Raw genomic sequence first — 70,655 nt, 5'->3', positions numbered from 1 at the left:
GGCCTATGGTATTAAAGGGGATGTTAGTTTATTTCCCGCCTGTGTTTATGTTGATGTACTCTGGAGATATTGTTGTGAACACTTTAGTAATGTAGTATTTTCTTTCTGTTCCTTTCAGAGACCACACACACACACACACACACACACACACACACACACACACACACACACACACACACACACACACACACACACACATGCCCACGCACCAAAACCTGTATGCAATATCTGCTCCTCTGACAATCCCTGTTACCTTCAACTGTGTGAAGTCAATACAAGAGTCTGCACTATCCTCGGTGTCTTCATTGTCTCCCTTCTGAACATTCATCCGGGCCTTGAGCAGTGTTCTGGCTGACACTCCAGGGAGTGGTAGCTGCAAACCTGAACTAGCACCTTACAGTCCTTCCAGTACAAGCTATCTCCCCAACACTGATATTGCACTTCTTTTTCAGAACCAATTAAATCTGCATAAAATTGCATTTTAAATTACTTTTGAATATTACTTTAAATACTTGGATTTAAAGTTCTGCTAAAAGTTTCAATAAAAACATCAGTATTGCTGAACTGTGACATATTTTGGGTGCTGTATATTTTTTGCATACAAGTGTAACAGAATAGTTTTGGTGTTTTGTCTTTTTTAATTTGAGTACGAACTTTTACAAAAAGCAGCAAGATGTTAAAAAACAGCTTTATTGATTATAAAAATAGATTCTATCAGATTTATATCGGTATTGGCAGATATCCAAATTTATGCTGTTGGACATAAAAAGGTGGTATCGTGCCATCTCCAGTTTTATCCCAAAGCTTTGACATTAAGGGTTTAGAACTCCAATATGTCTATACTGTCTAGAAAATACTAATGGGAAAAATAGAGTTTTCTTCAGGATATAAATGGCATCCTTAAAGGCAGAATTTAGAATATGAATGAAAATGTTACATTGACTATAACTGACTACATTTTAAATGATGCTATGCATAAGAAAATGTAGTATTTCTGCTATGAGTTTATTAGCAGGCCACACAGGTGCTCGCAGTGATTTCTCTCTTCCTTTGTTCTGCTCTTTCCCCCTCTCTGGTCTTTGTCCTGGTTATGGTGTGACGGCCTGTCAGGAGATGCTGCTGAGGGGACAGAGAGTCGACAAAATCAGCACAGATCAGACCTGATCCCCTCACATGCACACACGGCCAGGCACAGCAGTGTGCTGACCAGTGAGCGGTGAAGAGGCCCAGTATTGGTGTCCCACCTTATCTTCATCAGACCTCCCAGGTCTGACCCAGAATCCTCCAGACCTGCCACTCCAGCTCCCTTTGCCTGTGTGTGTGTGTGTGTGTGTGTGTGTGTGTGTGTGTGTGTGTGTGTGTGTGTGTGTGTGTGTGTGTGCATGCGTGCTTCCTCTGACCACGTCAATGATCACTGCAGCTGTGGCCTCGGTTGCTCAGGTGGACGGAGGGGGTGTGACATGATGGTTTTTGGCACTGTGGGCTCTTCTGCCCAAGTATCTGAAGAGGAGAAGAGAAGGATGGGACAGGGAGGAAAACAGAAGTAAGGACAAGAAAGTAAAAGGAGGTAAATGAACTCAGTATTCATACATTTAATCCAGAGTTTATCAAACAACTGGTGAAAAAACAAAACAAACAAAATTGACCATTTTATCCTGAAGGTTAAGAAACAGAAGCTGAAAAGCAGACGAGCTGAAGAGCCTGGAGACGGCACGCGTCCAATGAGAGGACAGAACAGGAGAGGGCAGTGGAGGACAGCAAACCAAGCCGAGCTCCAACAGAGAGACCGGCAAGGACATAAAGAAACATCATATTCACCAGGCATCTTTTTTCAGCAAAGCTTTAACAGATGCACCGTTACAATAGAGCTCTGTGGGCAATATTGTCTATTTAGTCAGAGTTTAATCCTAATAAAACATCTGCAACAATTACAGAAAAAACAAACCGATTTAGCCGAGTGGCACACAAGCTGGGCCACAGAAAGACTCGAAGTAAGTGTATCTATCATTATATAATTATTTCAATGCTTAATACTATATATCTATATGTGTGTATGTATAGACCCTTTACACAGGAGTCTATTTCTATGTAACAAAGCATTTTTATATCAAAATACACATAAATTAAATAAAAATGTACTTATGTAGAATCACAGCTGATGTGATTGTACGATAATTATTGATTCATCATTGTATAAATTGCTTTAATGCTGCAGATTGTGTTGATGATAATTAATTTTAAAAAAGGTACAATATTTATGAACTAAAAGTAAAAGTATTTGCTCATCTGTCTTCACGTGCATTTGAACTTGACTGACTTCTCTTTGTTAATCCAAAGGGTTTAATATACTGTCACCCTCCCTTTGGAGGTGGATTCAACTGTTCCGGGAAAATTTCTACAAAGATTTGTAGTGTTTATGGGAATTTCTGACCATTCCAGGAGAGCGTTTGTGTGCTCAGACACTGATGAGAAGGTTGGGCTTGTAATCTCTGTAAGGTGCTCTGTGGGCTAGAGGTCAGCACTGTGCAGGCCAGTCAGATTCTTCCACATCAAATTCGCTCATCCATGTCATTATGGACCTTGATGTGGCCGAGTCCAACTCCTGAAAACCAACCCCACACCATAATTCCCCCTTCGTCAAATGTTACACTTGACTGCACAGCGCAGTCAGACAAGCACCGCTGTCCGGGCAACTTCCAAGCCCAGACTCGTACGACAGATTTCCAGACAGAGAAGCGTGAGAGAGCCGGTCTCCACGGCTCTAGAGTCCGTGTGGTGTACTTTACACCACTGCATCCAACGCTTGGCTGCTGACCATGGAAACCCATTCTATTATCTCTGCACACTGTTGTTGAGCTCATCTGAAGGCCACATGAAGTTTGGAGGTCTGTAGTAACTGTCGACCTCTGCACACTGTGCACCTCGGCCTCTTTTTACCACACTCTGATTTTATGAGGTTCATGCAAAACCAAAGAAAAAAATGCAAACAGGTAATAAAGAGAAAAATACACTGAAAAACCAGCCGAATGACCTGAGAGAGGCTCAGCAGCAGGATACAGTACACAGAGACGCTAAGAGATTAGTAGGGTTGGTCCATATGAAGGCAAAGAATGATCACTTTGATATTAGGAAGCACATTTTCTCAATTTTGGTCACATTTTCTGTTTGTAGCATTTTCATATCAGACAAGTTAAGAATCTCTTCAAGCTCACATTAATTCGTGCGAGCCTCACGGCAAACGTTTTTACGTCTTATCCGACAAAGATACTTCGTTTGTAGTTTTTTACTTAATTTTCAATACTGCACCGTAACATTGTCTTTTTCAGTCTTATATTTGTACATGCTTTAACACTACACAAACACTTTGAGTCTTACTTCTTATTCGAGGTAGAACATGTAAGGATGTTATTACAGTGCACTATTGAAGTGAATCTTAAAAATCAGACATCTAATCATTTTATGTCATTTCCAACAGCTGCAGGAACGTGTAGTCGGACTACAGGTTCAAACCCAGGACGGCGACGTCTGTGTGTTAATGTGTTACAATAGCAGCCAGGCACAATCACATTGTTGCATTTCATAAGCTGGCTTGCCGAACACAGAAGCAAAAAGATATTGTTGTTGCTACGTTGCAACAGCCGTGCAGCCTGTAACCATGTAACAGTTAGATGTGTGACACTGATGCTTCCCAAAAGCTGTTAAAAACAAAAGTACAAAGACTCTGTTTGATTCTGCCATGTAGCTACAGCCAAGATGAGCCTTGCATCTGAGGTGTGCACCAGAAGTGTAACTTATGACAATTTTCCAAAATGATGTTAAAGGTGATATTTTTCCTTCTTCCAGCTCAAGCCATGCAGTGTTGGCTCCACGAACTCTGGTCCTTGTTGCCGCTTCTAATCTGGAAAGCACAAAAATCGGACTTCATTCCATAAATGTTTCCGTTTTGATCATTTTACACAGAGCAGTTCAGCATTCTGACAGGTTTGAATGTCCCCAGTTCAGCTTTCAAACTCAGCAGCCGCATGTGTCTCTGTATTATCAACGTACACCTGAGAAATGAACAGCCCAATAATGCATCGTGTTGATGCTCTTTTGCAAAATCACTCATGACCATTTTCCCATCTACATACTGTAACTCACATTTTTACTCATGCACCACTCAGTGCTCGGCACCCTGCCTTTGAGTGCTTCAGAAAATAGCAACCAGGCTTCCGACCTGAACTACGGCCAACCACAGGTTTGTAGTGAGTTTGTGGGTCATTCAAATAAATCTTCTGAAACTCTTCTTTATGGTGGTAAACTTTTATTTAACACAGTTGTTTTTTTCTGGGTATGCGCTCACCATTTGACTGTTGATCACACGAGTGTTTGTGTACAGGCATGCATGTGAGGAGCTTGTATATGTATGTACATGTGCTGCATGCTGGAATATGCTTTAATTTGTGGATTGTATTCAAATTATAATTCACTTTGTAAGGCCACGTTTTAAAAAAGCTAACACATCCTGTTATTATTAAACTTTTCAGCCACATTTAGAAATAATGATCCACATTTCTAGATGGCTTTTCAACGTTTTTCAAAGTGGAAATCTTTAATCTGGCAAACTCTTCCTCACAGTGTCTTTTGTTGGAGATGGTCAGCATGACCTTCATCTTGTCCTGAGCTTATTGTTTGTGTGCAAGCTTGTGGTTTTGTTTTAAAGCCAGTACTTCAGCACTCGGTTACTTCTAAACGAAGATGTCTTTGTCTTTCTCTAACGCATCGTCGTGATGCACCGGCTCCGCTCGGGCTGACACAGGAGTCAGCCACAGTTCAACCTGATAAGAGCTGAACTTTGGCTTCATGTACGTGGACTCACACAGTTACACAGTTACCATTGTGTATTTGTGTGTGTGAGTTGTCTAACATTTGGACAACTGCTTCTCTTCAGTATTGATCCTTCACTCGTCAGTATCTCACACCCTGACTTGATGCTGAAGAAGACTGACTGCTGTGTATATCTGCACGTTTTCACCCTGACAAACTTGAGTCATTACATCTTATTATGTTTTCTAACTGAACTCCAAAGTCCTGCAGTGTTTGGGCTGCAAGCGCTAAACCTGTGCTGCTTTCCTTGTTTCAGTCTGTCACAGATTCTGCATCTTTATATGCTGAGCTAGCCTCACACTATGACGGCCTGTTTTCACTGTCTTTTTAAAAATGGAAGAAGACCTGCGTGGTTTGGCTTTCAATGTTCAACGCATTGTTCTTTTTTGTCCACATCAGGGCAGAGTGTGGGTCACACAGGCAAAAGTCATGTCAGCACTGGAGAAGGAAAAGGACACGAGAGGTTCTCCAACACAAAAGCAGGGACTTGGCTCAGCAGTGCTGGGTATAGGAGAAACGTCTGAGAATGGAGCTAATTGTGGTGAATACAAAGCTTTGGCAATGCAGGGAGCCTCTATCAGATGCCAAGGTTTGTGTGTGTGTGTGTCTGTGTGTGCATTCCCTCACTCATTTGTTTGCTTTGTCTCCCATCTTTCTCTAGAGACTCTTGTGGAAGTAGGCCTGTCAACTGGCTGCCAAACAAACCTGATTTAGCCATTTTTCTGCAGACAAACAATCACGTTTGGTCCAACAGCTGGTGAATGGTGGCTGGTGAAAAGCGGCTGAATGGCTTTGGTTTCAGAGGTCCTGAAGTGGTCTAGGTGGACAGCCTGCTTTAGATCTCAATTAGCCTCAATATACAACACAGTGTTCTCCGCCGGAGGGCTCGGCCACGATTTACATGCACATTTGAGCTTCACAAATGACAGACTTGTGTTACTGTTAGCTGTTGCTTCACTGCTGCTAACATCAAAAGCCAAGAGCAAGATGGTGCTTTGACTTTATAGTGTGTGTATGACTTCCTTCCACTTTATACCCATTACATCCACCTATAAGAGACCAGAGAGCATGTCATTTTAAGGCTTCGGGCCCATAAAGACTGGGCTGCGGTGCACATAGTTATCGTAAGGTTAAGTAATTGTTCATGTAGAGATAGAAACAGACTTTTATTGAACCCCTACTTCTGAGAATTTACCGTTTGACATTCTGTTGCCCCAAAAAGTTATTAAAACCACCAAAGTCCCTGAAAATGCACACTTTCCTTCTGCTTGAAGAGATTTGGCTGAACTGCTGTTTTAGAAGCTGTTTGAGGCTGATGCAGAGAGCAAAGTATTTGGATGACTGGAGAAACAAAGACACAGATTAAACACATTTCTGTCAGTTATATGTGCACATTATGAAACTCGGAGCTCATATTTAAAATAACAGTTATGACAGTCGTTTCTTTTTCTGAGATGTTTCTGTGATGAAATTCGCCAGTTCAGCCTCATCCATCAGCACACCACCCGGCCATCTATGGTTAGGCGTAGGACTTGGATTTGGTTAATTCATTGTTTCACCCCCAAAATAATCTGTTTAGTGTAACATTGTGTGTGTATAGCTCCAGGTTTGACTCAGTGTATACAGCCTAAGTGGGCTGGTCCACTCAAATAGATTCTAATTGAAGGCAAACCTATTAGGACAGAACATGTCGGGCTGAGAGCACATCCTTTTTCTTGTTTCCTCTCTTGCCGCCTCATTATATGAGAATGAATAATGACAAACATATACATTAACCACTGCCATAATTGTGCTGGAATTAATGATTCTGAAAATAAACCTCTCTGAAAAGAGAGGAGGGAAGAATAAAAGAGAGAAAATAGGTCTTGAAGTGTGAGTGCGCACGTTTGTGTGAAAACGTGCGCACTCGTAATGAGAGTTCAGCGGCGCTAACTTGCTCTAAATAAATCCATCATTAGCATTTTCTCTTTAAACGGAATAATTTCAACTTTGATATTGGTAATTGTGCTTAAGGCCTTTAGCGCTCCTCCGCGAGCCCTCAAACACTCGCTCCTCAGCCCATGCAGAGACGATCAGAGTCGAGCTTTATTCACTTAGCACTCCATTCTGAAGCAATAATAACGAGGCTCGCTCAGCACCGTTAGAATAAACCAAGGCAACACCCAAAGAGGGCGTGAATCCAAGTAGGTATAGTGCAATATATATGAAGGCAGAGCCACAGAACACATGTTCAATAACACTTTCAAACAGGCTCAGACAGCAAGAACAAAAGAGTCTGCTGTCTGCACACGCACACAGGAACACATTCCCAGTGCCACAGAGGGGCTTGTGGTTTGCATGTGGCAGTGGATAACCAATAGAGGGTGGTGTTGCATTGCTGGTCTGAGCTCAAAGGGTCATCGTGCTGAGCTGTGAGGGAGCGAGAGCGGAGCTCATCACCAGCACTTCTAATCTGCTTTTCATCACCAACGAATGGATTTTAAAAAATGGAAAAAGCTGCTGTTAACACTGGATAGGTCAGCTGCTCTTTGATACACTGGATGTTATAAATATGAAGTGCAGTTAATGTGTGTCTTTAGCATTGATCTGTCTCAAATCAACAATAAATAAATGTAGAATTTAACCTCTTGTAACATGTAGAAGTAGTTCAGGCTCAGGGTTAGGCTGCACAAGCACAACGTCAAAAGCTAGAAGATGTTAGAGACATGAACATTTCACTTTACAGTTCTCCACGTGGAGATTCAAAAGGTTTCTAAATTTAAAAAAGGAATATAAAGAGACCAAACTAACGATCACCTAAACAGGTCACCGAGAAGTGAAATCTTTGTGTGATTGTTCTTTTTAAAGGCTTCATTGGAGCTTTTTACCAAATCTCATAGAAGTGTGTGCTTATTGTGCTTATAACTCCATGATAAAAAAACAGCATTTACTGGGCGTATCTAGCTTTAGTATAGAAGCTTCTGATTGGCTTCTCTCAGTGAGCTCTCCATGTTCGATCTCACATTGTTTCTCTCTGCTTTATCTGCCAGCCAGCATCTGAACAGATCAACATCAATATTAGCAGCGAACAGTTGTTGGCAAAGTGATCTTAAAACTCTAAAGGACATCTCCATGTCCCTCTAATTAAAATTTAACCACCCAACCGAGGTGATGGGCGATAGGAGGAGCGGTTGAGAGGATGGGGGTGGGGTGGGGGCTTATTTAGCATTAACATAAAAACAAACAGCCTCATATATATATGCAAATGAAGGAAGGGCAAAAGCAGGATGCCAGGAGCCATTCGCCATAACTCACACTGATGGCCTTTAAGTGAGAAATCGCTTTCCAAAAATGTCCAATAAGAAAGTGGAACGATGCACCTGTCGCCCATCTGACTAATGAGCCAATCAGGTTGCAAGGACAAGGAGGCACATCTAGATCGTGATGTTGGCCTGGAGTGTCACTTCATGCTGAAGGTGCTCATGATTCCAAAACAGTGAGTATTTCACTGCTTTTGATGATGACAAAAAATGGCCTAAAAAGTCAACACGGCTTCTTAAACCTGCAATTAGAGCAGATTTATTACTCGCAGGCTTTTCCGAGCAGAAACCTGAGAACCAAAGGCATCTCTGAAGTTTGTGTGCACGTGTGGACTGAATTTGAGCGACAATGCAGACGGCGTCTTCTTCTTTTCTGCTCCTACATGTACGAGGTGCTTAAAGCAGCTTTAAGCACACATCTTCATTTAAAAAAAAAAAAAAGGCGCTGGCACCGAGTGGTGCCTTAAAACTGACAATGATTTACATTTCAACATAATGCTCTCTGTCGCCTGTTATTGTGACAAAGTGCTGCACGTATCCCTCCCAAATGAAAGTGGGTGTTCTGTTGTGTGTGCGACAAAGACATTTGGACAAACCTGCCATCTTCTTCTTTTTCTCGTAAATGAGCATGGGAAATCTGTTTATGTCCTCCTACAGTATACTGGTGAAATAAGCAGAGGCTGGTTGGGAGACAGCCCGAGCCGCAGTCGAGATGAGCCCCGTGAAGATATATTTGAGAAAGAGAAGAAGAGGGACAGACGAGGGAAAAAGTCCAAATAGATGGGGAGAGGCATTCTCGCTGAAATATGTGGTACTGACAACACCTGGCCCGGGAACGAGCTACAGGCTACAGGCGAGGAGGGAGGAATAAAAGGAACCCCGAGGCCTTCGCCACGACCATTCCTACTGTGAGGCTTAGGAGAGACTGAGACCCAAGTTGGGGGGATGTGTTTGCAGGATGAAGGATTCTCAGCTGAATGGCCTCAGCTTTAAAACTACAACAATAATAATAACACTGATAGTTTTTGTCAGGTGGTGTTTCCTCAGGAAGACTGACACCGTTTACACACATTCACCTCCAGGTTTCTCCAAATTTTACTTGTTCCTCTTTTCGTATCCTCGTATCCTCTCCCACCGACGACGTGTGGAAATCACAGCCTACCTCTCTGTTTAACAGTGGGTGCTGCAGCAAACCGTTTATCTGTCATCAGCCTGGAAACTAAAACACACACACACACACACTTTTCATCTAACTGTATTTTTTTAAATAACAACAACAAGATAATAATCAGTTTCTATAAATTCTTCTCTAAATTATCAAATGACATCAAACTATTGTTCACTTGAAATCCTCTTAAATCCTCACCATCATTGTTTCTTTCCTCCAGTTTGGCACTGAAGTCACCGTGAGGTCACAAACCTGCCCAATTTTTAAAAGTCTCGTTCTGAGCGCCTGAATTAAATCCCCACGTTCATATCGCTTACATAACTGATTAATGCTGTAATGCCATCAAACAGTTCCGACAGAATGAGGCGTGTATTTACAAACTAGAAGCTACCCACGCGGGTTATTATTAACTAATTTGGATGTGAATGAAAAACGCGTCAAACATGTGCGTGTGATCGATACGTTTGTGGGTAAATTTAGGCCACAGCGACGCACTGATCTGACTCCAAGTCGGAGTGAAATAAATGTGAAATGACATTTCAGGCGGTCTGCTGAGGAAGGGTGCGCATCAGAAAATATTTAAGGAGTACTTTTGTTTTTGCACACGTGCACGTTGAAAGGAGAGAAGAGCTGTACAGTTAGCAGGAAGGCCTCTGATGCGGTAAAAGTCACCTTATGCACTTGTCACCAAATTTGGTCAAATAAAAATGTGAATTTAGGACAAGTGGATCCGACAAAGTGAAGTAGCGTAACGTTGAGACATTATGGAAGTGCGTGGATTTTAAATGTGAGCGCAAAGAGTCCAGCATCATGTGGACAGCCGGCACTGAAGCCCCTCGGGTCACTCTTTAACAGAAATAAATGCGGCAGTGAGGCTTTATTGGCGGAGATTACCTGAGCGACTCTGACCACTGCTGCCGTGCGCACCACAGACCCGTGTGTGTGTGTGTGTGTGTGTGTGTGTGTGTGTGTGTGTGTGTGTGTGTGTGTGTGTGTGTGTGTGTGAAAGCTACCACTAGTCGCCCCCAGTGCTCTTCAGTCTCCACTTTCCCTTCTCACCGCAGACTGAACGTCACGTCCGCACTTGAACTTGAGTTTTCTCCCATCGTAGAAGCCAGAGAGCCACACAGAGCCGCTCAGAGCCGCACGCACAGTCCAGGGGATGCGGGACTCACAGAGAGCAAACACAGTGGCTTCGCTTTGACTCGAACAGTTAAAGTCTCACCCGCCCGGCCGCTGCTGTCAGTGCAGTAGAAGTGCCAGCCACTTGGCCACATTTCGAGAAGTGCCGGGAAGAAAACTGGATTCCTTTTTTACGCACTCCACCGCGCAGGAGCGGGCAGTGTCCGGCGTGGCCGGATAGTGGACACAGGTAGACACTGACCATCAGGAGGTGACCTCTCGCCCCCTTCCGTCTCTCCATCCTTCACTCTCCGCTCCTCTCTCGGCTCGCCGCTGACAGATGGTGTAAAAGCGACGGAGAGAACAGCGACCCCCTCCCTCACCTCAGATCGAAGAAAGGAGGCGCACAGACACATTGGCACCAAACTCCGCACGAGCGCCCGGCGCTGCGCCACGGCCGGCCACCGCGGAACGCAGGAGCCACTGCCCGCTGAAGAGATCACCTCCAGGGCGAGATTCGGCCCAGCGTCTAGTGGTCAGCTCGGGGGGCCGACAAGCAGGCTGTTTGTGGGCGGATTGGTCGGTTATAGGAGCCGGAGCGGGAAGAGGAGGAGGAGAAGGAGAGCCGACCCTTCCAGCGCCGCTCTCCGGGCGATGCCAGTGTAAATGCCAGGGCGATGTCCCGACGCAAGCAGGGGAATCCGCAGCACCTGTCCCAGAGAGAAATAACGCGTAAGTGTTGACACGTTCAGTTTTTCACGCGTGACTGTGCAGAGGAGCTGATTTATTGAAGTACTTTTTCCAGGTGATAAAATGAATATTTTCAGAGCTGGAACAGAAAGTTTGCTTCCCCGAGGCCATCCTCTCCTCTCTCCCAGTTTACGGACAAAATCAGATAAACGCTTTATTTTGCGTTTATTTGATTTTTACTCTCTATAAATAATTACAGTGAATTTAGAGTAAAAAAACGTCCACAGCCGCGTCGGACTTTTACTGTAAAAATCGCTCGTGGAGAAATTGTACTTTTTTCAAACTTTATTCTTCCACCTCTTGTTTGAAACGAGGGGCGAGCAGCGTGATCACTGCGCGGATAATTACACTTTATTTGTAATGTTTTTCAGCTTCACGCGCTCCCCGGAACACATTAAACAAAGGTTAAAAAAACAAACAACGCACCTCATGTTAGAAAAAATGCGTTCGAGCTAATTCTGCTAATTTCTTTTTCATGAAGACAGCGTGGATCCTTCACGCTGAAGCGTCGGAGAACTTTACACGTTTTCAACAAACAGGGTTGTCAAAAAAAAATAAATCGTAATTTTATTTCCTCGCGCACATTTTAAAGCGGCTCCGTTTCACGTCTCTTTTCTTTTATCGCCGTCTTCTGAATTTTGCACGTTATAGTTTCCAGTCCGTCCTGTTCGTCTGTTTAATTGGCCCATCGCTCTCATGCTGTTTTCTGCCGCACGCATGCAAAGCTCATTCCTCCCGTGGCTGTAATATTAATGCCAGGTTTGGATTATTTAATCGGTCTGCAAAAAAGAAAGAAAGAAAAAGGGTTTCAGGGTTTCCCTCACGGCGCGTTAAAGCGGAACACAGTGAGTGACGGCGTCTCGGAGATAATTCCACAGAAGGTTAATTTCCAACACCTCTTAGCTTATTATTGATTTATTTTTAAACAAACTTATGCGACACATTTAACGTCTTAATTACTCAAATTAATTTCCAATGACAGCATCACTTTGCCACTAAACTTCTCAGCGTCAAATAATATTTTCTGGCCTCAGATCAGTTTTGTTGATGGACTTAAACGAAGACCAACAGTAAATCTTCACAGTGGTTTTATTTCTTTTTATTTTTTACGATCTGTATGTTTGGTACTTTACTCACCTCTGTGCTCCGGCTGCAGGTTATTTGGGGAGACTTCTCTTGTGTGAAGGCTGCCAGATCAGATCAACTTACACTACAGTGTATCAGTGTTCACCTCAGTGTGTGTAACATTTAGCTCTCAGCCTGAGTGCATGCAGGGGTTTGAGGCCACACAGGCATCTGTTTGCTGCGAGGCCATCGTGGTGTCGGCCCAAACAGAGACCAACACCTGAAGTCACTGAGTTAGATTAAAAATGTGCCCTCACATTAGCAGCAGACAGAGGTAGCACTGGTGCAGGCCCAGTTTCTAATGGGGCTCATTGTGATATCAGCCTTTGCTGCTCAGAGCAGACGGATAGACAAGAAATATGAAGGTGGAGGTTAATAAATGAGCAACGAAACATGCTTCTGCACATCCTGTAATTTATGATTTACACACACACATGCATTTATTTATGTGAGCGTAGACGTCAACAGACACACACACATATGCATATGAACACACGTGAGTGAATCCTCCACTCGTGCCAAAATTTTCAAAGAATTCTTCCGGAGCTGTCAGGTGATAAAATCCCTCTGACCTGGCTCTCCGTGCCGTGGATTTATAATTTGGATTTTGCAACACGACACACACCACAACACAATAGCTGTGCACTTTAGAAGAAGAGTTGCTTCTTAGTATATATGCAGGAAGAGCCAGGAACACCGAGGTAGATTTTGTGCACTTTGGCGTCACAAAGTGCATTCCGACGCTCCCAGTTTCCTGCAAATCTTCCTGATTCTGATCGCAGATCATTCACACAGTTTTAAAAATTCTTTCCTTTTTCCAGTTGATTAAATCAACAAGCGATCACAGTTTGGAGCTGATCAGCTGATCATTGCCCTCACTGAACACGGAAGAACCACTTGCATGTTTATCGTCTACATCTACACTAAATATGCACCAAACCCAGCGCTTCCCTATAACAGTAAGATCAAACAAGAAGCCACCCAGAGCGGAATTTGGTGCAACTATTCCCTCAGGGGCAGGAGCTTCATCAGTAGGACTTTATATTGTTGTGTTTGTCTCACAGATTTGGGGGCATTTTTTTTTCTTGTAGCAGCAGCAGACAGTTTACACCTGAAGGTGCCTCCTGCTTCTCATTCACTCCAAATAAGCCTGGCTTTGCTCTGAGAGGCTGATTTAAGCATGAAAAGACACAAACAGGACGAGAGCTGCCATTGTAGTCTCTCTCTCACACACACACACACACACACACACACACACACACACACACACACACACACACACACACACACACACACACACACACACACACACACACGCACAGAGGGCTGTGTGTAAATTGCACTTGCCCACTTGAGATGCATGTTTCCTTTCGGCTTGTCAAATAGCCACGCACCCTGCTGGGGCTATGTCTTTGTTAGAGAGAGGGGAAGAAAGAAGTCAACATCTCCTTCTTTTAAGCGTTCTCTGGGTGAGGTGTGGTTCAAATAGCACAAATGAAAATGCACTGCTTCACTGTGGCTCATTCAGGGTCACGTTTGTGAACGATACGTAATGAAAATCCAAATAGTTTAATGCTCATTATTTTCAGAAACGTCTCCCGACTTAAAGGGTAAACAACAACAACAAACAAAAAAAAACATTTCATCATGTTATTTCCACGGCGACTGTAAACTGACATAAATAATGTCCGTGGTGATGTGGTGTGTTTTTTCTAAAGAGACGTAATTTACGCAGCTGCCGGGTTTTAAACCATCAACCACATTTTTTAGTGGTTAAAAATAAAATGTGTGTTTCCTTAAATTTCCCACAATTTTCCTTCCCTGTAAATTATGATTTAAGAGCTTTTTATTGTTGCTGGAAATTAGAAAACATTTAAACATTTATGTGAACAAATATAAATGTAACCTTAAAGGTGGAGTGTGTGAGCGGATGAATGCAGCAAGTTTGCCCCAAAGCATGCCTGAACTCATTTAACGTGCACGCAGTTTCACACCACTACATAACACACACACACACACACACACACACACACACACACACACACACACACACACACACACACACACACACACTCCAACATATCCTGCATACCTTTGTAAGCTGTCTGTCTTCTCTCTGTTTCTGCGCCTCTTCCTGCTAGGGGGAGCTCTCAGGCTGTCAGAGCCACAGTGCTCTGCCAATGAGAGAAGTGGAAATGTGCTCTGAGTGTGTGTGTGTGTGTGTGTGTGCGTGTTAATCAGATGACATCAGCGCTGAAAGACCACATTCACCTCTCTTAACTGTCAACAGCTGCACACTCGACTGTCTGCCTCTCTGTGGCACTTCTTATTTAGAGCATACATGTCGATTCACAGCAATGAGTGACTGACACATTTCATGTGTGTGTGTGTGTGTGTGTGTGTGTGTGTGTGTGTGTGTCATTGCGTATGACTGGAGCCACATTTTAAAGTTGTAGTAAATTCCTGTGTGTAAATATTTCTGCATGTATTTTTGTCCTGTGTGTTCTTGCTCTGCAGACAAACGTGCACTTTGTTTTAAAACACATTTCATAATATTTCGTTTTTCATTAGAAATCTGCAAATATAAGTTTATTTGATTGTTTTTATTTCTGTGTATTTTGGTCTATTTGGAACATTTAAATTTAAATGAGTAAAAGAATAATTGTAGTATTAAAATGACTGCATGTGCTGATTCTGAAAATGAGCCTTTTTTGCATGTTGCAAAAAAAAAGAATTAAACAAACAAACAAAAAGCATTAGTCACTGTCTTCACCTGACAGAGGTGAAAGCTGGATGTTGAAGTCCACCTCACACTCAGTTATGCTCTTCGGCAGATGAGCCAGTGACACAGCTGCTCTGCGTGTTTGTGAGTAGCACTTGTTTTCTGCTGCAGCACCTCCTGGGCAGGTGGCTCTGCTCGCATCTCTCTGTAACTCGCTGTCGCTGCTGTGGCGGTGGACTCAAATACACCATTACAATCCTTTGTGCGTTTGGCAGCAGCGCGCTCCTGATTGGCTCGACGTGGTCACCCAAACCTCACCCAGCACACAGGAGTTACTTTGAATTACCTTAAATTGATGTTTATTTCAAACTCGACTGACTTTGAAAACAGGTTGTGAGTAAAACTGCGTCCTCGCATATTTTAATCGCCTAAACACTGAAAATGATTCTTTGAAGTTTCAGCTAAAAGGAAACTAAAGCCAAACATTTCTGAGGCATTTTCAGTCTCATAGGTAGAAGAAGAGAGGTGACAGGAAGTGAGTGAAGATTGAAACCGGGGGGGACGTGATACCAGTTGCTTCCTTTAACACCTGCAAACAAAGCGACATGTTTACAGCAGAAGTATCGAGTTTAAAATGTTGCAATAAATGTTGAAAATGTATTTTTTATAAAAAGAACAAGAAGCTGGATTATCTACAAATAAATGAAACAACTTTTAGTCGCCACGTACAATAAATATACGTCCCAAACGCGACTGTGAAGTTTTAAAAACTGTATCTCAACACTGACTTTGTACGGAAAGCCACTTCCTGTTTAGACGAAAGTGTTCTGAGGGCACATCTTAATGTTGACAGTCTCTGCGGTGGCAGATTATTTTCATCACTTTGAGTCTTCACTCGTCTGCTATCACCGACATCTACGGTCCGTCACGTACGACCGTGTGTGCGAGTCACGTCCAGGACCAGCCTCGGCTCTTCGCAAAGAAAAGTCGTTCTTGCAAAACAATAAAAAGCTCATAATTTTAGATAAATAAAGTGTGCGTGCAGCAGCGTGTACACGTGTGTAACAGTACACAGTGACGGTGCGGGTAAATAAACAGTTTATCAGTCGACGTGTAAGCGAGCCGCCGTCAGCTTTGAGTGCGTGCCGTGAGGGAGTGTGTTACTCTGTGTGAGTGTGATGTGCAGTCTCAGCCACAAACATTATATCTTGATTTAAGAGAGAGAGTGTGTGTGTGTGTACGCGGTAATGGTAAAAAACACAGAAGCCAAGTCGAGTTTTGATCATTTAAGTCGAGACCCGCGCGCACACCATTATCACTGGTCTCAACTGGCAGAATCTTTCTGGTTCTGGGAGCAATTTTGGTGCTTTTCCCATCAGCCTAAGTGTGGCGGCAGATAAAAGTAAAATCATGAAAACAGCTCTCGAGGAGAGGCGGAAACAAATATTTGATGGGCATGTGGCCAGCAATGTGCTCCCGTTTGTGTGAAGGATACGTGTGAGAGATTTCCATGGATTTACAGCACACGTGTGGTGAAAGGTGGTGAGACGGAGGGAACCAACCCCAGAGATGATCACCTGCTGAGGGAAAACATTTGCTCTGAATTCAAAACTAAGAGAACCTACAAACACCGAATTCCCAAATCCTTCTCCAGATCCGTCGGGTCGCTGGTGATTTGTGTAGGTTAGGGTCTTGTTAACGCACAGCTGACATTTAGCAGAAGAACAATGAAATAAATTCATCTATTCAGCGCACAGCTAACACAAAACTCTCTGGTCAAACCTTCTGCTATGTTATAGTATTGATATGCTGCCTGTCATATCTACGTATCGCTCTTACCCGACTCACCCAAGCCTCGTTAAACTGATGCAGACTTTAGACCAGCTCTTTAAAAAACCCTATCAGTCATAATTCTAATGTGAGGTGAGATTTGCATTGGTGGGGGGGGGGGGGGGGTCACCGTACATGTAGATTGGATTTGTTCCAGGTCAGCTCACTGGTTTTATTCTCTCTAATGTTTAGTACTGGGAAACATGCTACCACTGTACAGGACAGATGGCTGGAGCCTGCAGGCCACACGCACACACACACACGCACACACACACACACACACACACACACACACACAGACACACACACACGCACACACACACACACACACACACACACACACACACACACAGACACACACACACGCACACGCACACGCACACACACACACACACACACACACACACACACGCACACGCACACACACACACACACACGCACACACACACACACACACACACACACACACACACACGCACACACACACACACACACACACACACACACACGCACACACACACACACACACACACGCACACACACACACACACACGCACACACACGCACACACACACACACAGACTGATATCCTCTAACATATAATGAGTGCAGCACATACACTGCAGTGCAGATGAATGTTTGTACTGTGTTGTATGCGATACAAGTACAATATGGTCTTTGAATGTTTAACAGCAGACCTAAAACAGGTATACGGTGGCGTAGAGGGGTGGGGTGTTCCATCTGGAGCCTTCATCCACGTTTGACATCCCAAATCTGTTCGCATTTCTAATGTGGAGGCTGAGACAAACGGCCAGCCTGCTGCTAATCCATCATCTTGTATTAGAGACAGAGAGAGGTGATGGTGATGCGTTTGCTCTTCGTCATCGTCAGCATTCCCGTTTTACCTCAGAGGGTCAGTTGTTCCTCCAGCCTCGTTCAGACCTTCTCGCTCCTTTTGGAGACAGCCCTCACTTACAAAGCTCGCTCGCTGGTGAAGCTGTTGGCCTCTGCAAACACCACACATGTGCTGTCCTACTGCTGTTTCACAGCAACGTTCAGAACCCTGCCCAAAGCCCATCTGCTCACTCACAAACACTGAAAAAACCCTGCTTACGACTAATACGTGTGTCTTAATTGAGACCATGTAATAACTCCTAACGTGTACGGCGACCCACTTTGGGTCATAACCACATACTAAACAAGCACATTCTCAGAAATGACGAGTTTCAACTGAACTCTCATACATGCAAAGACGTGGACACAACCCGGGGTTCGATCTAGTTAGTGTAGAGCTTCTCACTTACAATTTTGCTGAATTCCCATTTTCCTTCCTTCCTCACAGGTGCGAGGCTAAATAAAAGTGTGTGTGCACTGCAGCAGTATGCGGTGTATATTGTGTACTTTGTGTTTGAGATTGAACAATTCTAAAATATATAGTTTGTGGTGTGTTTGAGATGGTGGCTGAAAATTCACCTTCTTGGACTTTTAGATGTCTTGAAAAAGCTTCGAAGCGTGATGGAGGCGTGACTGCACACGTATGAAGCTGCACTGTTGTGTCGGAGCCACCACACATTAAGCCTTATGTTAAGTGAGTGCCGCCTGGTCTAACAGGTCGTTGGTCACGACTCTGATCGTTCTGTGTTGTCGTCACCGCAGCGCTGTACGAGCAGCTCTTTAAGTGTGTCGCTCAGACACGTGGTAACCTAATTACACGTTTGCGTCATGTATAGATTTCAGCAGGCGATGAGCGAACATACACCCAGGTTAACTCTGACGTGTCTCCTCTGTTTTGTTTCTCGTGCAGCGGAGGTGGAGCATCCAGATGGCGCTTTGCTCTCCGAATCCCTACCCTCCAACCCACTCACCCTGCCCTCCAATCCACTTGGCCTACGTCCCCATCCTTTGGACCCCAGCTTGGCTCACACGCTGCCGCCTGGCCTCCACTCTGACCACGACCTGCTCACTTGCGGCCAGTGCCAGATGACTTTCCCGTTGGGCGACATACTCCTCTTCATTGAGCACAAGAAGAAGCAGTGCCAAACACCGCTGCTGGCCAACGGCTGTTATGACAAGATGAACGACCGAGGAGGAGGAGGACAAGGAGACAGTCCAACTCTGCAGAGCCTTCATCACTACGCGCAGAGGGTGGAGCTAAGAAAGGTGTTGGAGCCAGTAGAGGTCGGCATCCAGGTGACACCAGAGGAGGAAGAGGTGGGAGGAAGAGGGGAACGAGGTGAGAGAGGAGAGAAGACACCAACCAAAGGAATTTGCCCGAAGCAGGAAAACATGCTATCAGGTAGACGTGACGTACGCAGGGAAACACACTAAAGCCTCTTCTTTCTGAGCACAAATACACAAATGTCACTTTTATGTCTAATTAAATTCATGAAGTCAGTTCAGCTTCAGCTGCGTTTGTTGCTTTTTCACATAAGGGCAGGCCAGGTAGGTGTAAATAGATCATTTTCATGAATAATTGAAAGCACAGTTTAAAAACTCAGGTTTTCTTTGGCTAACATGAACATTTTTGGATGATTTAAACAGAATTTAAGTGAAACTAATGTGCAAAAAGAGAAACCATCAGGAATGGAGCATTTTTGAGAGCACCGTATGTTCACTTTCTGCTGAACAACGTTGCTGTGCAGACTCGTCAGCATGTTGCCAGATTCAGGTTGAGGTTTGGTTTCTTTAAGAAAGGGGAAAAGCTCAAATCCTCCCACAAAAACCAACCACAACTTTTGCTTCTTCTTTGTCGCATATGTAGCATCTGTGACCTTTGGAGGTGTGAGCAGGTTCGTCCCAGGCTGGTCCCTCCGACTCAGAAAGTTCAAGCTCATTTCATCTGAATCAGCTCGTGTTCACAATGCACACACATGGACACGAGGCCCCTCTGACAACAGCTTTTCATTTATCAGCTGATGTGGTCTGGCACTGAAATCAGCTGCTGGGATAAGCTTGAGTTTGTGGCCTGCCAGAACCTGGAATAAACTGTCATTGTTATCCAGATGTGTTATAGGTAATGATTAGTTTTCCCGAAATGCTGAACTATTTAATTCCAAAGAAAAACCTTTAGGTAGTAACAAACCAGCAGTTTTTTCATCAGTCTAAATATATCCCTGTTTTAGTTTTAGTTTGTGTGATGGCGTCCTCTCGTTCAGCAGAGGAAGAGAGGCGTTCATTTTATTAGAGGACATGGACAGCAGAGGGACAGACGAGGAAGAGGGGTGAGACAGGCAAATTAGGGAGGCAAATCTCTAAACCCCCTCAAGGACTCGGTTGAAACAAATTGAGCAAAACATGACAGAGAGACTCACCCCGACTTTCATGGAGAAATCCAGTCTAAGCCATCTGCTTAAAAAGGTGAAAAGCTCATTAAAATTCAAATAAGCACAGGCAGAAAAAAACAGCACGAGAGGAGAAGAAAAAGTGGGAAAAGACAGGAAGAGGGATTAAAACGAGGCTAGTTTCATCCCCATTCAGCGAAGTAAAGAGGCAGTTTAGCATCTGTGTGTGTGTGTGCGTGTGTGGGACCAGCAGTTATCGCTCAAACCAGTCAAGACACTCGTAAAGAAGCCTGTGACAATAACCCTGTGGTGCTCTTCTAGAGGTCAGTTTGAGGATCGCAGGCTCGGCCTGCAGACCAACAGTCTGTTAGCACAGGCAGCATGGTTAGCATCGCTACTGTCTTCATGCATTATTCAGAATGAATAAATAATGAAAGACTGATTTCCTGTGAACCTACACATTCCTCAATAATCTCACCACCTATATGTAGACCTACATATGAAGCGAGCTGATTAGTGGAATCAGCTTAAACGCTTCATGAACGGAGCTAAAACAGAAGACAAATACAAATGCAACGTTTAGGGAGGTTTTAGTGCCGGCTCACCTGACTGAAACAGCTCTGAAAGCTTGGAAATGATTTTATTTTATTTTTATTTTGAAATGAACTTGATTAAGAAATGTCGTCACAAGTGGTAGATTAGACATCAGCACATGAACGATGTCAGAGGACGTGTCACTATCACACAGGGTTGGGCTGTTTGCTATAACGCCACTGACATCACGTCATGTATGTGTAACACGGTTATGACATTTGGAAGCCAGGTGAGGAGGCTCACAGGTGAGCCTCTCAGTGAGCGGGACGGCGGTTTCGCCTGCATTGTAAACACTGTGTCTGGGCCTGAACTTCATCAATATTTTACCAGGCTGTTACAGCTCTGCCGGGCAGCTGTGCATTGCTGCTGTGGACAGCACAGCTGCCTGCACTCGTGAAGCTCGTGGAGCGACGCTCCAGCTTTGCATTTAATGCAACTGTCTGAATTGTGGGGTGCAAAAAGCTGGAGCGCAGTCCCCGAGCGTGTGCAGAGCTGTGCTCAGGCATGTCTGCTAATTGAGTGGCACTGGCCATGGCTCGGCATTATTACATTTATGTGCATAAATATATATCCACCCTGTGTTTAAATGTGTGCAATGTATCGAACTGCCATCCTCCCATGAAATCAACCCCACGTGCGCTGCGTTGGAAGACTGGAAAATATAATTGCACAATATTTTTTATAGCAGAAACTGCAATAATTTTCACATTAAAAGCAAAAACGTATTAGCGACTCAATTGGACGTGCACTGCAGCAACTGTAAACTATATTGCTCCAATAACATTTTATGTTTGAAAATTACCCACGGTGTTTCCACATGAAATATGTCCAACGAGCACCTTATTAACACGAGCAGGAGACAGAACAATTTATTAATCAAGCTGGAGTTTAATTTGGAGAGCGCGCTCTCAGCCCCTCTCGTCATTACTGGGGGATTGAAATGCGGCAGGTGGAATTTTCTCTTTGTAACTCAGGGCGGCTTTTTCTTCAGCGTATGTTTTTAGCACCTTTCATTACCTGGTGAAAGAGGGAGGGACAGAAGCACAGGGAGGGAGGCGAGAGAGATGGGGAAAGCGATCGGGGACATGACGGACGACACTTCTTTGTAATTGGCTCCCAGCAGGTCAAACTACTCGTTTATTGTTAAGCTTTTACACTTTCATTTGTCCTCCATGTGAAATGGAACACGCACACGTGTGCACACGTGTATGAGCATCATGCCAAGTTTCTTTTAACCCCTAAATTAGAAGAAGTGTTTGTGCTGTGCGAGAGCTGCTGGGTTTTTCCTTTTCCTCTCTCCGTCTGTCAGGTAGCAGCGTGCAGAGAAATAACAGAGCACCTAGCTTTTCCATTCAGGCTGTGAAACACGTCGCTGCTATTGTGCTGAAGGATTACGAACAGCGGCTTTAGTTTGTATACACAGTGTTGTTCTGTTTCAGCTATTGTTTTTTCCCCACAAGAAGCCCTGTTTAAAAACCTCCTGATTCAGTTTGGAAAGGCTGATCAAAAGGAAAACGTGCAGTTGGTTTTTACCACGATGTGAATGAATAAGAGTTTTCCGGTCACACCCATCTCTCCTCTGTCTGTAGCTGAAACTCACTCAGACTTAGAAAAAAGCCGTTCCTCCGATTTAAAGAATAAAAAAAATCGTTTTTGTTTTTGCTTAAATGACACAAATCTTCTCTCATTTTTGAGTTCATGTAGATTTCTACGTTACTTCAGCCTGAAGCTTCATCCTGTCTGATTTTATAACCATGAGGAGAATCACCATCATGCCTTGCAGTTAAAGACTGGATGTGCTGTGATGGTGACGTAAAACCATCATGCAGAGAAATTTGAAAGCGTACTTTTTGCTCTCTCTGCTCTCGTCACACACGGCTTCCTTCCAGACAGACAAACAGACACAGCTCGGAGGAAGCATCATCTAAACCTTCCTCACAAGGAGTGAATATTCAAAAACATCAAGCACAAACACCCCAAACCACAATAAGCCCAGCGTTCTAACAAAGGCATTAGATAACTAACCGGGCCGAGTTTTCGTACGTCAGCAGAGATGCATTCGAACAGCTGAACCAACCTTTTGTCAGCGCTGTGTAAGCAGGTGCACGCTGACAGGATACCTCGGCTTGCAGGAGGCTTTAGGATTTTAACTTGCAACCCTGACGTCCAAAGCCCTCCAGGCTTTCCCAGGTGACCAGGCGTGAGGTCTCTTGGCGGCTTCACAGAGGTGCTGCACTGACAGAAGTCATTTTTACTATGAGGCGCTCAGCCGCCATGCTGCGTACACTTATCACTGACGAGTGTTTAGCACCCGACAGCGCCGGGCCAGAAGCCTCGTTAGCTCGAGCTTAATTCAGACATTTAACCAAGTCCAGTTGGAGTGGACACACACACACACACACACACACACACACACACACACACACACACACACACACACACACACACACACACACACACACACACACACACACACACAGATTAAGAAAACAGAATAATTAATGCACTTTGTTTCCAATGGGGATGTGCAATTTTTCACATATTGAAAAAACACATTTTAGGAGTGTTTGTCTGTGTTTGAATCTCATATAAATATTCTTCACATGGACACACACACACACACACACACACACACACACACACACACACACACACACACACACACACACACACCTTCAATAAATAATGACTGAGCACAGTGGCATGTCCCTAAAATATTTACCATATGCTTATTTATCTTCCAAATGAAACTGTACAAAGACTTAACAAAGAGCCACGGTGTGTGTGTGTGTGTGTGTGTGTGTGTGTGTGTGTGTGTGTGTGTGTGTGTGTGTTTGATATAGCAGCCTGTACTTTAGAGGCATTGCGGTCCCTGCTGCTCTTGTTTTTTCACATTGTTTCAATAAAGCTGGGAGGCCTCTCGGATGGAGCGACGGCCTTTTTGAAGTGGTAATCACTCTGGTTTGTGCTGCTCGCTCTCTCCCTCACTCTCGTTCTGCCTCTCCTGCCCACTGTGTGTGTGTGTGTGCTTTGGCTAGTTCGGGTTTGTGTACGTAAATGCGGCTGTTTTCACATCGCACAGGCCTGACGCATCTCTAATAGGCTCAGAGAGGTGTGGAATCACACAACTGAAGAAGTAAAGAAAGTGCGTTTAATGAGTCACACAGTGCCGGCCATCACTGATTATGACTCATTTCCATGATAGAAGATTGTGAGTGTGAGTGGGTGAGGAGGTCCGCTGTGGACGGGTCACACAACAGTCAGTTTCACTTAAAGCTTCCACCCTGAAACATCCACACAAGACGGGTGGAAGTTTCATGATAAACTTCTTCATATTTTTTTTGTCCCTGCATAAATTTGGAAATAGCATCAACACTGGCACACACACGTCAAACAACACACTCTGTTTAACATTAATAGACAAACCAATGCGACTGTCAAGCAGCTAGCCGTACTCATAGCTCACTGACCTTTGGATGCTGCATGCTAACAGGGAACTCATACGGTGCTAAAACCCTCCAAACACCCACAATTCATGCTATCCAACAAGCTCTGAGTGACATCATTATGGGTCTCAGTGGGATTCAAAGCTGTGCAGTGAACATGCTGTAGTGTGGGGATGCTCGTCATATTCAAACGTTAGTATCATCGTGAATGATGTTAAAATCCTTTTTAAACATAAAATTTTCCTTATTTTGACTGACAGCTGGTTGGGTGTAAACAGTGCTGCTACCTCAAAGTGGCCGTAATGGACACGAAAGCAGCGTGAAAACACTAAAAGAGCCAACGATGACCGAGTCGTGCCGGCGCTCTGAGTCTCACTGAATTTGTCCCGTTTTGGACAACAGACCAATAAGAATCCAGATGAAGCAGCGTGCAGCCGGACTCACCGGCCCTGCTGAACCTTAAGCTTGCTCGTGTTTCTCTTTGAAGCATCAAATCCACTTCTTGTAAAGAAACTCTGGTGGACACTGTGTGAGACGGACAGACCTGCAGACGGAGGAAGAAAGAGCATATTTATCGTTAACGGAGCACCTCGTACGTCTCTGCCTGCTCAAAATCCCTTTTTGCGAGTTTTGCCATGTCGCCTCGCTCTGCTGTTAATCACTTTGCATGCACTCATTTAAATATTAAAATTTTCTTTAATCATCAAAGCCAGTATGCATCATGCATATTCATACCCCCACCCACCCCCCATTCCCTGGATCTCAGGTTCATTACTCTGCTGCTAGCCATTAGCCACTTCCCTAATCACACAGTTTATACACACACACACACACACACACACACACACACACACACACACACACACACACACACACACACACACACACACACACACACACACACACAGGTAGCCACCAGCACTAACCAGTGGTAATCCGCTAACTAGACTTAAACACACAGGCATCCCTGCAGTCTAAACCGAGCGAGCAGACTTGTCATCCATCCCGGCTGAGATGGCTGGAGTATTTGTCAAGAGGCTCGGCAAAACCTTCATTTGCATAATGACTTTGTAGTTCTGCATTAATAAAATTTGCATATGAAGCCATGTTAATTACTCCTGATCAGCCTTTTTTGCATTCATGCATGGTAATTTTGGGCGACTTGCAAAAATTGATGTCCTGGCGCCTGTGATGAGATTGGTGGAGGAGGCGCTCTGTATCTGTGTGTAAGTGAGGCTGAAGGGATGTGGAGATGATGAAGGTGGAGCGTTCGGCTGTGTTTGGGGCTTTATCAAAGCAGAATAGACGGCAGATTGGTGCGGTTTGCTTTTCGGGCACCATTTCTCTTTCCGCTTATAACTTTTTTCTTTTTTTTAATCTTAGTGAAAAGAGCTTTCCAGTAAAATCCTCTCCTACTACTGTACAACACACACACACACACACACACACACACACACACACACACACACACACACACACACACACACACACACACACACACACGCACACACACACGCACACAGAGCCTGGCAGGCAGCCATTTGTGAGTCTATTGTTTACTCTGGGTTCTACATTTCAAACAGCAGACTCCTCAGACTGTGCTGGGTTTGATCAGGACTTGATGCTTTTTTATATGTGATGTAATTTGATTTGCAGTTTCTCATTTTATCTGTAAATATAATTGTGATAAAACTCTACCTGTAATAAAGCCACAGCACGGCCTCAGCTTTCCTGGGTGACCGGGTCTGTCTAACGACGACACAGATGTGATGTCAGCTCTTTTCTTTGGCTTGTTTCATAGCTGCAGAAATGCAGCTGTGTAAAGCAGCATCTTCATAAGTGAACGAAGGCTGATTTTAGAAGCTTTCTTGGCTTATTTGAATTCCCCACAGACCTGCTCAGGTTCAACAAACCTCACAGTTACAGTTTCTTCCTGCTCCATTTCAGGCATTCATTTATTTTTTTTGCATCTTTGCTTTTCATATTGAGCTTTTAATGTAAGCATCATGTTCTGCTTCAAAAATCAAGCAAAACTGCAAGAAGAGAAACGTTTTGTTTTCCATTATTCCTTCGAACACAACAACAAATTAAAGCCGGACCCTGTTAGTGTCGACCCGCAGGCTGGATGCTTTACTAAAAATGATTTGACTTTTTAGGAGTCTCCATGTCAAACACTGTTTAGGTTTTTTATTGAGCGCACAAGTCCTGAAATCTTTCTGAAAAACACAAATATGTGAAATGTCCTCTTGGTGCGTCACAGCTCTGACAGTGTGCGAGTGACACAAGATCAATTCACACAAGGCTGAAGGCCACAGTCATGCTCCTATAGTGGACAGTGAGGGCTCTCATTCCATGTTCACAATGACATACAACCATACAGTTACTCATAATATTATCACATAATAACAGTACTTCACTTTTAAATATAGGAGGTTACTGTGAAAACTGTGGCAGGTAACAGGTGAGGACATGCTGACCAGTCACTGCACGTGTCGTCAGAGCTGTGAGGATCACTTTACACAGAACCGATCGTCTGTGCAAAGTCTTGGTTTCTCAGTGAATAAGCCCTCAGTGAATGGGAGAGTCTCTCTTATGGCGTGTTGGCCTCTTTGACAATGGCAGATCAGATCGGGTGGCGATAAAGCACTTGGTATCATTTTGTTTCCTGTTGTGTGCCTGAGCTGTTGTCAGACAGGTAGTCTGTGAAGAGACGTGAATAGAGAGACGAGAAAGAAGGAGGTGGACTGGAAGGCTTTGTGGAGGTGACAATGACGGGACGCAAAGCTATACGTGCGTGTGCGTTCACTGACTGATGACATTTGAGCACCGAGCCCCTCAAGGAAGGGATACAGTGGCATTCTCTGTCGTTGCAATGTGTGTGTGTGTGTGTGTGTCTGTGTGTGTGCAATTTTATAAACACATAACCTCTGTAGTCGTGTCAAACGCAGCCGATTATTATCGTATTATTACAGCAGCAGTAATTTTGCTGTCAGTATCAACTTTGTGTTAAGTTGAAGTGTAGGAAGGTTCAGTGACACCGGTCACAATTATTTATCTGTAATTTTCCAACATTGTGACTGATCTGTGTTAAGAAACTGTCACAGTGCTGGTAAAGGACCAGTCTTTAGTCATGAGTGCACGAGGGCGCACTGCAGAGGGCTCGCAGATAAAACTGCCAGGTTCATAAAGAGTTCACAGCAGTGTGAAACATATTAATGTCACGTGGATGCTTGTGTTTTCTTTGCATGTTCAATGCTATGTGTTCAGTACCATAAAATATATTTAGCCTTTGCAACATCGAAATATGCAGACAATGCTTTCAAATTTTGCAAGCCTGAAATATACGAGAATCACTTCAATGCTGGAGCCGTAATTAAAATTTAAATACAGCAAAGTGGGATAAGTGTGCTGGGATTCATGCACTTGTAGAGAGGAAGTGCATCCCTGCAGTGTAAAAATAGAAAGAATAGCACTAGAATTCCACACTCACCTATTTGTCAAGCTCTATTTCTGGTATCTGGAAAGTGTTCCACACAAGCGCACTTTGTACAGGAAACTCCACTTGGGCTGAAATAAATAAAAGAACTTGTCGTTAGCATGAGACACTGGATTTTTGCATCTAATTTGCAGCAACAAAGGTGAAGCAAAGACGCATTTTTGCATTTGTAAAGCATATGCCTGCCTGAAACGTGTAGAGTCATCTGGGCTGACGCTGGTCATAGGAAACTAGCAAGCTAGTCAGCGTCAGTTTAGTCTAACAGAACTTTATTATTATTCATATTTGGTGTTTGGATATGCCTCCCAGCTTTGTCATAACACCCGTAATCCCAGACTTCTCTGAATTAACTGCTCAACTTTGCTCGGACTGAGACCAAGGGATGTCTCTGCTGTGTCTCACAGACAGCACCGTGCTTTGTCTTGTCTGCACCACCACAACAACCTACTTTATCTCACCAGCTTTGAGGATCTAAATCTCCACCTGTGTCACGTTGACACTGCTGGTTTTTGCTGCAACTCTGCATCCAAGATTTGATTTTGTGAAGTCGGATGGTAGCACAAGAGGGCTTTGGAGGATCGGGGAAGCATGTGCACGCTGCAAAGCAGACACAACACCTCAAAGACAGGTAACATATACAGCAGCCCAGTGATGCTTCAAACCTTTTTACACCAAACAGGGAGAGGCGTAGCTCTCGACTAAAAATAATTTGCCAGCACTGTCACTGCTCACTAGCAGGCAGCAGCATTCCCAGTCCAGCCGCACGGACACGATGGGATTATCCAAGTGTTTTGCTGAGTTTGAGGGAGACTCATGACCGCCCCTCTTCTCTACAATAGCCTGTCGGCATTTAACACTGGCCAAATCACCACTTAACAAAAGCTAATTTCTCACTTGGTTAAACTGGGAAGGATTAGGGGCCCTGTGTTGGTGCAGTCCATGTTTGGTGAAGAGTGAGGGATGGAAGGATGTTAGCAAAAGATTTAAACCTCAATTACAAGCGAGCGAGGACTTTTGTGCATCCGTGGCGAAGGTGGGACGCTGAGGTTTAGCCACTTTGCTGGAAATGTTTGCTGCCTCATTGTGTGTGCATGTAGGTGTGTGTGTGTGCAGAGCTGAGGGTGACATAGCCTGACAAATACATGATGATCCCCTTGTTTAGAAGGCTTTAAATCTCTCCGGTTTCACATACTTACTGCCTTGGCTTTACATGAGGAGGTAGGACACATAATCCAAGCAATTTAAACCTTTCCTGTGTTTTATGACAGAAACTAAAGAGCTGCTGTTCTGTTGTGTGGCTGCTGCATTTTCCTGTAACTCTCTGAGGTTAGGGGGTAACCCTGACCTACTTTGGAAATATGGAAAAATGCATTTGTGGATAGGTGAAGTATTTCTTAAAAGCTACAACTACAGCTTGAGGTTCAGGCTGAGATCTTCTGGTGACCTAAACCTGGATCTACTCCTTTAAATGAATTTGCACTTGTGTTTCCAAACAGAGACAGAAGAGCTGTGAGGCTAAAATGCTAAACGGGCTGTTTGGCCCTTTGTACAACATGCTTCATTCACTCACTCACACTGACGGATGAACCACAGAGGACGTTTGTCATGTGGGCAGGCATCAAACCAACAACCTTCCAACTGCTCTTCCTCCTCAGCTGCAGCCAGTTTGACCAGTATGCCTAAAATTCCCCAAATATAAACCAGCTCAAGCTTCTAGCATCACTTTTGCATCACTCGTTTAAAACTGCCAAAGAAAGTTCACAACAGAAGCTTTAGAGCGTTTTCTTTTCTCCCTTTGTGTTTTTTAAAATCCTGTAAAACCCTTAAAACCAGTTAGTGCAGCTCCTCTGCCACAGTAACACGTTCTCCTTTGTTGTGTTGTTCTTACACCGTCCAGTGTTTCAGCCTTCAGTGCTCACACTCACTTATTTTGTGTGAGGGACGTTCTAGTGCTGCAGAATCAGAGCGGTGGTCTCTCGCAGTCTTTGGACCCTTTAGCTGCTCTCAGTGTCTCATCTCCTCCAGACTTTTGGGGGGACAAAGAGAGAGTTAGAGTTCCCCCTCCCAGAAACAGCAAACCCTTTCGTTTGTATCAAAGCTTTGCCTCACCCCTGCTGACACCCCTGAATTATTCACTTAGAGGAAAGGATAAACAAAGCTTGCTAGCTACAGTTGTTCTATTGATTTCTCTGAGCAACATCACAGATAACAAAAAGAGGGCTGGAGGAGAGAATCTCGGCTGCTGCCATCTCTCATGCTCCTTAAAAAATAAATAAATCTGTAAATAAATCAATAACGTGGAGTTTTTCTTTGGAGAAAACAGCCCGCGTCCCGTTTCACAGGAACGCGAGTAATGCATTCATAAATATTTGTTGTTATTTAGGCAGCAAGAGCACATGTGAGCATCTCCCCCGTAGGAGCGGCCTTTCTTACCTGTGGGTTCGACTAAAATTGCCAATTGTTGGGATAATTTGGTGTTTAGAGCGAGGCTGAGGGGGCCGGCCAAGTAAACAATGCTGGCTGTAGGCCAATAACTGGCAGCAGCCCTCTGATGAGAAACAGGCAGATCTGTTCTTCAGTGTTTCTCTCTGGCCCTTCTGCACTGGCACTTCAAAATAAAAGCCCACCTTGTTACTTAAATCTCTCTCGTGCACGGAGTTACTGGGATCGTTAATTTTAGGATCACCTTCATATGCACTCCTGTGTTTGTGATCCTGCAGGATCCTTAAATTCCCCCTTTTTCTCCACTTAATGTTTGGCAAATTAAAGGCATGTGAGATCATTGTAATTTGGCAGGTGTTCCCTCACACCCCGTCTAATCGTCAAAGGGCTTGTCCATGCATTTGCTACCCCTGCCCCACAGCACACTACTATGGCATCTAAATGCTATTTGACCCCCACTGACAAAAACTGCAGTGTCTGAGGGATTTTTTCAGCTGTGGGTGGTCAGTGGATAACGTGTGACAGGTGGCCTTAACCTGTGTGGACTTCCTAAACTGGCTGCAACGAGGAGCTTCAATGGCGTGGGAAATGTGCCGAGTGAGTCCTGATGCGATCGTGCTAGCAAAACCAAGATAAAGTCCTCACATGCACAAAAACACTCGCAGCAGAGCAGAACCAGCAGCCTTGAACGAAATGGTCCGTACTTCAGTCTAATGAGGATGGCTTACACCAACCAACTCTAACCACGCAGTTTTCTGATTCTCTGTCCTGTATAGTGTCTGTAAGAGAGAAAACAGCTGCTCGGGCTTTGATACAAACCTCACATATAGATGCAGACATACACCTACAGGATTCACATCGTCTTCCAACTAAAGGATGAATAACAGGGTCTGAGTTAGTATGAATGAAAGGTTTGTTAACGTGGGGCTAAAGTCAGTGGGCGTTGGGAATGGCAGGAGGAATCATTCAGTTTCTAAGGTAATGATGATCTTTGTCACTGAGTGATAGTTTTCCTCAGTTTCCTTTTCCTTCTGTAAGTTAGCTGATGTTCAAACTTCTCTTCATGCTAACCTGCAACGAAAAACAAAGTAAATGCGGCCTGGCTTTGGTACAAGACTAACTACTAAAATACATGTTTGGCTGTCGTGCATTCCTCCTACAAAACACTTGAGCTAACAAGCTGCTGTACTTTAGCACTTAACCAGTGTTGATGGTAACAACCAGTCACACCATGTCAGCTGTTCACAGATGGCCGACCAGTTTACTGTCTGTCGTAACTGGTTCTGTGTAAGTCACGTGGTGATTGTTAGATTTTCTAAGCTGCAGTTAAACTAGTTTTCATGTGCTTTGAATACAGACATGTGAAACTGTTACGATCCACCCAGTCACCACTCGGGGGCATCTCAGCCACAAACTAAAGTTGTTATGTTTCAGCTCACTTACGCGCATTTTGGCCTTTTAGCCTTTTTTCCGTTATAAGATTTCACTCGGAGCATGCCACCAGCAGGTGTAAGTGTATCCTGGAAGGCTCTGTGCTCACTTGGTGGATGAAATTGAAATCACTGCATGCTATGAATCAGTATGACTCTGCTACATTATATAATGGGCCCCCCTGCCTGCAGGTATATACTTGAGCGTTAACAACGCAGCCTTTCAGGAGCTCTCCAGTCATGTAGCCCTTATAAGGGCCTCCAGCACAGACCTGTCTCATCATCCCTCCATCCATGTCCTCCCCTAACCCCCTTCTGGTCTGGATCTGCTCTCGACCTGCCCCACTTTCCTTCCTGCTCCTACTTCTCACTGCTGTTTCTGTATAAACAAGTGGAGTCTGACCAAAACATTCAAAGCCCAGTCTACACTCCTCCACCATTAACCCCCTATTGTACTTCTGCTTCTGCGTCCACAGATTAAGTTGGTCAAGTCAAATATGTCTGTTTTAGGGGAGAAGACGTTTAAATAGCTGCTAAAGATTACCACGCTGTGGTGGGTGAAAAGGTGAAGCTGATCACCAGGAACAGTGTTAAAGTCATGAACCTGGTTTGTGATGAAATGAGGGAGAAAGGCACCAGAACAACAGAGAGAGAAATTCTTCTCTTGCTGGTGTCAGGCAAAGCTGTAATATGTCTTATTCAAACAGGAGGTGCGCCGCTACATCATAGTCTTGGACGGAGCTGCAAGCATATGTGTGTGTTGTGTGTTCCAGGAGACTCCCACTTGGCAGTGTGCAAGAGGAGGTGGAGGATGGGTGGGGAGGGATTTGGACGGGACAGGTGACAGGGAGACATAGAGGAGATGGCGAGGGGTTCCAAAAATGTGTTGGACTGCCGTCTTAGTGGAATCAAGCTCGTGGCAGCGTTTCTTTATTGTGGCTACAGAAACCAAACCAAGTCTTCACCTGACAAGATGTCGATGACTTCACCTCCACAGACAAAACCCAGACTCTCCACGATCCTGAGCGCTGGGCATTTTTTTAAGTAATGCAAACATGTTTGTTCTTGTTTCTCCGTTTAGCAGAAGCAGCACAGACACGGACGGATCAGCTGTTGTCCTGGAGAGTTGGGGTGGATTTACCTTTTATGTGCCACATCTGTACTCTATCAGTTAACCACGTATCTAAGTGCACCTCCCACTTGCCAGATCATCCTTGCTCCTGTAAGGTCCCGGCTTACTTTCAACTGTAAACACAAAGTCCACACGCTGAAAGAGTGACAGGTATCAGGTGCTCCTCCATGCCATGTGCATATGAGTGTGTCCAGGATTAGGCGCACCCCCCACAGGCTTCAGAGGCTGTGTTTGGGCAGGATGAAGCCTTGTGTAGAGTCTATTGGTGACAGCTTCTTCCTCACACACACACACACAGCTTCATGCGCGCTCCCCAGGTGCAGTGGTGCGGGCCAGTGTGTGGGATTAGCTGGTATGCTCTGGCACTCTCCTCTGGTAATCCCTCTAATTTGTTAACAGGGCACAGAGACAGGGACACACACACACACAGCTTGCTGCAGCAGTTTGTTTTGGATTGCATCTCACCCCCTCATTTTGACTACAGGACCACTTGTCATGTGGCGAGAGGGACGGAGCATCTCGTCTTTGTCCTCTTCTTTCTCTCACTGCTGCTCCACTTCCCTAATGAGCTAAATGCATTCTAATTTGGCTGTGATGAGCTAAGCCTTCCTTTAACATCCCAAGAATGTCAAAGCCCCCTCCTTGATTTGTCATGAGTGCACGGCTTGTATACACATTTGTGTGCGCACACCTTGCACAACCATAATCCTTTGTTGGCTGGATAACGTGCAGAGAAGATGGGGTAATGCTAAAGTTCAGCACATGCTGAGACAGAGTGAGGGAACAGAGAGCAGCAGTGTCTAAATAATGTTGATTCTGGATGTCGATGCACTTTGTTCCAACTGTCAGGTTGGACTTTTGAGGTGTTGCTTTTTAAGCAAAACACGGCTCCTCCAGCTACTGACAGCAGTGACTGCAGTAATCTCATGTAGTATTTGGGAAAAACAACCCAGCTATTGAGAGCTGAGTACAGTCTTTGAAACAGTGATACAGTAAAAGTCATGGTTTGCCTCTTCAAATATACATACGTGTCACTTTTACGTTTGGGCCTTTCGTCCACACGTACATGGCGTTGTCGATCACTGAAAACTGCGATTTTAAAAACTCTGTTTTTACGTTTACGTGTGGACGAGGAAAACAGAGATTTACTCACGTAACGTCAAAGGTGTGTTATTGTTTACATGAGATTCATTTCTACAATAGAAGAAGAGAAAATATTGTTGCTGTTAATCTATCGGCAGTTTTTACACACATATACACACAGTTACTGGAGTCAGAGTGAACTTCACAGACGTTCTCACAACGTCGGTTTTAAATAAATTAAATTTTTAAAAAATTTAATGTATGTACCCTGTATGCATTTGATTTATTCCTAAGTTCCTGAGACAGCCAAATACTGTCTTTTGTTATTAACATTTGAAAAGTAACACGAAATTAGCTGCTTTTCCAGAAAAACACAAACTTTTCAGAAGTACTTCAGGTTTTGTGAGGGTACAAAACCCTGTTTAGCCGTTCCCTCCCAGGCTTCTGATTGGCCAACATTTTGTTTTTAGCGTTTACATGTGGACGGAGATATTTTTCCAAAACTGCACGTGTGGACGGGATTAAAAAAAAAACGGAAACGGAAAATCTCAGTTTTCAAAAACACCCGTGTACGTGAGGACGTAGCCAAAGTGTTGTTACTGAAAACAGTTGGTTATAAGCAGCTCGTACAAATAAGCTGAGAAAATAGTTTCTGAGAGTCTCCAAAGAAAATGACGTTTTTATCACCAGTTCATGAACTAAGGCTATCACTTATTATGAAATTAGCACAAAATCCAAACCAAGCACTAAACTTTCCATTTAGTGTTTCACTTTGGACAAATCAAATCACCCGGCTGAGCGTGTAGGCTGACAGCAGGAAGAGCTTAGACTTTGGGTCTTTAGCCACCAGGTGAGTCAGTCCAACAAATCACTAAAGGTTGATGCTGGAGAAAAGAACAGGTCCTCATATTTGCACAGCTAAAGTGATTTGATTACAGCTGCTGCTGTGGTGTTGTTGTGATTGTAGTTATGGACACATGGTGGACGGCGTAAAAAAGCTGCACTCTGCACACGTCATTGAAAACTAGCAGAACACTTTAACTCTGCACCAGATGAACTTGAAACGATCCCATTGGCTGGAGAAACACACACCAAATAAACACCTGTTTAGAGAAAAAAGTGTCCTCTACTGTGACAGTGAGGTATGTAGAGTGTCCACACGTGTAAGAGTGGACAAACACGGTGCCTGATTTGCTTTGCTGCCATGCTATGATAGTGAATCGGCCGTGCAGGAGGAGAGCTCTGTGTGTGAGGTCAGGGGGCACCATGGAAGAATAATAACGCAGCTTAAGTATGCAAAAAAATGTCAGGAAACTTTTTACAAGTGGGACAAAAGGCCAAGAGGAGAACATGCACACACAGATGTACACACAGAGTCCCTGCGCTCCCGACTTGTCACAGCTTTCGTGCTTTTTGGTGTGGAAAAGCCTCACAAAGGTAAAACAAACGTGTTAAACGGCTGCTTAACCTCGTGAAGTTAAAATCAGCCAGGTTGTTCTAAACTGTCGGGTCAGAGTTCGTGGTTGGATTTGGTCGATGTGTTATTTTGTTCCTGTTAACACGTAAACGGAAAGCTTTTAAGAGAAATCAAAATGTCTGGACCTTTATTGAAATGGCACATTTTCTGCTGCTGAGCGGCGTGTGGCTCGAATAAACCCATGTTTAGGTGTTGAACGTTCAAACATGATGGCAAAGAAGACATCGGGAGGACGATATCTTTATAATGGAACAAACGGTGTTTTTTCCTGATGATGGTTTAAGTAAACTAGCTAAAGATGATGAATCACACTTTATGAAGGGAGCTTTTCCCCTCAGATCAGCCTTCTTTGTTCTTCTTTTTAGAGTATTGCAGAAATTGCTATTGCAACGAATAACATTAGGTGTTTGCGTTAGCATGAAGTGAAGTGGAGTGGAAACTTTTAGGCCTAAAATTACTTTATCTTTATTTTTGTAAAGCTGCCTAATTTGCATTAGTTTTATCTATGAGCAAAATGAAGACTGGCCTGACGCTGCATACCAGTCTACTCTACCTTTGTGAAACCTGCCGCGGGTTATTTCAGTCACTCAGTGTGTGTAAATACTTATAAAGCCATATATGCAGGGTGCAGTTTGCAAGAACATCAAAGGCTAGATTTGGTCTTTCACAATAAAAGAATAAAGAAACAGCGTGCATTGATTGTTTCTGCTTTGCTGCAGAACATCATCTCTTTCACCCTCATCTGCAAATCTGTGGACAGAATCTTTTGGACTTTGAGCTCTGAAATGTGTTTTACAGCATCGTGGCCCACAGGCTCCAACTTTGAGTGGTGCAGTGAATTAAGTCGAGGATGGGGAAACTCTTTTCACACTGAGCGTGGCTGCTCAATCACTTGCAAAGTCAACAAACTGTGTGTATAAAATTTCTTCAGGAACCTTCAGCGACGTTTCTACCTGTGAGCTGTGAGACAGAAGCCTCGGTGCATAACTGCAGCTCAATAAGCTGAAGTTAGAAGCTACAGATCTCATTTTGTGAGTGATGTAGATTATCCAACGCGCAGTTTAGACTCATAAGGAATGTTTCCAGGACTTTTCTGTCAGGCTCTGAATCCTTTGCGTTTCTACATACATTGAAACAGCGATGCTTGACGGCACAGTGCAAAGTCAGAACGTGATCTCCGAGTCTGCCCTCGTGAGCTCGGAAATTCAATTTGAAATTCAATTTAAAGTCAATTTCTGATTTGAGTATTGTTTGTGCTGCAGTGTAAAAATCAGAGGGTGGGGATAGAAATGTAACCCCACTGAGGATAAAAATAATTTAGCAGAAGCAGGGGTGGGTGGAGCGGGAATTTGCTCCGATCCAGGAATTTTACTTTGATCTTATAAAGTTGCAGGGCGACTGGAGCTGGTATTGCTGACATTTAACTGCAGTTGTAGTAAAATTCATTTGATATTTTTCTCTATATAAGAAAAGCAAAGGAATAGCTGCAGCTTGAGAGGACAGAAAACACTGGAAAGACGAGTCTGACTCTGTGTCGCCATAAAGGAAAAGGATCTTTGTAGGACACAATAATCCTCACAGCCTCGGCTGACACTCACTGCATTTATCGCACACATTTGTGTTGATCCGTGCGTCTGCTTTAATTGTACATCTCTTCCTCCCTCCTTCAACTGTAATAGCTGTGATTTAATTTGGCTATTTAACCTGTAATTCCAGCGATATTTATTGAGGACCGAGGAGGAGAAAATTGGGCCATTAGCCGCCCCAGATGAATACACTGAGATGAAAATGAATGCTGCTAACTGCCAGTTGACCTTTGCACCTTTGCTTTTCTAGACATTCCCACTCTTCCCTTTTTTTTATTAGCGGCAGCAACAGTAATTACGGCAAATTGAATCATAGTGAAAATTGGAATCTGACAGTAATGAGAGTTTTATACTGTGTGAAAGTGAACCCGGGAAGAGAAATGAAGAAGAGAGATTACTTAAAACGTGGCTGCTGCATATGTGCCGCTGGACACACACACACACACACAAACCAGACACCATTATCACTGGTTTCAACTGGGAGAATCCTTCCAGTCCAGACGACCCGATCGCTGCGTATTTGTTTGAGAGGAAATAAATCATATTAAAATTCATTCATCTTCCTTACTGCTCATCACACTGGGTCGATGATATTTGGTGTCCGTAGGGTTGTGTCTAATAATGTGACATTATACATACTGAAGGTGTGTGTGTGTGTGTGTGTGAGAGCCAAACTAAACACAGGCAGAGAGCCAGACTACACAGCGTCTTTCGTCTTAGAGTTTATGGACGGATGGGTTTGAATGGAGAGTTTAAGTTGCTTAGTTTTGTCAGCACCTCTGAGGTTTACACATTTAAAGATAATTATTTCTGTTTCCTGTGATCGAAACATGAACTGATCCCAGAGCATATATATGAGCTATTGTTATCTGTCGATTTTAAAACTTACATTAAGGTTTATTGTTCATTTATTTCAACAAACAAGTCACATATTTGATGCAGCTGCCACTACTGCACAGTAAGGCCAATGGCCAACAGTGGCTCTGATGTAATAGTACACTTTCCTGCTTTTGACCTCATTTGGTCATTTTTGAAAGAAAATGGCACATTGGCCTACATCGCGTGATTAAACATCTGATCACAAATAAAGCAAAGCTGCAAGTTAGCTCAGCAGGCGACTCAAACTGCACCATCACTCGTCCAATCTGATGAACGATGAGTCGCATCATTTCCAGGGGGGATATTTGGGATCACTCCCCAATTTTATTTGTAGCATATCTGCAGAGACAGGCTGGGAGCCTGGATACCAAACTGCAGCTGTAATTATTTCATCATGAATCATTTCAAATCACTAAAATAAAGCCAGTTCAGACAGGAAACACTAACATCCCTCGTTCTCATCACATCACAGAGCAAACACACCCTCTCGATCTGGAAGTCTATTTAAGCCACAAAAGATGCTATTTTGTCCTGTGATGTGTCAGTGCTGCTGTTGCCCCGCATCTCTGCGGTGAGAGCAGTCAGAGGATTTTCACACAGTTTTTGCTTTTGTCTGGCAGCTGAAGAGGGCATTTGAACAGCAGGAGCACATTAAGGTAGTGTTGTCTTGGCAGATGGACACTGAACAGTGAGACGTAAAACCAGCAAAGTCGAGTTAAATAACAGCAAAGTAAGCAAACGTTATTTTTTTACATGGCAACATAATTCAGCTAAGTTAAAGTTTATCTGTCATGGAAAATAATCTATTCTATAAAGGACAAAACTAGGTGCTCAAAATGAACTACTATAACCTTTACTGAAGCACGCGGCCCACACTTACTGTAAACAGACGTACAGTGGGTCGTAACTCAAGCCGCGTGTGCGCGTTCGACACAAACACACAGGCACAGTGTATCTGTGCAGATGCTGAGGAGGGGAGTGTGTTTTCTCATCCCCTCCATAAAGCACGGCCCTCTGCATTCTACCAAATAAAGTGATGAGCAGCTCCCTCGCTCGTTCTGTTTTTTCATATGGAAATAGGAAATAATGGGGTGATTAAATAGAGTCGTATATTAAAGTACAGCTGACATTAGAATTAGCATAATGTGCTCTCGCCTCAGGCTGCATACTTTATTTGCCATCTGCGTTAGACTCCTTTCCCCTGGGAGGGCGCGCGCACACACACACACGCACACACACACACACACACACACACACACACACACACACACACACACACACACACACACACACACACACACACACTTCCCCCAAGCAAAAACCATGACCCGCTCCCTCCACTGCGGCCAGAGTGAAATGGCGCGTTCTCTATTACTCGCTCCCTGTTTCGTTTGCTCACGCACACACACACGCACAGACACACACACATTCCAATGACTTCTGTCAGCAGAAGAGAAGGGGGTCAAGCTAACAGAGACGGTGGGGTTGGAGGTGGGTTTTTTTTGAGTGTTAAGGGTCTTAAGATTCACTTAAGATTCAGCACTAAAACAGCTTGTGTGTGTGTCTGTGTGTGTGCATGTGTGTGTGTCTGTGAGAGAAACTTGCCAACAAAAGCTGAGACACGGGGAGCTGTTATTTTTATTGTGTGTGTGTCTGTGTGTGTGTGTGCGTGCGGTCTGCTATAATTAAGTCAAAAGGCTATACAGGACTGTGGAGCTAAACAGCTGTTCCACCTCTAGCCACTTAACGCACACACACACACATGCACAATCTTTTGCAAGCAAGAGATGGTGAGCAGTATTTTTCTTTAATATAAATGAATAAATTAATGATTAAATTGATGAATTCTAACAAAGCATTATTTTCTTTCTGTAGATTTTTATAAAAAAAAAAGATTAAATATTGTGTGTGTTTCACAGAAATTTTAAAAATGTAGACTAAAAATACATTTCATACATTCCTAAAATATATATTTTTAAACAGGCAAATAGAGAAAACTGTATTTATACTGGAGAAATGTGAAATGAAAAAATATTAGCTTCTCTGTGACGTCTGATAAAAACACATCTACATTAGAACCAGTATTTATATATATGTGTGTGTGCGTCTGTGTGATTTAGTGCGTGTGTCTTTGGCTGCCAAAAAGAGTCATGGCCATGTATACACACACACACACACACACACACACACACACACACACACACACACACACACACACACACACACAAATAAGGCTAACAGGGCAACAATTAGAGCAGCATATGTTTTGCCCAGTATCTGAAATGAGTGTACTAGGTCAACACTTCACTGAATACAAGAACAAGCGTATAATTACCATTATCTCTGTGTGTGTTTATACTGGTGTGTAAGGTTTGCTGTTTGGATTTAGTTATATGGCACATCAGTGGTTCTTTAATATTTGAAACTCAAATCTGTTAAAAAATTAAAAAACAAGGTTTCTTCTGAAAATCTGCTGATTTTAACGTGTGTGTTTCTTTTTTGTGGTTTTCTGTCATTATTTTTTTCACTTAATTTCTGCTGCATGACTGACAGATTTGTCATTCTGCTAACACTTATAATAAATATAAGTAATGAATTATACAACTTCACCTACTTTATCAATTTACCATTTATTAACTATGATTATTATAAAATTATTTTAAGAAAAAGTGTTATCATCAGCTATCGCTGCCTCTTGGTTGTTGCCCAGCTACACAGTCAATACATAAGGTTCAGCCCTAAATAGGGTTTAACAAATCTTGGACTGCTCAGTGTTACAGGAAATCACAACGTAGTGTTTTCTGCTCCACGTTATAAAACACTGAGGATTTAGATTAGTTTATTCAGATAAACACATGATTTTATTTTTCTGTCTATGAGTATTCTTGTCCTAACTAATATGACTTTAGCCAATTTATTTCTGTCATCCTTGGAGAAAATCATCTAGCCTGCTTACACACATAACGGTTTATCTATCAAACACACAGCAGCCACATATAGTACACTGTAATAGCAGTTGTTAGTGAGAGAGTCCCTGGACTAAGGGAGCACCTCTTGGTACATGGATTGAGTGTGTGCTGATCTAATGTGACTGTGGAAATGCACTTGTCAAAACATGATTAGTATTAGAATTCATGTGACAAGCTGAGTACCCATAGTCTTTGCAGCTAGTAGCAGTCCGAAGCAGAATATAAAACACTCCAGCACCTCACTGCCTTCCAGCCAAGAAAATTTTACACAACGCGGACACGTTTTTAAAAAGTTATTGTTAAAATCAATTAAAATCATGAATGAGGTCACATTAATGTAGCCTATCTCACAGAAAAGAATCTGTGCTCACATATTTAATTTATTGTTTCTGTGTCTGTTGCAGGTGGAAGAGATGAGCCCTCAAGCTATACATGTACCACCTGTAAGCAACCCTTTCCCAGCGCCTGGTTCCTGCTGCAGCATGCCCAGAACACCCACGGCATTCGCATTTACCTGGAGTCCAGCCCCTCCAGCGCAACCCTCACCCCACGCCTCACTATGCCTCCACCCATTGGCAACGACTCCATCCCACAGTCCCCCCTCACCAACTTTCTAGGGGATAACAACCCTTTCCACCTACTGAGGATGACAGCACCCCTGCTCCGTGAACCTCCTCCAGGCTTTGTAGAGAATCGTCTCCCCAGTACGCCTCCATTTGTCACTCCACCTCCCCGCCATCACCTGGACCCCCATCGCCTGGAACGCCTTAGTGCAGAGGAAATGGGCCTCATCTCCCAGCACCCCAGTGCCTTTGAAAGGGTGATGCGGCTAACACCTATGGCCATGGAGTCCCAGTCTATGGACTTCTCCAGGCGGTTACGAGAGTTAGCAGGGAACACTAACAGCACCACACCACCATTATCACCCAACAGGCCTAACCCTATGCATCGACTACTAAACCCTAATCCCTTCCAGCCTGGGCCAAAATCGCCATTTCTGAGCACTCCTCCATTGCCACCAATGCCCCCAAACAGCACCACCCCTCCCCAGACGCAGAACAAGATCAAGTCCTGTGAGTTCTGTGGTAAAACCTTCAAGTTTCAGAGCAACTTGGTGGTACATCGGCGCAGCCATACTGGAGAAAAACCATACAAGTGCCAGTTGTGTGACCACGCTTGCTCTCAGGCAAGCAAGCTGAAGCGCCACATGAAGACCCACATGCACAAGGCTGGATCCCTGACGGGGCGTTCAGATGATGGCTTATCCACCACGAGCTCCCCAGAACCAGGCACCAGTGACGTGCCAGGTGAGGGCATGAAAAACCGTGATGCTGATTTCCAGGGGGAAGGCAACGAGGAGGAAGAAGAGGAGGAAGAGGAAGAGGAGCTTGAGAATGAGAGTCGACCAGAATCAAATTTCAGCATGGAGTCTGAGTTCTACCGGAACAGGGAGAATGGTTCTAAACCTCTGTCAGAGGAGAAGTCGTCCCTTGGCCTTGAGAAGATAGTGGAAGGTGGGGGGCTCAATTCTATACAGCAGTACAATAATTTGATAGTTGACAATCGTAAACGGATGCCCTTCTCTAAGAGAGCCCTGGATGGCCAACGGGATACTGGAGATGAGGATTCAGTGGCTGGGGAAATAGATGACCACCAACAGGAGAGGACAACCATTAATGGCCGGAACTGTGGCTCCGGTGATTCTTTCTCAGGTCTGTTCCCCCGTAAGCCCACCCCCATTACCAGCCCAACCCTGTCCAACTCATCAAATAAGAGGATCAAGATAGAAAAGGACTTGGACATTCCCCCTGTACCCCACATTCCTTCTGAGAATGTGTACTCCCAGTGGTTGGTTGGCTATGCTGCCTCACGCCACTTCATCAAAGACCCTTTTCTAGGCTTCAGTGACTCCAGACAATCGCCCTTTGCCACCTCCTCTGAGCACTCTTCAGAGAATGGCAGCCTGCGCTTCTCAACCCCTCCAGGTGACTTGCTAGATGGGGGTTTGTCTGGCCGCAGCGGCACCGCCAGTGGGGGCAGCACACCTCATCTAGGTGGTGGCCCTGGTCCAGGTCGACCTAGTTCCAAGGACAGCAGGAGGTGCGACACCTGCGAGTACTGTGGTAAGGTGTTCAAGAACTGTAGCAACCTGACGGTGCATCGGCGTAGTCACACTGGTGAAAGGCCCTACAAGTGTGAGCTGTGCAACTATGCCTGTGCCCAGAGCTCCAAGCTCACGCGCCACATGAAGACACATGGCCAGCTTGGTAAGGAGGTCTATCGCTGTGACATTTGCCAAATGCCCTTCAGCGTGTACAGCACCCTGGAGAAACATATGAAAAAGTGGCATGGAGAACATTTGATGACCAGTGAGGTCAAACTTGAACAAACAGAGAGGGCCTAAAGCTAATTCCCTGTTTCCGTACTCTTTGACTTCAAAATAACAAAAAGGGGTAGCTGGATACTTTTTTTATAAGATATTAATTTTGGGTTAATTTTAATTGTGTCTTTGATTAAATAAACTGCCAACTGAGAAAAAAAAAGCGTGAAAACAGAGATCAACTGAAGCTGTCTAAACTGCCTTATGTGGCATTCGTTTTTAAACAATCCGTCAGTTGAGTTATAAAATATATGGAGCCTTTAACTGTGCAATAATTTCTGTATTTATTGGATTTTGTATTTTGGCATGTGCAGGTACATTTTTATTAGAATTTTTTTTATTGTTTTCTTTTCATTACTGTTTTTTTTTAAACCCACGTGATATCCTGAGAGTTCCTTAGAGGACACAAATCCATTTTCTCTCTTTTTTTTTGGCCACTTCTTGTAGGAAATTGTATATTAAACTAAATGTGTAATTTCTTGAAAAGCTGAATCAATCTTCAATTTGAAAGTGGTGTTAACTGAGAATGCTAGAATTAGTCTATTTTATGTGATACGCGAACAACAATCCTTTGGCATTGTAGCATGAACTGACTGTAAAACATGTCAATATAATTGGATATATAGCACCGAGTGTCATATTTGACGATAAATGTAAAATGAAAGAGGATCCCAAGGTTCGTAAACCCGTCTCCTCATGAAAACACCCTAACCAGCCGCAAGAAGCTGATGATAGGTAAGGCAGCTGCTGACTGGTACATAGTGCCGAGCTCCGACAACGCTACAACATCTTTCCCTTTGTTTTGTGTTAATACCATCTCATCTACATTCATACACCCATGCACTCTTTTGCATGAAGCCATATGATCTGTGTTATTTATTAGGAGAGAGCACGAAGCCATGATGAGTATGCGTAGCAAGAAATAGAACAATGAGACCGAGAGAACACAGGGACATCTCAGGGTAAACTGTACTACTTTCCTTTATTTACCTGTTCACTCCTGTGTTGCCCCGTGGCAAACAACTTGCAAAGCATTTATTTCATCATAGGTTGTAATCGTTAGAGACAGTTTTACCCCTCACGTGGCTAAAGTTTTAGCCTTAACATCCACCAGCTCACAAGTGTCCTCTTTAATCTTATGATTAGGTTCAATTCTTCCACGTTGTATGGAATCTGTATGTATTTGGCACACATGGATGGCAATCTTGTGATGGAAGGGTCATTAAGAAATTTACATTTAGATTTGCATAAGCAAAAATTACATAGAGACAGTGCACGTGAAGCCTAAACAGGTCACTGGCAACCTAGTGGATGTTAAGACCTCAAAGTTTTATTTCTAAAATAATAAAAATAATAATAATAGCCAGGTCCCTATGCATTTTGTGCTAAAATACATGACAATTTGTTGAACTTGCATTAGTAGTAAATTTGGACTTATTGCATTCTAGTGCTTGTACAGTTTGATTGATGAAGCCACCTCTCTAGAAATTTAAATTATTGATTGTTAGTTGAGTGCTGAAATAATAAAATTAATTTATCAGTTTGCCTCATGTCCTGTTGTTATTTTAAAAACCATGAATCAGTTTTCTTTAAGCCCTTTTCACCTTCATAATGGCACTTTTGTCAGTGTACGAACTCGCAGCTCTGAACAACAGACGCACACGTACAGAAATGTACTAAAGGGCCTGGAGCTTGGGATCACCTGGTACTAAAGTGCCCAAGGTTGCTAGGCTTGTCTTTCCCAATGTTGGCACTGTAAATTAAGAATAATAATAATTTATTTGGGACAGTTTTTGTACTGCCGTTCAAATTGACATGAGTGTGCCTTGACCAATGACCTTCCTATTTATTATCTTTGACAAATGCAACATTTGTTATGAAGTAACAAATTAAACGAAAGCTAAAACGTATCAACTTTACTGTGTAATGTGACCGTTAAACAGAAAAATCTAAATTAATACAAACGTAACAATGCTGAGTTTACAATGACGAGTACCCAGCACAACATCAATGTGTCTGTGTGTGTATATATGTATTCATATGTACATATAAAGGCACAAACCTATATAGAGAGTTATATGAAACGAGTCTGTCCCTCAACAGAAAAGTCAAGAAGAGGACAAAAAGCCACACAAAGAGTTAGGGAAGAGACTGGACAAAAATCAGGAAAAGCAGTAACTAAGAAGATCAGAATTTAGTGCACTCTGTCTTAAAATAAGTTTACAGTATTGATACAAGGGTAAAAATAATATGTGTGTGTATGTGAGTTTGAAACATTTCTTTCAGGTTTGCTTTGAAACTTTCTCTGAATGCCAAAGTGGCAACGTGTACATTGTTTTTCCTTTCTTGTGTTCTTTTTTCTTTTGGTGATGGGGTTTTAGTATATAAATATATATGAATATATATTACATTTTTGTTGTTTACTGTAAAAGTATACCAGTATTTGTAATATTGGAGAATGCCTGGGCATTTTACAAGACTATAAAAAGGTTGTTTTTTTTATTCTTTTTACGTTACAGTCCAGTTTAAATTGTGGGTCTCTTAAACTGTTTTTGTCACTGTAATTGTAAAAGTCTTCAATTTTAGTAACTTTTATTCTGCCTTGGGTGTAATTAAATTAAAAAATTATAAAATAAATGAATTAAAAAAATACTGAGCTGTAACACACTTGGATTTGACAGTAGGGTGGTGAGGGTGGAGGGTGGGTCCCATTTTTTTCAGGAAAAAACACACTGAGAATCCTGACTTGTATCTATTTTTCTTCTTCTGGAACGGAGTATTCTTCATGGATGGTTTGAAATACATGTGTAGGCACTTGCTGTCATTCCTACGGAGCTTGTCTTTTAAAAAAAACAAACTGAAAAAAAAAACCTTGTAGACTATGTGCATCCTTTGTGAATAGGGTACTGTGAGTACCTCAAGATGTGTTGATCTTATATGGGGATGCAGAGGGGCCGGTTCGTTTAATGACACATCCCAATCCAACGACGGGCTGTCACAGCCTGTTTCTCCTCTCGCTGTGTGGGACAAACAGAACCTGATGAATTTGTACTGTTGTAATGAATCATGTTGTACAGAATGGGATCAAATAAAGGTTGTTAAGCAGCCTTTTTGCGACAAAAACACACACTGATGTTTTGTTTACTGCTCCATTGGTTGTACATAGTTTTTTATGATGACGCTGTTTTTCATTTTCTTTGACTTTTTGTGATTTCTAACTGGCACTGGCAGTGAATTCCCTGTGTTTTGGGGAAGAGGGTGGACGTGGCTGTTCTGTTTGACCTTTGTGACCTCCATGTCAGTTTTCAGGCACACGCCTCCCACGTTGATATTTCTCGGCATGAGAACAGAGCACAAATACAAGCTGTTACGTTTCTTTATCCTTTGGTTGTTTGTCTCAGTTTGTTCTTTGAGCTGGTTAAACACAAAGTGACCACAGGAAAAAGTCAAACAAATAACAAAAACACCAACAGAACAACACAATGAAGTCATCAGCCTCTCATGCATTCTTAACTAATTTACTAAAGCTCTGAAAACATTGAGTGTAAATTACAACTACGCACAATTAGCACTGCAGCAGTGGACCACAGAAACCACAATCCCAGGAACACAGCCAGCGAGCACAGCGCTAAAGCAAACGCTTGGATGTGATAGCACACATTTCCTGTATTCACAATCAATCAAAAATGCCATACTGGCAGCTTTCCACATGTTTGTGCTGAAACACACTGATAAATATAGTTCTGAAAATACAACGCAGAATGAAGTGAGACGCTGTCACTGTTGGTATGTAATAATGTTTGAAAGCAGAGGGGAGGGGCTTATTTGGAGTAGGGTTGTAATGCTGTTTTCAAAGTTCCTTTATTTAAATACACAAACTCAAAGGCTGCTGTTACATCGCTGAGGTCCGGCCTGTGGATGCCATTGGCTGATTACAGTAAACGTGACTTTCAGACTTCCTCTGTCTGCTTCTGCTTTTTTAATCAAGACCACTGAAACCAGTCAACTCATCAAAGTTTGTTTGTTTGCTATTTTCCACACGGAGTCATTATTGAATATTTAAAATGTAATTATACAACATGATAAAAAATAATGTCAGTGCAACTCATAAATAACTTTAATATTTTACCTAATTTAATCAAGTGTTAAACAATGTACTTTATTACTCTGTCGACATGGTTACACTGGACGAACACAGCATATAAAATAGTATTTTAAATGAATAATAACATATTTAAAAATGAACTGAAAATTATGTAAATAATGAAAAATGATGATATCATAAATAACTGTACAGTTATAGACTCTCATCTCATTTCAGTCTCTTTTCAGTTTAATTTGACAAAACACACACACGCACACACACACACACACACACACACACACACCAACTGAAAGCAGAGGCGCTCTGATTTATTTTTTTGGACCAAGATAATCAATAAGTAAAAATCGTATATTGTGATTTTGTCTGGTTTTGTTGTCAAGTGTAATTTTTTGCATCTGTAGTTAAAACTACAGTGGAAACAGTACACACAGGCCTTCACAGATAAACTATACATACATACAACATTTTAAGCACTACATTTATTTATCAAGAAAGTGGACAAAATATATACCTTATTGATAATATGATAATATAAACAGAATCACTGAACGTGGGAGCATACTTCAATCCCCATTTTAATTACTACAAGTACACCTTCAGTGAAAATATAACATCCAGTTTATTCATCGAATTTGACAATAACCATATTTTCTCTTGCTGCCACACAAGAGGTGGCACTGCTACCTCTTAAAATGTTGAACCCTGTAATCAATCACAGAGGCTCAATATGTTTCAGATATGACAGTGAACAAATGACAAGTCAGAGTAATTAAATTGCATTCAAAGACACAGAGGAAGTGTTGTTTTTCTAATAAAAGAAGCGCAAACCAGACAAGAGGAGATCGTTTTGTTGTTTCCGTCTCTCAAAGCCCTGCACTCCTGCGACTGTGAGTGGCAGCGTTTACAATGAAAATACAAAAATCTACACGATAGCTGCTAAGATAATACATGTGTGCATCAGCCTCTCCGTCTTCTTAGAAAGGCAACACACGGGGAAAATCAGTCCCTAAAATGAGGTCATTAATTCTCTCATCACCTGCTTCAAAATTTTTACATTTTCCCTCTTATTTTGATTTAATTTCTTCTTTCCAATTCCACAGCAGAGAAGAGGGTGAAAAAGAAATCCAGACCCACAATTAGACCGAGGGAGGTAGGAATGCGGCGTTGGACAGACCCAAGCGAGTTGTGATTTGGCTTGAGTTTCAAGGCAAATGGGTAATTAAGGCTTTTCCCTGGCCGGCCTGCACTTTGAAGTCCCCTACAGGGGGGATTATCCCAGCCAAGAGAAAGACAGTGAAAGCAAAGTAATGAGACCCAATAAGAGGGGAAGAAACGGAGAAAAGGAAGGAGTGAAGGCTTGCTGAGGAAAGAGATTAAAAATCTAATCATTCATTTTAACACAGGCATGCATTGCAGGCAAAATAATGCCTAAATTCCAAGGCCTCCCAAGCAAACATTGAACAATCGTGATTTAATTAATGGTTTAATTGACATAAAATTAATCGAAGATGATCGAGTGGAGATTACGGAGATATCTGTGTTTGATGTGAATAGTTTGTCTCTGGAACATCTGGTCGGAAAGAAAAGCAGAAACTTTTTTGACAAAATGTGACTAACACACACACACACACACGCACACACACACACATATTTACTGTTTTTCAATTGTTCCTTGCATCGTAGTATATCGGCTCTCTTAACATCTAGCAGGTCATTGGCATGGTTACATTTGGCTTTGATGTAGCCACATAGGAACACAAAGTAGAAAATGTTACATTTATTCTAATTTGACAGTTTTTTCCATTTACAATGAAAATACAATAAATAAATGTGGAGGATCTTAACCAAGCCTTAACTCTAGCCCTAGATGGGTCTGGTGAATGTTAAGAGGATATTATGTTATCACAAATCCTAACAACTGGGATACACTATTGTTTTAATTTGAGTTAACGAGTGTTCTGCTGGACTACAAAACTACAGACCAGGCTGCTCCCCTCTCTGCTATTATCAACCCCTTAACCTGCTTTTAGAACTACCTAAAAGTGTGTGAGCAGTGGGGGGGGATTAAGGCAGACAGACACCTCTGGTTATTCCGAGGGATGGAATTATTTCAAGACCCTGACTGGCTGTCAGCACACGCAGCGCCTCCTCCCTTCTCGTTATAAAAAAGCAACTTCAAATGACTTAAGCTGCTGGTCGTCAGCACCAAAGCCACACTGTTGACAGGTACAGTAGGGTCTTAAGCCTTTAAGATCAACGGTGCTATTCTCCCTGACAAAATCCCCCCGAGGGCTCCTCCCTGATTGGATGGCAGAGGAATGAAGCATGGAAGTAGAGAGGTGTGGCGGAGACTGAAAAAGAAGGGTCAGATGAGAAGGTGCGAGGAAAGGGGCAGAGAACCTGGGGCCATCTGCTTACTTATGGCAGAGGTTTAATAGCCAATCGAGGAGGATTCTCTCAATGTGTCTGCTAATTATTAACATTATCATTCAGCGGCCTCATCCCTTGTCCAATCGGTTGTCGTGCCTATTTCACGGCTCTTTCCAAAAACACGGCTATCTGTGCCACACTTTCACTGTCAGTTTCTGCCCTCGAGACTTTTCCCAGATTCACAAATAAGAGGAAGAAGCACCGCTGCCTCATCTTCACGTTGCAAACCTAGGAAGAGAAGTTAGCTAATTGTTAGCTACGTGCTTTATACGTGCAGTGACTTGACTCAGCGTGTTGCTGCAGTCATTTGTTTCTTATTGTATCTGTGCATTGTTCCGACACAAAGCCTTACATCGCTGTCTCTGAAATAAATAAATCTTAGTGACAAAGGAGAAGCTATCGATTTATTTCAGCTCACAATCACAGCCACTTAGGTGATTACCCAGATAGTGTGTCATTATCTGACTGAATCAAATCTCCATATGTGGGAAAACCAGCTAAATGTGATGAGGATTTATGCTCTGTAACATCTTATATATTTGAGTCCTTGTTCTGTTCTGAATGCTAGGAAAGTGATCGGCAGGGTGACTTCTTGAAGAAAAAATGGCAGAGAAGGAAAAAGAGGGAGTTAGCGCTGCAAGTCCTGAAGGCGCAGTATAAGAGGTGCACTGTGTCTTTTTGATATTCAGATTTGCCTGCCTACACACAGCATTATGACACATTTGGATGATCGCATTGTAGGATTAACGGGCCTGCCTTGTCATTTTCAACAACAATGCCACGATTTAGGGATGCTATTTCACACACGGCGCTCCGCATTAACGCTGGCCCAAAGATTTACATAAATCTTTGTCTTAAGATGAAAGCAGAGAGGGGCTTGAGACAATGAAGTTAAGCTTTAGAAATGAGAGATGAGAGGAAGGAGAGCCGTCACCGGGCGTCGGTGGCGGAGGGAAGGAGGGAGGAAAGTTTGAGGATAAATCAACCAGTAGTTATGTTGATTTGGCGAAGACTGTGCCTCTTCCCATTCTAGTTGGTGTCCATGTGGTAGAAATAGAAATAGGAAATTAGCATTTCCATATCTAAAAAGGGGTCAAAAGGAGGTTAGATAAATGGAGGTGAAGGTGATGAATGTGTGTGATTTAGTGTTGTGTCCCTGAATGAAAGCCTTCTTCTTCCACATAGGAACTCTGTCTTTTAACCCCCCTCCCCTCGCTCCTTCTGTCCTCTAATCTCCTGGCCTGCAGCAGTCACTGGAAAAAAGTAGCCTAGATTGTTGCGCCTCCCCCCTTCTCCTTGATTGGATTCATCCTGGCTGATTGAGAATCTGCTTACATTAAAGCCAGTGAGAAAAGCGATAGGATCAGATAGATCTGACCACTGAAGGCAATTTTTTTCCCTTTGAAATTCAGAGGAGGTTCTGGTGGTGGGGAAGGATGGGGACCAGATTATGGGGCAAGTGAGACAGTGACAGAGAGGTGAAGCATGAGTGACGCTATCAGCTGCATTATCGCTGTGCTCCAACCTTGTTTCATTGCCTTTATTTCACAGACTGGCCCTGTTGAAGCTTTTCAGGAAAAATACGAGCAGGGGGTGAGCCAGTGTTCTCTGAACCGTATACACACTGACAACAAATGATCATTATCATATCAAATACAAGAATATATGTGGAGGAGGTACATTATAATTTAGACAAGCAATGTAACAACGCAGCTGCAAAACATATGAAATCCACACGTTTGGTTATCTTAGTGGAAGTGGAAGCTGTAAAAGCCTTTAATGTTTTAGATACATAAATATATACCTGGTGGTTCAGCAGCTGATTTAACCAAAAAAATCTGTGAGATAGATTTTATTGGTAAGTGAAGACTGATGTAAAAATATTTGATCACGTCTGGAGGAAGCCATGCTTTCCCATTATTCACTGTCACAGTGACAACGCAGTCAAGGCCAGCACGCACACACATACAGATGGACACACCTTCCCATGTCAGCCGCGTCCCTCCTTTTCTGTTTTCAAGCCCATCTGTCTCCTTTAGATTGCTTCTCTCTGTCATTCGGCATTATTTCTCTCTCACTCTTCCTCTATCTTTCCTAATCGCTCTTGGTCATCTCCATTTTTCCTGCCTCATTCTCAGTGTGGTAGACATCCTCTCTCCTTACCCATACCCCAACACCCCCAGTTCTACTCTATGTCCTCCTTACAGACCCCCACTTCTATCCCCCTTTCATGTGATAATAAAATACACTAATGGAGCTGGAGTGACGTACCACCTTGAACCAGCAGGGAGGTTATTTACATCATGGAAGCGGGCTGGTGGCAATTGTGATGGGCTGCCTCGATCAGTCAGCCATGACAGGGTAGGCGAGACTCATCTGATAACGGAGAGAGTGAGGAAGCTGAGGAATGGAGGCGAGCTGATGTTCTGGAATCTTTTCTCTTGTTCGGTTGAGTCTTTTCATGCCCCTCTTTATTTTCTCCTTTGTCACCTTCCCTTCATGTTACTCTTACCTCGACTTTTTTTTCCATCATGTCTTTTTGTCTCACATTCTCTCCTGCGCATCTTCCTCCTCACATTTCTTCTTTATATTTCCTGTACATACTATAAAGTTTATGGAGCTGAAATTTCTCCAGGTAGACACCTAACCCTAAACAGGTCACTCATGCATGTTAAGAGAATAATAAAATAGTCTCTTTGGACGCCTGGAGCACTATTTTCCCTTTTTGCGCCTTGTTATTTTAGATATATATCCAAATGGACTCAACTTTGATCTCCAGAGTCCTGTGCTTGAGTTCATCCTGCCTATTGGCCTTGACAGAATCAGTGTCCGATGTTGGGTCATGTCAAATGACTTGACTACAACTACAGAACAATGCAAAAGGTTTTATACTTTGTTAGGAAACTTGGAAACAAGTGCAGCAATTTCTTGAAATGTGTAAACATACATGGGAATACAGTAGGCTACAGGCTATGTAAGGCAAGAACACAGTTTATGTAAATGGCCTGTATTTGTACAGCGCTTTACACATCCAGTCATTCACACTGGTGATGGTAAGCTACGTTGTAGCCACAGCTGCCCTGGGGCGCACTGACAGAGGCCTCTGACCACCACCAAGTAGTGTCTCGCCCAAGGACACAACGACCGAGACTATCGGAGCCGGGGCTCGAACCGGCAACCTCCCGATTACAAGGCAAACTCCCAACTCTTGAGCCACGATCGCCCCATGCGTATGTAATTCTAACAAGCTTGAAAGTCAGTATTTGGTATGACCACCTTTGTTCTTCAACATAACCTGAACTCTCTGAGACAAGACAGTGTTCTTGTAATTTTTTGAAGTTGTCAGGTATACTTCTCCAGGCTTCTTGAAGAACATTTTAAAACTCTCCTTTGATGTTGGCTGTTTTTTGTTCCATTCTTTGTCAAGATAATCCCACACACATTCAATAATATTGAGGTCCAGGCTTTGAGTGTGTTTTCTATTTAGTGATGCCAGAAAGCACATTTTCTTTGCATTAGGAGAAATGTTTCGTTACTCATCCGAGTGACTTCAGCGCAGGCTGACTGCAGGTTTCCTCAATGTTAGAATATCTCATTTGGATAATGACCAAAACTAACAATGTGGCATGAGTTCATCTCATTACTGCTGTTGGGCTAAATTGTCACGACCATTGATCAATAACCTAGAGTACCAATCACAGAGAGTTGGGGAATGGCTGCAATCACAAAATTGTGAGATGATGAAAGATGTACCTTTAGTTCAGAGATGTTTACTCCCTTTCCACATAAATGGCCTTTTTGACTCCGCGCTCAAACCAGCGTTCCTCCTTGTCCAGGAATTGCACATCTTCACCACTGAAAGAGTGTCCACTGGCCTGTTGGTGTACATAAACTGCAGAGTTCTGGCCTGATGAGGAAGCTCTTCTGTGTCGTGCCATCCCCTTAGCCAGAGGTTGTTTAGTTTCCCCAACATATAATACATGGAAATTAATATTCCCCAGTAACGATGGCAAGATTAAAGAAAGAAACTAAGAAGGCTAAGGCTGAGAAACTAGCCTGTCATCTTTTGTATCCTCTGTGGTTTATTTGATGCTTGTCCACTGAGTATGTGTGATTCTGTAAATTGTAGTACTCACTCAGATTGGATTTTTACTCAGGTCTCCCTTTTCTCTTTGTAGGGTAAAGACTAGAGATTTTTTTATGTCCGATACCGATATCATAAATTTTGATATCTGCCAATACCGACATGAATCCGATATAGTGTTTTTTTAATCAATAAAACTGTTTTTTTTAATATCTTGCTGCTTTTTGTATAAGTTCATACTCAAGTTTAAATAAACAACAACACTAAAGCTATTCTGTTATACCTGTATGTAATAAATACAACAAAATATTTCATAGTTCAGCAAAACTGATCAATCTAATAAACTTAAACCTCCACCATCCTCCCTATTCTGGTATTTTAAAGAGTACTTAGCAGAAATATTAAGCAACCTAACTAATAGGGTTGCAAACTCCCAGCAAAAAAAAAAAAAGGGAACCACCGCCCACCCTCCACCTCATGATGCTTAATCGATGTAATCAACCTTAATTTGATGCAGTGGAGAAAAAAAAAATGCAGAGAAATAAATTATTTTTCAAGAATAATTAAATAGATTCAACATCTTTCTTCAACAGAACTGCAGACTGCACAGATAGTATCTTCCCAAAGGAAAAAGTAGTATAGCTTACTAGGGTATATTAGACTTAACAGTTACTATATACAGTAACGGACTTCTATACATTTTACATCAGATTAAAACTTTGGGTGTGAGATTCGGATAATTATTTATTAAAAGCTCGACATTTTAAATGAGAATAAGAAAAAAAAGTATGTCTTTGTGCCCCCTTTTCCCTGTTAATGCCCTATCGGCCCCCCTGGCTAAACTTTGCTAGATCCGCCCCTGCACAGTTACCAGTCGTCAGCTGCGTAGAAAAAGCTCCTGGTGTAGAAAGTAATATTAAATACATTCTAACAACAGCTGATCAAGCTTAAACGTGCTGCTGTTGTTCAGCCGCTGGTTTCCTCTTTCTGGTGCAACGTGGGCCAAAAACAAAGAAGAGAGATGACCAGCTGATCATTGATCAGTTTCATGATTGAAGTAGCAGCAGGAGAGGGAGAGAGAGGCAGTCGCTCCATATATCGGTTGTTAAGCTTAACGTGGGAATGCTTTACAAACATTCAGAGATGAACTTACACACTTGCTTTACTTCTCTCTGGGATAACTTCCTCGGAGATGAAATGCTGGTTTGGTAGCGAAGCTCCAAATACACACAGCCGCTCTATCACGTGAGCACACTGCTGCGATGTGCTACGGTTATGAGCCGAGTTACGCCGTGTTGCCAGTTTTGTGAGGTGCTTTTTTGATATTTAATGGATCGGATTACATTTTTTATTTCTTTCTGATATCCGATCCAGTCATTTAGGTCAGTATCGGACCGATACCGATATGTAATATTGGATCGGTCCATCTCTAGTAAAGACCATACAATATAAAGCACATAGAGGCAACTGTTGTTATGGTATAGTGCTAAGTAAGTAAAGTGAACTGTGTTCAGTTGCAGAACCAAGAACACCAATACACAAATACTGCATGTATTTTAACAAAGTTGGTACACAGGTGTTTATGAATCTTAGGTAAATCATATTGACCTTGCATAGCGCCTCCTGGGTTTAATCTGGTATGAGTTCTGGTCAGTAGCATTGTCCTGTACCTGCTCCAGACAATGTATCACCCTTTTCTTGTAGCCACCACCTGGTCTTGCTTCAGGGGTTCAACTATTGTTGTCACTACGCAGTGGCAAAAGTTTCTCATGATACTCAGTATGGTTTAACAAAACTGTGCACCTACCCTTATCTGCTGCAACGATGATGGCACTGTCTTTATTACACAAGTGCCTTTTCGATGTTATGTTGGATGCTAGTTTTACTGGATCTCAGTGCAGCATTTGATACAGTTGACCACAACATATTACTCAAACGACTGGAGAACTGGACAGGTCTTTCAGGAACTGTACTAAACTGGTTCAAAACATACGTAGAAAACAGGAAATACTTTGTATCAATAGGTAACTTCACATCTGAGCAGACAAGTATCACATGTGGAGTTCCCCAAGGTTCCATCTTGGGACCCCTTCTGTTTAACATTTACATGCTCCCACTGGCACAGATTATAAACAACAACAAAATAAACTATCACAGCTATGCAGATGACACACAAATATATATCACAATGTCACCAGGAGACCGAGGCCCTGTACAGGCTCTTGGTAAATGCATTGAGGAAATCAATGACTGGTTGTGCCACAATTTTCTCCAGCTAAACAAAAACAAAACTGAGGTAATAGTCTTTGGCGCCAAAGAAAAACGATTACAGGTCACCAGAGAACTTCAATCTATACATCTAAAAACCACAAACCAGGCGAGAAATTTGGGTGTAGTGATGGATGCAGACCTAAACTTAGAAAAACACATTAAGACAATAACAAAGTCAGCTTACTATCACCTCAAGAATATTTCAAGGATAAAAGATCTGATGTCTCAACAGGACCTGGAAAAACTAGTCCATGCATTCATCTTTAGTAGGCTTGATTACTGTAACAGCATCTTTACAGGTCTACCTAAAAAATCAGTCAGACAACTACAGCTCATTCAGAACTCTGCTGCTCGAGTCCTCACTAAGACCAAAAAAGTGGACCACATCAGTCCAGCTCTGAGGTCTTTACACTGGCTGCCTGTCCGTCAGAGGATAGACTTTAAAGTTCTGATGCTGGCCTATAAAGCTCTGAATGGTTTAGGACCAAAATACATCAGTGACCTCCTGACCCAGTATGAACCTTCCAGATCCCTCAGGTCATCTGGATCCGGTCTTTTATCAGTTCCCAGAGTCAGAACCAGACACGGAGAAGCTGCATTCAGCTTTTATGCTCCTTATATCTGGAACAAACTCCCAGAAAGCCTCAGATCAGCTGAAACACTCAGTTTATTTAAATCCAGGTTGAAGACTCACCTGTTCTCAGCTGCATTTGAATAAAGCACCAAATCCACACTTTAAGCTTAAATTTCAAAACTTACATTTAACTACTGATTTTATCTACTGTTCTGATTTTATCTGTTTTGATTTTATATACTGTTGTTTGTTTGTTTGTTAATTAGTTAGTTAGTTTATTTGCTTGTTTTATTCAATTTTAAATCATGCTTTTTATTTGTTCTAGTTTCTAATGTCTCTGTAAAGCACTTTGAATCACCTTGTTGTTGAATTGTGCTATACAAATAAACTTGCCTTGCCTTTGCATTGCTGATACAGACCAAAACCTTTTTCTTTTAGCTGATTCTGTGACTGTGATCAGTTCCACTAGTAGAATTTATCTCAGCATGACAGTAAAGTTCAATTCTTTTGTAAAGATGTCTTTCTCTGCTTGATCAAGTTGTGTGTATGTACTATTTATGCAAATGTTTATAAAGCTGGGGAAACCTGCAGTCAGCGGATACTGAAGAAGTAACTTGCATGAGTGACGAAATGTTTCTCCAACTGAAAACGCTACGTCCAGATGAACAGAATCAACTTTCTAGGGTTTTCTTACCTGGATGATTGAGGATGCATCTACATGCTATCCAAGCTTTGATACACTGACAGTGTGAGTCAGATCACTGCCACACTGAAAAATGAAGCCATTTCCAATCCTTTCCAGATGGTATTGCACAGTACATTCAAATCAGATGGCACTTTTTCATAATTCCATCAGTTTTGACAAGATCCCCAACACCAGTGGGTGAAATGGAGCCCCAAACTGTGACAGGGCTTGCAGTGTGTTTTACAGATGGCTGTGGACATTTGCTCTTGCATTTTTCTCCTTATCTCCTCCGTATATACTGATGACAATTTTAACCAGAGTTTTCAAATTTAGATTCATCCCTAGATCTCTGATTTCGGTCCAGTCCCCATGTAATTTGGCAGGCCTCAGTCTTTTCTCATTTCCTTAACAATGGCTTCTTGACAGCCATGCTTAGACTTACACCATTTGTGGATAAACTTCAGCATATGGTAGATGGATCATATGGTAGATGGATCACCATCTATTGAAAATATCAACAAAAAGCCCTGTTAGATGAAATATTTTTAACTGCTCTAAAAAAAGAAAGTCGACAAAGTCAGCTAAACATGGGACAGGAGACTGTTTCACAGTCTTGGTCCTTTCCAGCAAAGCCTTCCCACCAGAGATGAAGCTCTTATAACTACACAGGTTGGGCAGACATCACATTACCCCTTTGGATTAACAATGGTATGTCACTCATGTTAATAAGCCTATGAAGGTAGACAAGCAAATACTTGCTCCTCCACACGCTCCTGTGGTGCCGTTTCTGTTGGCCAACCTTGGAAAAAAGATATGAGAGAATACGTAACTGCCTGTTCCAGATGTATGAGTAACAAGAGCACTGCACAGCGTTCTTCTGGTCTGTTACAACCTCACAGCTCCCCATAGACACAAGTTACATGATCAGCTCATGTACCTCCAAGCTTCCAAGTAATGTCATACTTCAGAGCAGATTCTATTTTGCAATATTATGAAACCACTAACTGGAATTAATGTACCGTCGGGCAGAGCTGGTGTGTCTTCATGATTTTGTTCCAGATGATTTTGAAAAATGATGAGTCTAATCTTAGAAACTCTTAGAAGACAAAATGTGCTACTTAACAAAACAAAAACCAAAAAAACCAAAACTGCACTGAGAGACCTAATGAGGGCGCTCTGATTAAATGTCAGCATTTTAACCTAAATGATATCAGGCTGCTGCTTCTATTATGACAAAACTAGGACTGATAGTATATTTGCTCTATTTCCCACATTTCACTGATTGACCTGGCAGGAGGTGCCTTTTAATTAAAGGTCAAAATTTCAAATTTTAAGAGGCCAGAAATGCTATGGCAAAAGAATTGGAGAAACTTAAAGAGGTAATGTATCCCGCTCTGATTGGCCTGCAGGGTGTCTACCGCATTTGGGAAAATGTAATTCTTTAAAATGACCTAGAAATAATTCAACTTTTCTTATGTGTATTCCACATTTTTTAACACTGATTAACCAGCTCTGAAAAATCTATACTTTATATTAAAGGACAGAAATGTTTATTGAAGTTGGGAAAGAAACACGAAGCGCTGACCTACAAGATGTATGACGTCTTCAGAGAGAAACGCTTTGGTTTCTTATCTCTTTAAGCACTGACTTTGTTTGCTTTGTTAAACGAACGGGAGCTTTTAGTGCTTTTCTACTCTGAGCGCTCACAAACACACTCTTATGATGCATAGGTGCCATTTGAGATTCAGTATCTTGCCCAGCAACACTTCAAATAACTCGAGAAGCTGGAGAATAAACAGTAACTTTCAGATTAATAGATGACCCTCTCTAACTACTAATTCATCGTCTGCTTACAGTTTAATGCAGAAACTACAAACAGAGAAAACAACAAGCCAGCATACACCTGGTTCATACTGTGCAGATATCAAAACTCTTTAGCCACAAAACACACTGGGACAAATTTGTTCAAGATATCATTTTAAATATAATAATAGTGTGGTGAAAATCTGATATTGTGACTGAGCTTTTTTGCCCACTTGCACTTTATGTGGTCCTGTGTTGATGGTCCGTTATATGTAGCACCATGGTCTTGGAGGAACGTTGTCTCGCTTCACTGTACTGTACCAATGCACATGGTTGAAATGACAATAAACCCACTTGACTTGACCTAGAAGTAAAAAAGGAATTCAGCTGGAGACCATGAACCATGTAAGTTGCCTTTAATGTTGTGGTCAGTTGGTGCATTGTCCTTTTTAATAATGTTAAATATTTTCAGTGGTCTGTGGAAAAAGGAATGTGTTAATTATCCAAGGTGATGACTTAACTTTTGCTGAGCTCTTGGTGAAAAGTGTTAAACTGAATACAGAGATATTACTAATGCCAACAATACAAACCAATGTGGGTATTTGTTCTCACTGTAATTTGTTGATGTGTTTTTCATGTTAGTGTTTCTGGAAGATGACAGGCACCTTCTAATTAGTTACTAATTTACAACCAAATGGATCTGCATCCAGGAGGTTAATGCTGCCTGATTCCACAGGAAACAACTGGCCCGACTCCAAATGGGAGCACGGGCTGAGGCATCACATCTTCCCTCCCTAAGGAAGAGTGGTAACATTAATAATTACCTTGTGGACTACAGGCCCAGCTATCTGTCCACCTTTTTATGAAGTCCACAAATTGAGGTCAGGTGGGAAGGGAGAAGCATAAAAGGTGTATGCCACTGTTTAGAGGGAGTTTTATTGTTGAAAATGCAGATGCGCCTGGTAAATGTCCTCGATTAAAATACTGCATTTTATTCTCTCTGTCTCTCCATTTGTAATGTCTTATGGGAAAGACAGAATAGCAACATTAAAAATCCAGCTCCATGACTGCTATTGCTGCAGGTGTGACAAAGACCACTGCAGTCAAAACAACACAGCAGCACCAAACATGTTCCATCTCTGCTCTATCATCCTGTCTACCCAGCAAGTCTGCGCACACACACACACACACACACACACACACACACACACACACACACACACACACACACACACACACACACACACACACACACACGCTTTAAAGCTGCAGCTCAACTTCTGACCTTCTGACTGCTGCATGCATTTTTGGAATGCCCCAGAAGTTGCAGTCGGTTGCTTCCAGTTGGATAAATGGTAGTAAATGAATAGCTAGATAGATATAAAGCTGTGACAGTCAGAAGAAATTAAAGTAAAAAATGAATACTGAATTTCTAAGAATAGAATCAACATGATATGTGCAGACTGTATAAAAAGATTCTTGTATTATGTCAATTTGTTTTAAGCCTTACGTTTGTGGTTCAGTTTAAGGATACAAAATTGTGGTACTGTGGACATCTTGGTTCCTGACACTTCAGGAGTTGTGTGGTCCGTGTCTAGATGAGTTTTTCAAAAAATTCTATCACAAATTATGCTGGAAACACTGGACTGCCCTCCTGCCTGGATAAATTTATATTAGTATACTGGACTCCCCTGTAACAACATAGGCACAGCATTGTATATATAAAATATAGATATGCTTTACTCTGCTGAGTGGTACAAGTAAAGAACAATGCTTCAACAATATCTGTTTTATGTTCACCTTAAGAAACTAAAAAAAGGAGAGCAGTGGCTCAAATCACTATATAAAGCAGATACCATGTTTCAGAGCTCTAAATAAAGAAAATAAAGAAACGAAGAACATTAAAGAAACACTGTAATCAGAGTATAAGATCAGGCCAGTTAAACTTCTAAGATACTCATCTGGTCAGTTAAGTAGCAGAGGGGGTTGTTAATCAGTTTCAGCAGCTTTGGTCTTAATGTCTTACACGGCTCTCTGCAGCTTCTCTCCTCCTGTTATCCCCTCAAAACCCCATCCCTTTAAAGACTGTCTCGGGTCCAAAACAGACAAAGTCAAAAATCAGCAAAAACAAGTTGAACATTAAAAAAAAAATCACAAGAAAGAACAATATAGTATCCACATCTGAACCAAAGAGTAAAACAGTGAAATGTGGATTTTTAAACATATGTTCATCTCTTCCAAGTCCCTGTTAGCACAAGAATTAATAATTGATCAACAAATCAATTTACTCTGCCTTACAGAAACCTGGTTGCAGCAGGATGATTATGTTAGTTTAAATGAATCAACACCCCCGAGTCATTCTAACTACCAGAAACCTCGAAGCACAGGCCGAGGGGGCGGTGTGGCAGCAATCTTTCACACCAGCCTTCGGGACGACTGTGGCTCAGGGGGTTGGGAATCGCATCTGTAACCGGAAGGTCGCCGGTTCGATCCCTGGGCTCTCTGTCCTGGTTGTTGTGTCCTTGGGCAAGATACTTTACCCTACCGCCTACTGGTGTTGGCCAGAGGGGCCGATGGCGCGATATGGCAGCCTTTCTTCTGTCAGTCTGCCCCAGGGCAGCTGTGGCTACAACCGTAGCTGCCTCCACCAGTGTATGAATGTGAGAGTGAATGAATAGTGGTATTGTAAAGCGCTTTGGGTGCCTTGAAAAGCGCTATATAAATCCAATCCATTATTATTATTATTAATCAACCAAAGACCCAGACAGACTTTTAATTCATTTGAAAGCCTGATGCTTAGCCTCGTCAAACCTAGGTGGAAAGCTCCAACAATTAAGACTCTAAACCAGTCTTATTTGTTATCATCAGAGTTTCTGATTTCTCAGACTTTTTTTCTGATTTAGTGCTCAGCACAGATAAAATAATTATTTTCGGTGATTTTAAAAGTCCCTGTAGATGCTAAAGATGAAAGCCTCAACACTGAATTTAAACTGTTATTAGACTCAATTGGCTGTTGTATTATAAGATAAGATAAGATAAGATAGAAGATAAGATAGAACTTTATTAATCCCTCGGGTGGGTTCCTCTGAGAAATTCGACTTCCAAAAAGCACAGCAACGACCGAAGTTACAGTTACAGAATTGATATATATATATATATATATATATATATATATATATACACACACACATATATATATATATATATATATATATATATATATATATATATATATATATATATATATATATATATATATATATATATATATATATATATATATATATATATATATATATATATATATATATATATATATATATATATATATATACACACACACACACACACACACACACACACACACACACACACACACACACACACACACACACACACACATATATATATACACACATATATACACACACACACACATATATAAATACAGAGACAAATATAAATAAAATATACAAAGGGGATAAATAGAATAAATAGGAATAAAAAATAAAAATACAAGTGAATTGCACATTTCAAGTATTGAGTCTATTGCACTGTTGACTATTTACAAAAAGTATTGCACAAGGTATTGTACAGTGAGGTGCAGAGGCACTACAGCTTAGTTGTTCCCCCCTCCTTTGTCCTCCTGTTTCCCCTCCCTCTCCCCTCCAGAGAGGAGTTAAACAGTTTGATGTATTATTGTAGGGACCTTATAAAAGAAAGCACCTTGAGGTGACTGTTGTTGCTTTGGTGCTATTTAAATAAAACTGAAATTGATTTGAACTGAAATTTTGTACTAGATTGGCATCAATGAGACGATGCCCAAAACAAATTATTTTATAGGTGATTTAATAGGCCACATATATTTTGTCATTCTCATCTTTCCTGACTGATCTACCACTTTTTTTTGCATTTGGCTAGGGTCAGTGTCCCTACTGGTTGCATTATGTGATATCTGGACCCTACAGCGGTTGCAAGGGTTTCTGGGTTTCCCAGCATAGTCTCAACGGCATAGAAGATACTCCAAGAAATGGGCAATTCATCCAGGAGAGCTGGATCATGCCACAGAAGGTCTTTAACCCATCAGCATGACTGGTATCTGCTCCTTTGTTAAAGGAGGAATGGGATTAGCACTGCTAAGCCCTACAGCTCTCCAGCAGTCCACTGGTGTGAATATCTCAAATCAAACCAAACAATTAGACTTCATGAGTTTGGCCTGAGGACCTGATATTCACTAGTTGGCCTTGTTTTTGATGGAGATAAAGAAAACATTACTTTTCTTACCATACTTCAGAGATTGTATTAGTTTTTTCCCTTAAAAAGCTATGATTTGATTTTACATAATGCCACAAAGACCAGAGAGCTTGCAATCACTGATTTGCCTATGAATTTGGATCACATCAAAGACTGCACAAAGCTGGCAGTACATTTGTCTTCTGCCTTCTTTACTGACAGAAGAGGTTACCTTTATGTAAACTCTGGGCTGGGGTTTAGATTTAGTGCCTATTGTGATATGCATGTGTTGCAAGATCAAAAGAAAACTGTCACGGCTGCACAGCAGTCGTGTGGTGAATTGAGAAAAGGATCCAAGATGCAGGCACTGACAGGGGTGCGAGTGAATGTTTATTTGCAGAGGTGATAAGGTGACAAAAATAGGAGGAGCAGAGCGGGGAGTAAACCAACCTAAACTGGGGAAAACTAAAGAACTCAACTTAAACCAAACACGCACGGGAGGAGGAACAAAATGCACAATGAAAGATGGCGGAGAGACGCAGACTGAACACCGGGTTACACAGAATGATGCAGACGGACATGGAGTTAAACGGACGACACGACAGAGAGCACAGGAAAACACAGGGCATAGTCCAAAAAGGCCCAGACGGACAAGTTCAGTGGGCCGATCCGGAGGCCGACAGCGCCGGAGGCCAAAACAGTTCAGTTCCGGGGGCCGACCGTGTGAAAGGCAGCGGCAGTGGGGCAGGTCCGGAGGCCGGCCACACAGTAGGCAGTGGCGTGGAAACAATTCTGGGGGCCGACCGTGCGGACGGCAACAGCGGCATGAAAGCAGTTCTGGGGGCCGACCGTGCTCACGACAGCGGTGGCGACAATGCAAGTCCGGAGGCCGGCCACGGTGGCGAAGATGCCCAACATGCGGCCTGGCAGATGACCGACGATGTTGAGGCGGCAGCTGGGGACCAGACGGCTGCGTGACCCCCGCAGTACCAGGTGAGAAGGAGGCTGGACCAGGCGAGGCTGAAGCGGAGGCTGGGCCAGCCGGAGGCGAAGCCGAAGCAGAGGCCGAAGCAGAGGCCGAACCAGGCGAAGCGGATGAAGCTGAAGCAGATGTTGGACCGGGCGACGCTGAGGATGCTGAAGCTGGAGCTGGCGACGGCGTGGGTGAAGCTGAAGCTGGACCAGGCGACGGCGTGGGTGAAGCTGAAGCTGGAGCTGGCGACGGCGTGGGTGAAGCTGAAGTAGAGGCTGGACCAGGCGAAGCTGATGAGGAGGCTGCGGGGCTGGACGGGCTCCTCGGGCCCTCCAGCTGACGAGGCAGGAAGCTGGCTAGGTTCTCCTGAACCTCCAGCTGACGAGTTTTGAGGCTGGACGGGCCCCTTGGGCCCTCCAGCTGACGAGTCTTGGGGCTGGACGGGCTCCTCGGGCCCTCCAGCTGACGAGGCAGGAAGCTGGCTAGGTTCTCCTGAACCTCCAGCTGATGAGTTTTGAGGCTGGACGGGCCCCTTGGGCCCTCCAGCTGACGAGGCAGGAAGCTGGCTAGGTTCTCCTGAACCTCCAGCTGACGAGTCTTGAGGCTGGACGGGCTCCTCGGGCCCTCCAGCTGACGAGGCAGGAAGCTGGACGGGCTCCTCGGGCCTCCCAGCGAAGACAGTCTCAGAACCAGTGGGCACCGGAGCCCCTGGCACACACAGAACAGAACCAGCAGGTGCGGGGACCTCTGGCAGGGACAGAACAGGACCAGCAGGCACACGGGCCTCTGGCAGAGACACCGGTAACTGAAATTGCGCAGGGCACTGGCTTTACCCAGGCAGCGCTGGCACGGTGCAGTTCTTAGCTGGCGCCTTGGCTTCCAGGGGTCCAGAGTCGGCTGAAGGCAGAAACTCAGCCTCTGGGGAGGCCCTGGGGCAAGTAACAGTCTCTAAATTAGCCAGTTTCTGAGAAACTAGAGTGGTTTTAATGGGTTTGTCTGTCCGCTTAAAATGGGTGCTAGGAACAGGATTCAAAATGGGTGGCACAGACACAGCCTCCAGTATGGAGGGAGCGGGTGACCGGGCTAATGGAATAGATGCAGGCTGGGCTAATGAACTGGCTAAAGGCTGATATACTGGTTGAAGTGAGACTGGAGTTGGTGGTGGAGTGGATGAAACACAGTCAGTTACTGTTATGGATGTTTTGAAAATGCCAACTTGTGAGAGGTCAGTTACCACGAAGGTAGGTAAACGCCGTGTACTGTCTCTACTTTCACTATGAACAGCCCCAGAAAACACAGTCCCAGAAGCACCAGCGTCCTTAAAACTCACCACAGATGGTCGCACAGGAGTCCCTGAATCCGGCTGTGGGGTGAAGCGCCGGTGGCGCGAACGTTGCTTCCCCACCGCTGACGGCTCCGACGGGCAGGGCAAAACCTCTGGCGGGTCGGGCCGTGAAACCTCCGGTGGGTGAAGCTGAGACGGCTGCTTCGGGACGGTCGTAGTCCACTGTTGCTGGGCAGAACCCGCCACTTCCCGAGCTTTCACCGCCTCCCGGGCTTTATGCAGCTCAGAGATTAAATCCGTAAATCCCTTGACCTGGTGGAGATAGGGATTTCCATCCAGAATAGCCTCAATGGCATTTATCCCCACAACCTTCGCTCGTGCGTTGGAGGTGTGGGTTACCCAGTCCACCAGGCGTAGGGCGCGTGTGAGGTCGCTCTCCCCGGTCGAGGCCGCTTGATCCATCTTGTGGTCGCGTCGTACTGTCACGGCTGCACAGCAGTCGTGTGGTGAATTGAGAAAAGGATCCAAGATGCAGGAACTGACTGGGGTGCGAGTGAATGTTTATTTGCAGAGGTGATAAGGTGACAAAAATAGGAGGAGCAGAGCGGGGAGTAAACCAACCTAAACTGGGGAAAACTAAAGAACTCAACTTAAACCAAACACGCACGGGAGGAGGAACAAAATGCACAATGAAAGATGGCGGAGAGACGCAGACTAAACACCAGGTTACACAGAATGATGCAGACGGACATGGCGTTAAACAGACGACACGACAGAGAGCACAGGAAAACACAGGGCTTAAATACACAGGGAGTAATCAGGGAATGGGCCACAGGAGGGAGACACAGCTGGGAGCAATTAGGCTAACGAGACAGGGGAGAGGTAAAACTGAACACACTGACATGAGACATGAACTTTCAGAATAAAACAGGAAACTAACAGACAGAGAACCAGACAGGACACTGAACTTGACCGGCAGACTCATGAGCAGACACAATAACACCATGGACAGACAGAGGGAACACAGAGAAGTGGGAGCAGGCAGGCAAAGAACAGAACCCTAACAAATGGCAAAATCACAACAGAATACACACACGGAATGAACAAAAGCATAAGGAAACACAAAACACTGAGTCCTCAGACTCAGGACCATGACAAAAACTGGCAGTCTGGAACATGCAAAGTGGTATTTCTACATACCAATCATGCTATCAAATGAAAATTTCCCTCTAGTTTAGTTACCTTTCAATTTTTCTACCAAAGAGAGGGAAAGATGGGAAGTATTAGGAGCTGGTGGGCATATGTGTGGTGTTTTTTAGTGCTGTGTCGGTCGCGAACGAAACGGCGTGAACGGCACAAATCCAATATTTTCAAATCCGACCTTGGTCACTTTCGTATGTGGTACTGAATCCGATACATATCTGATGTTTTAGAAAGTGACTGCTGTTTGAATGGTCACGTCACATAAATCACTGACACAAGACAGATGCCAATTATCAGTGCCGGAGAAGACACGGTGAACGCTTCCTGGCCATCCAGTGTAGACGTTAGTGAAACTGTTGGGAAGACAACGTTGGAGAAATGTGAACATTTTATTTGTACTGTATAATCTGCAGATTCTGACAGAAATCTGCAGCTATCCTTTGAAGCACCGCTCCTCTAAAACAGCAATAAGGATCATTATTGGGTTATTTGTAAATAACAAAATACCTTAAAGCAAAATTGGGAAACGTAAAGTCCGAAGTCTTTATATTAAGGCCATCAGTCAAACAATACCAAGGCTCGCAAAATCGCTAGCCTGACGTCCCGGAGCTAGCGATATCTAGAGCACGTTTGCTGTCACATTTAATTTGTAGTGTGAACAAGCAGACAAAAAAATCAGATGTGATTAAAAAATCTGAATTGAGCATTAAGACCTGCAGAGTGAACGTAGCCTTAGAGTCGGCTCTTTGAAGTGAAAGACGCGAGCCGCCTTTTTTTTCCTTCTTTCTCTCACCCTCTCTCTCTCTCTCTCTCTCACTTTTTGTCGCTTCACGTGGCACATGAGCCTTGTGCTTGCACTGAGCAAAGGGGGGGGGGGGGGGGTAGTTACACTTGCAGTAGCACAGGAACAGAGCAGGAGGGAGAGAGCGAGAAAGAGAGCCAGGGACAACAACAAGAGACATCATCGTCACTAGTGATGTGCGGTACCACTGATTTCCTTTCTGATCCGATACCAAGTAAAATTCAGGGTGGTATCGACGATACTGATCTGATACTGATACTTTGTACAAAAACTTGTTTTATTTATTGTATCTTTTATTGTATCTCAAATTATAGCGTCAGGGCATCAGATTACTTGTTCTTTTCACTTAATAATGCAGAGTTCATCATATAGAAATAAAAACACTGAAGTTGTGCGCTATTCAAATCAAATCAAATCAAATCACTTTTATTGTCACATCACATGTGCAGGTACATTGGTACAGCACATGCGAGTGAAATTCTTGTGTGCGAGCTTCACAAGCAACAGAGTTGTGCAAAATACAATAACGTAAACAAGCAAAGTACAAGAATGCCTACATCTGAAACTAATAAATATATGTACAATATATAATAGTATATGCATTTCTGGATGTGTATACCAAATATTTTTCTACGTGTGTGTGTGTGTGTATACAATTCTCACGTCCCTCTCCTTTTAGATTGAGTGCACTTCCTGTGTGTGTTTTCGTCACCTGCACGTCCTGGCTCCGCGTCCCCATTCATATGCTGTTGTACATTCTCTGTCCTTGTAAAACCTCCCCTTCACTGTAATTAAACTGTCTTCACCGCAACTCTGCCTCCGTTCTGCTCCCTGGGTCCATCTGCATTTGTCATAACAGTCATATTCTGTGATATGATTTGCTCTAGTGATGTGTCGGTCGTGAACGAAACGGCTCTTAAAGCCGACTCTTTGAAGTGAACAATGTGAGGAGCCAAGCAGAATGTGGCTCGGGCAGTGGCTGAAGCAAAAACTCGGGTGTGGGAGGAGTTTGGAGAGGCCATGGAAAAAGACTTTCAGACTGCCTCGAAGAGATTCTGGCAAACCGTCAGACGTCTCAGGAGGGGAAAGCGGTGCTCTACCTGCACTGTGTATAGTGCTGGCGGAGCGCTGCTGACGTCGACTGAGAAAATTGTCAGGCGGTGGAAGGAATACTTCGAGGACCTCCTTAATCCCACTGACACGTCTTCCGAGGAGGAAGCAGAGTCTGGGGATGAGGGGGATGACCCGCCAATTTCTGGGGGCGAGGTCACTGAGGCAGTTAAACAACTCCTTGGTGGCAGAGCCCCTGGTGTTGATGAGGTCCGCCCCGAGTTCCTGAAGGCTCTGGACGTTGTAGGGCTGTCCTGGTTGACACGCCTCTACAATGTTGCGTGGAGATCAGGGGCAGTACCCCTGGACTGGCAGACCGGGGTGGTGGTCCCCATCTTTAAGAAGGGAGACCGGAGGGTGTGTTCCAACTACAGGGGGATCACACTCCTCAGCCTCCCTGGGAAAGTCTATGCCAGGGTGCTGGAAAGGAGAGTTCGTCCACTAGTCGAACCTCGGATACAGGAGGAACAATGCGGTTTTCGTCCTGGTCGCGGAACACTGGACGAGCTCTTTATCTTCTCGAGGATACTTGAGGGTGCATGGGAGTTTGCCCAACCAGTCTACATGTGTTTTGTGGACTTGGAGAAGGCATTCGACCGTGTCCCTCGGGGTGTCCTGTGGGAGGTGTTGCGGGAGTACGGGGTGTCTGGCCCATTGCTATGGGCCATTCGATCCCTATACAACCGTTGCAAGAGCTTGGTTCGCATTGCCGGCAATAAGTCGGACTCGTTCCCGGTGGGTGATGGGCTCCGCCAGGGCTGCCCTTTGTCTCCGGTTCTGTTCATAATTTTTATGGACAGGATTTCTAGGCGCAGCCAAGACAATTTTTTTTTTAGAACTGAGACCTGACATTTTTTTGTCTGATACCTGACAATTTTTTTTTTTGAGAACTGAGACCTGACAAATTTTTGTCTGATACCTGACAAATTTTTTTTTGACACTTTTTATTTGTTTAGGAACATTTTTATGCAACAAGATAAAAGAAAAAAGAAAAAACAGAAACAGTATGAGGTCATGGGAAGATAACATACACCTGTACATACATCTGCACATCCACACATACATACGTCAACAAGTCTGCATTACTAATTCTATGCATTAAAGGGTGCTGCCACAAGCTATAAAGTCCAGCCATTTTCTCCACCGTCTCCTTCCCAAATCTCCCTGCAGTCGCAGAGTGAAAGTCATACAGTCCATCAATTTGACGTCTTCCACTATAGAGGTAAAAAGTGTTACAGTGGGAGGATCTCTACAGAGCCAGCGTTTTGTTGTGGCCTTCTTCGCAGAAGCCAAGAGAACTTTCAGAAGGTAAACATCATCTGCAACTAAATCATCTGTAAAATATCCCAGATACAATGAGGTAAATGTACAAGACACGTGGAATCCCAACACCTCTGTAATTATCTTTATAACTTCCGTCCAGAAGGGTCGTATGAGTGGGCAGGACCAGAATATATGACCGTAATCAGCCATGACTTCCCCACAATTCCTCCAGCAAAACGCAGGTGTAGCACTGAATTTAGACTTCTGTTTAGGCGTTATGAAATAGCGTATAATGTTCTTCCAGCAGAAGTCCCGCCACATGTTGGAGTTAGTTGTGGTAAACTGTGTCTCCCAGATCCGTGCCCACCCATCTTCTGTAATCACAATGTCCATTTCTTTTTCCCATTTCTGCTTTATGTAAATCGTTGAGTGCCCTTTGAGCTTAGTCAGACATTTATACGGTTTACTTATCAAGGCTCTGTTACTCCCAGAGTCATAAGCATCAATGAAAATATCAACAATCGAGAAGTCTCCACGGACACAGCTCTTCAGTCTTTTGCCAATATAGTCACGGAGTTGCAAGTATCGAAAAAAGTCTTGTTTCCCGAGATCGTAAGTCTTGCATAGGGTATCAAAAGCCATAATTTTAGATTTTACAATAACCAAACACCCAGCAGTGATTCCATGCCACACCCATTGTTTAAATCTACTATCGTGGGAAGCAGGTAAAAAAATCAGGGTCATACGCTGGCCACCT

At 43.2% G+C, this 70,655-nt stretch overlaps 2 protein-coding genes and 1 long non-coding RNA gene across 3 annotated transcripts in view; 2 read left to right on the top strand and 1 right to left on the bottom strand.

The window, feature by feature from the left end:
• LOC145422519 (uncharacterized) overlaps nucleotides 1-572 on the top strand; it is a 2,055-nt gene extending 1,483 nt beyond the window's left edge. Inside the window, exon 2 of the mRNA XM_080293992.1 lies at nucleotides 119-572. The gene's annotated coding sequence lies outside the window, so the exon portion shown is untranslated. The remainder of the gene's footprint in view (nucleotides 1-118) is intronic.
• A 9,804-nt stretch (nucleotides 573-10,376) lies between these two features.
• Nucleotides 10,377-44,622, top strand: bcl11ba (BCL11 transcription factor B a). The gene is made up of 3 exons (XM_026151449.2): nucleotides 10,377-11,187; nucleotides 18,687-19,178; nucleotides 41,102-44,622. Exons 1-3 carry the CDS (start codon nucleotides 11,133-11,135, stop codon nucleotides 43,099-43,101), a joined length of 2,547 nt encoding a protein of 848 aa, XP_026007234.1. The 5' UTR covers nucleotides 10,377-11,132; the 3' UTR covers nucleotides 43,102-44,622.
• A 24,821-nt stretch (nucleotides 44,623-69,443) lies between these two features.
• Nucleotides 69,444-70,017, bottom strand: LOC145422295 (uncharacterized). Its single transcript, XR_013903582.1, has 2 exons — nucleotides 69,555-70,017; nucleotides 69,444-69,502 (listed from the first exon to the last, which is right to left on the bottom strand). It is a non-coding gene; the product is annotated as an uncharacterized LOC145422295 (long non-coding RNA).
• Between the last annotated feature and the right edge of the window lie 638 nt (nucleotides 70,018-70,655).

Source organism: Astatotilapia calliptera, chromosome 19 (genome assembly GCF_964374335.1).
Source record: "Astatotilapia calliptera chromosome 19, fAstCal68.1, whole genome shotgun sequence".
Taxonomy (NCBI): domain Eukaryota; kingdom Metazoa; phylum Chordata; class Actinopteri; order Cichliformes; family Cichlidae; genus Astatotilapia; species Astatotilapia calliptera.
The sequence above is the reverse complement of the archived record's forward strand: the minus strand, read 5'-3'. Positions and strand labels throughout refer to the sequence as shown.

Bases quoted from the DNA above. Each gene is read 5' to 3' on its own strand.
- bcl11ba (XM_026151449.2), top strand. From the start codon at position 11,133: ATGTCCCGACGCAAGCAGGGGAATCCGCAGCACCTGTCCCAGAGAGAA. The intron at 11,188-18,686 runs GTAAGTGTTGAC...TTTCTCGTGCAG, and splicing joins GTCCCAGAGAGAAATAACGC to CGGAGGTGGAGCATCCAGAT. The intron at 19,179-41,101 runs GTAGACGTGACG...TGTCTGTTGCAG, and splicing joins GCAGGAAAACATGCTATCAG to GTGGAAGAGATGAGCCCTCA.